This window comes from Helianthus annuus, chromosome 17 (assembly GCF_002127325.2).
Source record: "Helianthus annuus cultivar XRQ/B chromosome 17, HanXRQr2.0-SUNRISE, whole genome shotgun sequence".
Taxonomy (NCBI): domain Eukaryota; kingdom Viridiplantae; phylum Streptophyta; class Magnoliopsida; order Asterales; family Asteraceae; genus Helianthus; species Helianthus annuus.
The window spans coordinates 99,256,221-99,321,587 of NC_035449.2; the positions used below are offsets into that span (position 1 = coordinate 99,256,221).

The 65,367-nt window shown below is 39.3% G+C and overlaps 1 protein-coding gene across 1 annotated transcript; it reads right to left on the minus strand.

The window, feature by feature from the left end:
• Positions 1-3,438: 3,438 nt before the first annotated feature.
• Positions 3,439-45,037, minus strand: LOC110924793 (caldesmon-like). The gene is made up of 6 exons (XM_022168785.1): positions 44,624-45,037; positions 43,907-44,224; positions 8,107-8,737; positions 4,578-4,772; positions 4,170-4,217; positions 3,439-3,482 (listed from the first exon to the last, which is right to left on the minus strand). Exons 1-6 carry the CDS (start codon positions 45,035-45,037, stop codon positions 3,439-3,441), a joined length of 1,650 nt encoding a protein of 549 aa, XP_022024477.1.
• Positions 45,038-65,367: the final 20,330 nt, after the last annotated feature.

Genomic DNA, 65,367 nt, shown 5'->3' on the forward strand with positions numbered 1-65,367 from the left:
GATATTCTTCATGAAAACTACCTTTATTGAATCCTTTGATTCAGATTTACCTGTTTCAACCGACTCTTCTTTCAACACACTTTCAACGACCTTACCTACCATCTCTGAATCACTAAAATCATCAGATTTGGAATAGGTTACGTCAATGTTATCTGGCAATTGATCTACCATGTTGAAAGCTTTTTTGACCTTTTCATGTCATAAAATGCAAACTTTTCCGGTGGTGGAACTTGATGAAACTCAGAACCAATGCCCTTTTTATTTTTCTCAGAATCATCATCACCCGTGTAGGATCGTTTTCATGACCGAAACGAGTCGTTCATGTTCTTCTCAATACGAGAGGCAGAAACTAACGTATCGAGTTCAAGACAGCTTGATATTCACTCTAATTGTCTTTTTGATTGATATAACAATGATTTACAGCGAGTAGACACTTCGGCAGCAGTTCGGCACTGAAACCGGAAAGTTACAAATGAGATGGCACATCAGGTATTTATAGGTGTAGGTATTTCGTACAAAATGATTAGGTGTCATTTCGTGCGAAATAGACAAATGCTATTTCGTACAAAATACCCTAAATGTCATTTCGTGCGAAATCACTTCATAACCTACAAAAACCTGTTTTCTCGTATATTGTGCCCTGATCTATCTATTCTAATACAAGACTCGATACAAGACGAAGTCGACAGACGTATGCACCAACGGACTCCCCCTCGGATGTTGAGGAAGTCTTCCTTGTCGAGTCTTCAATCTTCAGTCTTTATTAGTCTTCTCGATCTCTCCCGAAGTATCTGACAATGTAAAGCATCCTCAATCTTCTTTCTTCTTTCATCTCCAGTATTTCAACCTATCTTTCATTCATTCAAACTCCCCCTTGAATGTTGATCTAACAATTTTAATTTCTTCTATTTTCCACAATTTTAGAATCGCAATCTGGCTCTTGATCTTTCTAATTCTCTTGATCAGATCTCTTGATTCCTTAAGTTTATCAGCATCAGCAACTAGCATGGACTTTAGTTCTAGGATCAGAACTTGGCTCTCACAGAATAAGGATTATAACCTGGCTTTTTGAAATCACAGGATCCTCAAGTATCAGAACCTGGGTATTTTCATCCTTCAATCCTGCACACATCTCTACCTCACAATAAATTTCACAAATTTAAAATTTGACAAATTTATATATCACTTACAGGTATTAATTAATCAAGAAATGATTTGACAATGTTAATCTATGATGAACCACTTGTAGGAAATATCGTTTAACAAACTTTCCCAAACCTTCTGTTCCTCATGTTTAGCACTTGGAATTTTGAAAATCAACTTTTCAACATCAGTTGTCGAAAATAAGATAAAATAAAATCTTTTTGTATTTTCAAAAACTTTATGCTAAAACACACTAAAATCTTTTTGTATTTTTGTTTTTTTAAAGAAATGCAAAAATATTTACAGACAATATTTTTGTGAGTTTGTGTAAGAGGATCATATCAGTTTTTGAGACAAATCACTAACACTGTTAAGCTTTAGACATTTTAAGTTCTAAACGATTCACTTAGATTGTCAGTATACTGATCCACTTAAATTTTCACACAAAGTTCAATTGTTTCGAGATACGAGAATAATGTTTTAAGCACTTAAACTTATTCGCGTGTCCCACCTCAGAATATACTCCCGTATCCAGACTTCTATATTCAGTCTTACAGGTGAATGTACACTAATGATATATGTAAACGGTTAATGCGAGACCATGAGAGCTCAGGTTAGAACTTCCGTTCTGACAAAGAGATGATGGCTCGACTTTAGGTGAGTCCCGTTTGGGGATCTTTTCTTCAACAGCACATGATTAGCATTTTTCAATGTTTCATCATTTTTTGTACTAAGGGCTGGCTTTAAGATTAAAGCTTTTGCAAAGTATTATACGAGGACTAGGCTATTGCTCCCGCAAAATCAGAAGTCCTGGTATAATACCTCAGATATCACCACGCACAAAGACCTAGTATGTCAGAAATAGAAAATCTTTCAAGCAAGATTTCGGGGGTTACCCATATATCCGAGAGATGTTCCCCACGAGATAGGTAAGTTTGATATTTTAGGTTTATATCCCGAAAACAATCTACTGAATGTATAAAAACCTACTGGCACATCAACAGTGAGATCGTTTATCACATTTTTTTTACTTTTCAATTTTTTAGTGTGCTGTGATAGTCCACTGATGTACTATCATTTCCTCTTTTTTACAACAACACTCATTTCTGAATTTATCATGTTTTTGGCTTTTTCAAATTTTCTAATGTTTTTGGATTTTCTGAAAATTCTTACTCCCCCTAAAATTCAAAACCATTAAAAGAAAATTGAAAAGAAACTGTACAAGTAAAATGACACCATGATGTGAATTGCTTCAATTCGTCATTCTCTTAGCATAAACAATCAGAACTCCCCCTTACAACAAACTATTTTCCCATTAAGATTTCAAAACACTTAAGTTTGTTTTAATCAAAATGGTTTTTCCGGAAAATAAGATTTGTTGATTTTACCACTTGTAGGTTGGGGATCTGTTCATCATTTTGTTCTATTTTCAGATCATGAGTTTATCCCCATTCATAACTCTTTGAGTAAAAGTTAAATCAAGTTCAACTTAATAACCTTGATTAACCATTTGTAGGTGAAAACCCACTTTTCTACCACTTGTAGATTTACTCAAACAAACATATTCAAGAATGATGCCGATTCCTGCTCCACGATTACCAACTTGGGAGCTCCGGCAAGTCAGGATTGTACATATGAAAAACTGACATCCAAGCCTGACCAAACTTGGATGTGACCTCCTCAACTTCTCCCGGGGTTTGAATGTTCCTTTTTTTTCATAAAAATCTTTTACCCCTTTTACCTTTCCCTCAACCATTTTTCCAAAAATCTTTTTAACTTTTCCATTGAAAGCTTTCTCGACATCAAATTCTTTCTTTTCAGAATAGAATTGATTCGAGATTTCAATTTTTCCAACTTTTTGTTTAAAATTTTCAGCCCTCAATGGTGGAAAGTTGACATCATCCATTGGCGGAACTGATTTTTCATCTTTTAAAGCAACTTGTGGCTCCTCTAACTTTGTGGAATCAGATTCACTGCCAGATTTTACATCTGATTTCTTAACAACCCATGCTTAGTGGTTAAGATTTACCCTTTTTCTGTTAAACCTTTTTAAACATTCACCAACTTCATATTTTGAGTTTTTAAACATTTTGAATTTTTCAGTTGGTGGTTCAGTTTTCTCAACCACTTTCTCTTTGAGTTTAGAAATAACTTCCTGTTTTGTGTGTGTAGCTTTTGGACAATTCCATGCAATGTGACCAACTTCATTGCATCTGTAACAGGTTCTTGTCTCTTTTCTCTGATTTGCTCCATTCTTTTCAAAATTTTCTTTTCTGCAAAGAACTCTTTGTTTGACTATTTCCAGAATGAACTCTTTGCTTCTTCTTCCGAACTTGTCCCTGAAACAAATTTTGTTTTTGGTTTAAAATTTTTCATATTTTTATGATTTTCTGCATCAAAACCCAAACCTTTCTTTTTGAAATTACTGTTGTGGGTTGGTTTCTTTTGACAACCAGCACCAGAACTGTAACTTTTTTTCTTATTCAATCTTTGTTGAACTCTTGAAATGTATTTATTAGGTTTTTCAGTAAGATTTACATCTTTTATTTCAGAAATATTAATTTCTGTTAGTTTGAAAACCTTTTTGATCTTTTCAATTTGAACACTTCTTATTGGAAATTTCTCATCAGAATATAATTTGTCCGAATCATTCAAAGTATATGCCACTTTAATTGGTTCGTTATTCAAATTAAATTTTGATAACAAGAATTCTTTATTATAAACCCGTTTGACCGATGATTTTGGACTGTTGACCGACGAACTCGAACTCTCTGATTCGGACTTTGACTCTGACTCCTCATCTTTATCCAACACCTGATCGACCACCTTTTTTATTAACTCAGACTCATGATCAGTGTCAGACGATGTGAACGTGACATCAATATTTTCTGGTAAATCATCAGTTGTTCCGGACTTTAACTTTATATTGACTGCCTTTTTAACTTGCTCCTCATTTGGTTTTCTGGGAGAATAACCTTCCCAGATCGGAGGCGGACACTTTTTATAATTTTCACTTTGTTTCTTACCAGTATCCTTTTCTTCGGTCTTCTTTTCATCCTGAAATGCTTCAAAACCTGCAACAGTTGGATAAATTCGATCAATCAAATAATCAGAACTAGAATAACTTTGTAGTAATCGTCTGATTCTTTCATTCTCGATTTTTTCAGTTTCCAACTCTTGCTTCAGCTTTGCACATTCTTCAATGTAATAATTGATGGCCTTTTGCTTCAACATCATTACTGCATTCATCATTGTTAACGCATCTTCTCTTTCAGAATTTGTCTTTTGTAGTCCATTCACAGTTCTATTCAACACATCATATGATTCTCTCACATAGTTGACATCAAACAATAATTTTTCTTTCATCTTGTTAAGCTCACTCAACTTCTCATCTTTTTCTTCACACTGCTCGCAAGGTTCCAAACACTTTAGACAAGGTTTAGAGACTTCAACTATCTTTTCAACTTCAATAATCTTTTCAACTTCTATCACTTTCTCAGCTTCAACTAACTTCTCAGCAACTTTAACTTCTTCACTTTGTTCAGTCTTCTCTTTTTGAACAACACTCTCACATTTTAATTTTTTCTGTTCTTTTGCTGCTCGTCTCTCCTTCAACTTCTTCAATCTATCTGCAAAATAAAATTGAAAACTTTCAGGAGATAATGAAGATTTTCCAATGTTTATTTGTGTCTCTTCTTCATCATTACTGCTATCAGATGATGATTAATCAAAGACTGTTGTCTTTCCTGAACTATTATCTGAAGAAACAGACTCTCCATCTTGGTTTTTCTAACTATTATTAAACACACTCATCCATTCTTTCATCAAATCTGGTTCTTGAACTATTTGTGCAATGAATGCTCCAAGCTTTGTATCAGGTGGAACGTATTTGTCCCAGCTAAAGCCTTCTGCCACTTTCTCATCATCTTGATCTATTATGCCATAAAAGCTTTCTTTTTTGACTCTTCGATCACCTTTTTCTTTCCATCTTCAATAGCATTAGATGATGATGGTTGTTGAGCAACTTGTTGATATATTGCTTTTCGATAGTAATCATTATTCCCGAACGGATTCTGTGCTCCACCAGCTTCTCTATTTGTGCATTCCCTCTTGAAATGTCCTTTTTCCCTGCATCGAAAACAAGTAACTTTAGATTTATCAAAACCCAAAGTAGAAACATTTGCATCACGAAAGTCATCTCTTCCGGTAATTATCTTAAATTTCTTAGCTCTTCTCAAAAAACTAGCTAAACACCATTTAATATCCATAAGCTCCATTTCTTCTGCATCGATCTGATCGTAATCCTCTTTCGTCAACATAGGATTTCCGATCCTTCCTGCAACTAATCCTTCATATGATTCTAACACTGTAGCAAGTAATGACATGTGACCTTTAGCAACCTCTTCAGAGAAATTTTGACCATTTTGAAGATGCAATGCAATGTTGCAGTGTAAAACATGACCGTTACTGTTGTTTGAGCTTTGGAGTTGATGACTTGAGGTTGAGTTAGGATTAATACTTGGATATGGAGAAAAACCACTACTGCTGTTTGGACTTTGATTGACTGATCCAGATGAATTTTCTGCACTAAAAGAAGTTTGGACCTTTGGACTTGCTTCAACATCCTGAACACTTCCTTTGTAATACATTTTTTTTTTGACCACTTGGACTGTTCATTCTAGCAATCTTTTGTTGCACCAGATCTTGTCCTTCAATCTTTTCAATAAACTGGGAAATTATCAATTTGTCATATTCTCCAGTATTCTTCAAGATCATCAAATATGTACCCTATTCTTTCTGAGGTAAAGCATCAGCTAATTTATCAACCCATTCTTCTTGGTCTTTGACAATTTCTAACAACGACATAGATCGCACTAAATGGCAATATCTTTCAATCAACTTCTTTGAAGATTCACGTGGCAAGCTTGAAAACAAGTCAAATTCTTTCTTTAGCAAAGATTTCTTACTCCTGATCATCTTCTCACTTCCCTCAAATTTAATTCGAAGTGCTTCCCAAATCGAACGTGAAGTATTGTCATGTTGAAGTAAAATGAATATGTCTTCTTTCACAGCTTGCTGTAGCAGTCTGATCATCATTTTTTCTGCTTTGTACATGTCTCGTTCTTTATCATTCAGTTCAGAAATAGCTTTAATAACTCCCAAATTTGTACGAGGTCTAACATACTTTTTCTCAATACATTCCCAAGATCTCAAATGATTTTCTTGAACCGAGTTTTCGAATCGATCTTTCCAACCATAATACTCTTCAATGCCCATAAGCTTCGGGGGTTTTTGCAAAGTTCCAGTTTCATTTTCCATGTTCATGCTCTGAGCAATGGTAGCTGGAGTAGTCGGGGCAGTAGCAAATGCGTTATAGAATTCCTCTTCCATGATTCGATGACAAGTTTCTCAAAATCAGATACTTTCAAACGAAATCAACTTTCACACGATATGACCTCTTCAAGCGAAATGACCAACTGGTGCGAAATGACCTGCAAAATAACTTCAAACGAAATGATCCACACGAAATAAGAATTTTCACACGAAATGAATGATTTCGTGCGAAATGATCAAAGGAAATGATCGTTTCGCGCGAAATAGACTTATTTTCACACGAAATGAGAACACTTTGATACAAAATGGTGATTTCGTACGAAATAGCTCACACAAAATGATGATTTCGTGCGGAATCAACCAAATTTCAAACGAAATACTAATTTCGTGCGAAATGAACTACGATTTCAAACGAAATGAATCACAAATGTGATTTCGTGCGAAATGAAGGATCTATTTCGTGCGAAATACTGTTGACGTCATCTTTTCGATCTGATTTTTGTCCAATTGATCAATTTTTTGGTTGATTTTAGATCCAAATCTCTCAAGGCTTTGTTGAAACAGTGTTTCGCTTATAATGTGAGAAATTCAGTTCATTTTAATATTCAAATCTTATTTATTTTTGAAAACAAGGTGTAGAATTCTGAAAATCGATGAAATCAAGCTGAATTCGGTAAGAACTCCTCCTCCTGAGCTCTGATACCACTTGAAGGATCGTTTTCACGACCGAAACGAGTCATTCAGAGGTGTTCTTCTCAATACAAGAGGCGGAAAATAACGTATCGAGTTCGAGACAGCTTGATATTCACTCTAATTGTCTTTTTGATTGATATAACAACGATTTACAGTGAGTAGACACTTCGGCAGCAGTTCGACACTGAAACCGGAAAGTTACAAATGAGATGGCACATCAGGTATTTATAGGTGTAGGTATTTCGTACGAAATGATTAGGTGTCATTTCGTGCGAAATCACTTAATAACCTACAAAAGCCTGTTTTCTCGTATATTGTGCCCTGATCTATCTATTCTAATACAAGACTCGATACAAGACGAAGTCGACAGACATATGCACCAACAACCCAGTTTTATGTTGAAAATTCTTTCAAGCACATATGATGACGCATGATAACTATGTAACTTGTTGTTATCATGTTCTAAATAAGCTATTTGACGCTTTAGCTTAGCAACATCCTCAATATAAGAATTTACAACTTGTTGCTTTATTGAATACTATCGCTTAAGCGTATCAGTTGTTTCAGAACAGTATTTCAATCTCGATTGAACAAGTTTCATTTGACCTTTCACATCTTCATATGACTCTTTTGTAATGTGATAAGCCAATTTTATTGAATCATACTCCTTTTTCATTTCTTGACATACATTTTCTTTTTTAGAACATTCTTCTGTCATTTTCAAAACCTTTTCTTTCAAAATCTCATTTTCTTTTTCTAAACTTTTGCATTTTTGTGTGAGCTTTTCATCATTATCTTCCAAAACTTTTTCATTTTCTAACATTTCTTTGCATTTATTTTTGAAAACTTCTTCGATTTTATTAAATTCTAGATCTCTTGTTCTGAATTTTTCATCTTTTTCAGTACAACCACTGCATGTTTCCATGCATTTCTTGCACTGTTCAACAGTTTTTAAGATTTCAGATTCAGTTGGAGTATTTACATCAGTGATTGGCACTTCAGTATTCTTTTCAGTCTGCTTCTGATCTGCTTCTTTCTTCTTCATCTTTTCTTCACTCACCTGCGGTTCTTTAGTAACAGCTTCTTCACCAACTGTTTCTTCTTTCTTTTCCTCTTCTACCTTCACGTCTTCCTCTTTAACAGCTTCAACTTTTACTTCCTCAGCGACCTTCTTCAAATTATCAACCAAATTCTCAACATTCTTCTTCAATCTTTCTTCATCCCTCTTCCTCAAACTTGATGTCATGGCATATCTTATGATTTTATCTAGCCTTTTCACATATGTTTTATCTTTTTCAACATTTGAATAGTATTCTCCGGAGCGAGGAATTACTAGAAGAACATCATCATGAACTATGTCTCTCCTGGGAACAACATGTTCACCATCTCTGTTGACATAACATTCTCGCTTCTTGTCCCATCTTTTGTTTCTTACAACATTTTTATACTCTTCCTGCATTTTCTCCATTCTGCTCCCAACAATGAATATTTCTCTATCGGTTTTCTCACTCAGAATTTCTTCTCGAGTTTTCTCCTTTATTTCAGCCATGATTTTATTCTTGAATTTCTTGAATCACGAACAACAGTGATTAGATTTAAAAATTATCAAACAGTTGAATAGAACGGGCCGATTGAGTGAGTCAACAAAAGTTAACAGTGACAATAATTGGGTGACAGTGTATTTTGAATCGGGTGGGGATCCGCTCGAGCGAGTATCCGATGCTTTGACCTGAATTATAATTTTAACCGAATTGATCCTTTTAAACGAACTGGCTATAAACTTTCAAACGAATTGACTGAATAAAATCTTCAAACGACCTGATACTTGTCCACTTCGTGCAGACTGAATCAAACAAACACTTAAAAGATCTGGCACTTCGTGTGAAGTGGAAGATTTGGTGCGACCCGGATTCTTGGTTTATGCGAACTGATGATCTAGATGCGAACTGGGAACACTCAGTTCGTGCGAACTCAACAAACTGATGTGAAGTGAGACCACTTCGTGCGAAGTGGGGGTTTTTGGTGCGAACTGAGGTACAAAACTCACTCCACGCGACCTGGAATCAACTTTGATGCGAACTGAACACCAAACCTCAAACGAACTGAGCCTGAATGTGTTCAAATTCCTATTTTTTGATGAAAATGAAACCCTAGGCTTGATCTAAATCAAATTCCGATCACAATGAGGTGATTTTCGTTCAATATTGTCCACTAAATCGTCGTAGATCTGAGATCAAAGTTCCACTTCATGCGATTTGGATCAGAAACGAACTGATCGGTCAGTTTTTTATAAAATTGATCAAGTTTTACTAAGAATTTAGGCCTGAAACTTTCACAGATTGATTAAAACATAATTTCGCTTGTTCTAAGCAAAAATCAGTTCATTTTATCCAGAAAATCTAATTTAATTTTTCAAAAAACGTGAAGAATGAGAAAGATGAAGAAATAGATCAAATTTGAACGAATTAATATCTGAATCTGATGAAATCTCAAGCGGAATTGTGTGTTTGATCTGTGCAATCGAGCTCCTGCTCTGATACCACTTGTTAGGACCGGTTTTGACTCCGAAACGATTGCGAAACGAACGTGTGACGTGCGGATCTGTACACGAACGCGACCGAACACACGAGACGTAATTATAACTGTGATCTTTGATAGATCTGAAAAGATACAAGAACCATGAATCACCTTGGAGCACTTTGTCTCTCTAGCTTCTCTCTCTAACACTAGAGCTCTCCAAGTCACAAATGGCCAAAAGTTTTAAAGTCTAACACTAAGAATCCTATTTATAGATGTTGCCAGTTCACATGGACTGGCTTTGTTACTTCACATGAAGTGGTCACTTCGTATGAACTGGCTTGCCAGTTCATGTGGACTGGTCAAACAACACTAAAAAGACTTGTTTTCTTCTGTTTCTCGCTACGACTCGGATTGACGAAGGCGATAGACATAAATGCACTAACAATAGTTTTGTATGTTTTATAACAAAACCGAACCCTATAACTTATTTATAAAAATACATAGAACTATATTTATTTATAGTGTGGGGTTACTCTACAAAGTATGTTTTTCCTACAAAGTGTAGGAAGTGTTTTGGACCATCGGATGGGTGTTTTTAATGGTTGAGATCATCTTGGTGACATTTTAGTAATATTATTGTTTTAAATAATGATTGATTTAATTGATTGTGGGCAAAAAAGTCATTTGGCGTATTTTAAAAAAGGCAAGTAAGTGTTATTCCATAAAACCACTCTTTAAATTTTGGAAACTTCCTCTCTTTCTCTCTCTCTCTCTTTCTCTCTTCTATACTAAAAAACAAGATTCATGATTCATTTCTTCGTTCAAGTTGTTCGTCGTGAAATCAGGCCCTGGTGTGTTTTATATTATGTATTTCAGACATTGGTGTGTTTTATGTGTGAGTGGTGTGTTTAATTGTGAAAAATGATAAAACACAATGTGAAGAAACCAGAAACTAATAAAACACAACGTTAAGAAATAATGAATGTGTTTAATGTTACGAAATATGTGAGAGTATGTGTTTAATTGTGAAAAATATATAACACAATATGAAGAAACCATAAACTGATAAAACACAACGTCAAGAAATGTTTAATTTGATATAACACGGTGTGAAGAACAAGAAACTGATAAAACACAATGTCAAGAAATAATTAATGTGTTTTACGTTTCGAACTTTGGATGAAACAATTGTGGATACGAAGGATATGACTACCGATTTTGAATAGTTAATAGATATATAGTTTCCATAAAAATAGCATTTATTGTTTAATAGATATATCTTCCAAAATAAAATTAATTATTGAATTACATTTATGCCATTTAGTACAAAAGCCCTAGATACCACATGTCACTCTTAGAACACTTCCTACACTTTTTAGAAAAAGTAGACTTTGTAGCCAACTCTCACCCTTATTTATATATTATTATTGAATTGTTGCGTTTGTTATTGTGTTTTGACAATATAAATCAACAAGTTGTGTTGTCGGGACCGTCCAAAAACCAAGGAAACTCTGTCCAATTTTCGTTAAATTATAAAATATATTTTTATCAAATCACTAATAAAAACGTATCGAGATTCGATTAAAGCTTATAAAATCAATGTAAACGGAAAGTTATTTCGGCAATCCACAACATGAGGAAACCATCTAAATCTACCGTAGTTCTTGTGGTGACGAGTGTTTTTACCAAGTCTACCATAAGATAATGTGGCAAGGTTTGTATATGGTGATCTAATCACGAATCTTATATAATTTAGCCATTTATTTCCTTCGTTTACAACCATCCAAATCTTCCGTTATCATTCCCAATACTCATACACCATCGTTTACCTTTGTGAGGTGACCGCGGTGTTCCATTCTCCAACTTTTCAACTCTTCACGGGATTACAAAGGAAAGCTTTGCAAAACTGTGAGTATACTCGATCCCTTTTTTGCTTTAAACACTTTGGGATGCAAAATGTATTCTACGTTTAAACACACGACATTTGAAACTTGTTTATAATCATACTCTATCCCTCTTAACATAAAAACATGATACTTGTGAGTCTTTTATGCTATGTGAACATTTGAATCTTGTGTTTAGCCTGCCTTAACAATTATAGTGCTATAGGGGTAACGCACCGCCCTTGAGTCTTAGGGTATTGTTAAGTTGAACATGTTAACCTCCCGTTATTCTTTGGGATAGGCACAATTAACGCGTTGGAAACTTAGATTAACATATTGATTACGCTAGCTTAGCATGTTGAAACTTGTAATATGTTATTCATGTTGGATATGAGAAATTCACATTTTAAACTATTTATGCTATGTATTAAACTTGTATACTCGCCAACATTTTTGTTGATTTTATTTTAATACATGTTGCAGGTTGACAGAAAAGGTAGCAAGAAATCAAGCTAGGGTGACATTAGATAGACACCTTAGAAAGAAAATGTTTTGAACAATGTTGAACTTTCGTTTTGTTTGATACAATGTGGTTTGAATTTGAAACTTGTTTGACAATTTAGTAATCATATGCAATTTGATTTAAATTATATCGTCACAATTAGCGTTATGAATCTTATGATGCTTTGAGCGATTTATTCGTCCTGCCCCGATGTTTCCGCCATCGGTTGGGGTGTGACATAACCACCGTCAATCCCCACCACCGTCAAATCCCACCACAGAAAACAACAACCACAACCCCAACACCACCACAAAAGGCCAAAATAAAACCAAAAAAAATGAAAATAGACTAACCTTGAATATTCCGACCGTATAGAGAGATACGAGAGCGAAAACTATACGAGAGACAGAATCCGTGCGTGTGTGTGCACTTCCAGATCGTCATTTTGTGGTCTAGAGTTCCTATTGAGTGGTCCAAAAATTCCCTTTTCGTATGTACTTCCGTTTGGGATCTTCGTTTTACCTATAAAAGGAAACAAAGCTTCAATACGCCGCTCTTAGGTCAATGAGAGACGTATAGAAGTACACTTTCTGCCAACTTTTCAGAAAAAGTAAGTGTATACGGTACTCATCAGGCTATATGCAGCGTATAAACTGAAAAATGTGTCAGAATCCGTACAGTAATACGCGGCGTATTGCCCTATGAGTGTCTTATTGACCTTTAAAAAAAACTTGTGATACGTATAAGAAGTTGCAATAATCCATAACCATCTTCACAATCACAATGGTTGTTTGCAAATGTGATAGGACAGCTGCACTAAGAACATCTTGGATTGAAACTAATCCCGGACGTCAATTTTACACTTGCTACAGTATGGTATGTTTTTTAAGCCATGTTTTTAACACTTTAAAACACTAATTCGTCTTCCGTTTCAGCGTTCTAGGTGCAACTTCTTTGCATGGCACGATCCTCCCTTGTGTCATCGGGCATGTGTGGTCATCAAAGGGCTGATGGATTCGTAGGCTGTGCTTGAAGACGAAGTCAAGTATTTGAAAGAGGATGTTCGAATGTATGAATTACAAGTCGCGGAATTGGAAGATAATCATTCAAGGGTTGTTCGTAAGAGGGAAACTTGTTTAATAATCACTTGCAATTTTTTTTGTTTGTCTTGGTATTTTTCATTGTTAATATTAAGTTTATGCAAGATATGTAATTGAATATTACTTATAAATGTTGTTTTTTAATATTATTATAAATATTAAGTTTTTAAAAAAATGCTGTTTTTTTAATATTTCGACTAAGTATAAATAACATAGCATAAATAACAAAAGGAACAAACACTCGTCATGTTACAAATTTTAAACATACCAAAAATGAAATAAATCTTTGTCCATAGATGCCTAACACATAACCAAAATAAACAAAAAGAAATAAATATTTGTTCATATTTTCTCTTGTGACACATGTGTCACTTCAACCATCAAACAAATACCAAACCAATGAAATATTGCACTTCATACTTGGAATTTGTATAAATATGTGTATCATTTGCACATATCAATTCTTGTTCGATTTCGGGCTTTAAATCGCTTTCTAAAAGGTTATGCGTGCACTGATGCGTAAATATAACCAGTTTAATGCAATAAACACTCCGGAATAGTGACATAGGCTTAACATACCTTAAATAACCTATACATAACTTAAAAACAAGTTTTGGAAGGTTTGGTGTGCCGAAATCAAGTTTATTCGCTTACAGAGACTAAATTCGACAAACTGCGAAAGTATGTCGATTCGTACTGTAACGGATATTACGGAACTTGATCATAAGTTAAACACACCCTAAATATCCTTTACATAGCTTAGAAATAGGCTTTGAGGGGTTCGGTGTGCTAAAATAAACTTTATGCTCATTTAGGGACTAAAAGCGTCAAAAAGTGCATAAGTTTGCAATTTCGCGCATATCTTACGTTCTGAATACATCCGGACATCCAAAAAATTTCTGTAATCATTAAAATACGGCATGATAAAATTCCATTTGTCGCTTAATTTGGATCGTTTTTGCGTTCGTTACGACTTTCGTCGTAATTAACCGAACAACGCAACCGTACGACCAAACGAACCGACATCCGAGATGTTTTTGAGCATATTTTAAGTTCCCTATACTTTAACATCAGTTTAGAGCATTGAAATGGGGTTAACGGGGCTTAAAAGTGCCAAAAATCAAGTTTTACAAGTGCATGGACTATTTTTGAAATCTCTGACCAGATTCAATGAACCTAGTCCAATTTTGAAGTGTTAATGGTTTTAGCCCACGGTTTTGCAAAACCATGGGCTGGTATTCAATGGTATTTATCAATCTATGGGCCATTCTAGGGGCTCCCATGGTTTTACAAAACCATGGGCACATGTGTACGGTTGAGATTAAAGCACGTTATTCGACGAACGATCTTAACGGTTCCATGAAATCTATAAATACCCCCATTCATTTGTTGCAACTCACACCTTTGAATCTGATTTCATCTCTCTAAGTTGAAGTATCTACTTCATACCTGAGAGTAATCGGATCAAAGCTTCCGTTCTTGGACCCGTTGTAAGTATTCTTTCGTTCTTTTATGTTTTAGCGTTAAAGTCAAACTTTGTTTGACTTTCTGCATTAACCAGTTTATGGTCAATGCGAAGTTTGTTTGAACTTCACAACGTGAGCGTAATCACGATGGTTATAGTGTCACACCCTGGCTTTGCGGAAGCGTGGTTTATTTGGTGTGACTTCTTAATACCATAGCTTAATCATAACAAGCTATATGAATTAAAAATATGCAAGATCATCCATTGATAATAAAATAGTTAAACATTGTCTTAACGGGTTATCACCCAACAACCATAACTTGTCCAACATTACAAATGCAAACTTAAAGTAAACATGATTCAAGGACTGTGACTTGTCCAGGAAAGAGTCACAAGCCTCGAACCCTGGATGACCTCGGGCCTAATGCAGCGGAAAACAAGCCATACCGCGCCAGATCGTTAGTTTCCTGAAATACATGTAAGTTGAAAAATCAACAATAATGTTGAAGAGTTCATGCGAAAGTGCGTAAACAAACCTTTATCTTTATCAAAAACCTGGTATGTAGCAAATAAGGAAAAAGAAGAGATCACCAATGGTTTGCAAGGCCATTGATATGTGTGAAGTGCAAGTAGGGATGACTCAAACCTAGCGGATTTATGCGTCGGGCACTAAGTCACCCCGAGGTCCGTTATGCTGGACCTGGGGCTGGGCTCGCTACACCCAGATAGATCTACCGCTCCTGTCCCTCGGTCCTACTACGAGGATTAATGGCCTCAAGTTGTGCCTACCCACTCACATGATCTGAGTAACAAACCTCCTTACGCTAACCATACCATGTATAAACATATTCATAATCATAGTAACATGTATTTCACCCCCGCAGTTTATAAAACTGAAAACAGTTAAGAGAAAAGGGGGACATGAACTCACAGTGAGTGCGTCACAATACCAAGTAATCCAAATATCCAACTGCTGCGGAACGACCTACATGTGCTAATTCTATTAGGCGGATGGCCGTGCTTTAGCTTAGTAGTTTACATTTTCGGGAAACAGTTAGACAACCGTTCCGTGTATATACTTGGTAGAAAATCTACTTCCCAAGGATGGGGGAATTAATACATGTGCGTTTATAATATTAAGTCTCACTTAATATATTTTATTTCTCATTCCAAAATACAATTATTTTTCTCAAAAATAATATATTTTCTTTTTACACAATACTTTCCAAAATAATACGTTGACAATATCCGCATTCGTGAATATTTCCGGATAAGGCGTAAGTTACGTTTTTGGCGATTAAGTGGTAATAGTAATTACCATTGTAACTTATATGTTTGTCGTGAAGGCGTTGGTATTATTTTGGGTTCGACAAAGTTTGTAAATATTTAAGTTTACTCTAAAAATAATATTTATATATTTTCACAAAATAATCATAAACAGTGTGATGAAAAATATATTTATCGAATAAATATTTATCACGTTTAGTTTTTGTGAAAATCCCACCTCCGATTATTTAATAAATAAAGTCATGGCGAAATATATTTGAAAATATGTCAAAAGTAGTCTAACACTTGTAAATAATTCTAAGTGTTAGATTTTTAGAAAATTTCGCCAGAGTTTCCCCTGTAACTGGAGGTGGCCACGCTTTCAAGCGTATCATTTTCTTTTACAAATCAATTCAACAATTTCTTTAAATCAACCAATCAATTTCCGATACTTCAAACTAGTTTCAACACATTAAACTCGTAGACTAGTATGTAAAATCACATTATTACATGAACTTGTAGTTTTTCTAAAACTATTGTGTAGATCTCGTTACATTTAGTGGATCTATGTATAAAATAGTTTAGTCTTGTAAAAACCCCGTTTTTAGAACAAATCACTCTTTACAACTTCCCGACAATTTTTATAAAAATTGTTATGTTGTCGGATCTTTCGTTTCACAAGTGTTTATACACTTGTAGTTTATAAAAATCACCTTTGTAAACATGTTATCCAACAAATAAAAACATGATTTTCTCGACACTTGGTTCTACGAATGTACCACTTATACATACGTAGATCGGCTCGTTTTAAATACCATTTTTCATGTCAAAACACTTTTACACAAGTTCATGTTTCCCGTGTGGTGGAGTTTCACCTTTTAACCCTTGTACAAAAGAAACAAGTGTATGTCAAGATTCGGGATCTTAACAAAGTCGGGTTAAACGATGATAAGAGTCACCGCATCGTAGATCGGGTCTCTACAATCAACATATTCAAATACTACGACATTTACACAAGACGTGACCTTTTATCCAACGATATTCGAGTTTTTGTAGACTTTTTAGATTCAAAAGATGGGTTACCGACTTTTAACCGTTAAAAATCCTTTTAACCACTTTAGATACGTTCAAGAACAAGTTTTAAATGTTATACCTCTAGCTCGGGGCTAGGGAAGATCTTTGGCGAAAATGGCGTGGATAAAAGCAAGTGAGCGAGGTCCTTCAACTTCCGTTTGCTTCCGGCTTCCTTATACGTGATCCCCGACACTTGTATGAGCTTGGAACTTGCAAGACGAAAACTGAAACGAATGGATGGAGTGTGGGTGCTCTCGGCCGAGAACCCAAGAGAGAGAGAGAGGGTGTGTTGGTTGGTGAATGTGTGATCTTGTGTGGTGTGGGTGTGTGTTTATATAGAGAATTTTAGCGTTATCGTCCATCGGTTTCATGCTCTAGATATCCACGAAATCTAATAAAATAATAAAAAGTTGTACTCCCATGGTCCCACCTAGTTGGCCGATTCCATTGAGGGGGAATGCCATCCGGTTCGATCTCGATTGTTCAGTTAGAGTTTAGTTTGGTTAAGTCGGTTACTTTTAGGGATTAACCCCGTTAGTTGTTTAATGCGTTATAAAGCGGGTGTTAGGGTAATCAGGGACCCTAACTGGCTCAGAAAAAGGCTAATAATATTTTTGGCAATATTTTTATGTTCCGGGTATAGTCCGGTTGTTCGGTTGGATAGTAATCCGTTAAAGTGCTTAAGTAATCCTTTAAGCGTCGTAAATAATATTTTTAGCGACACAATTTATTCTGCAAAGTGTCAGGAATAATTCCTCATGTTTTGGCACTTTATTAGTTAGCTAGAAGCTAGTATGTAAATAAAAGTGCTGTGTTTTGTGCTTAGAATATGTTTTAGGCACATCCAATCTCTGTATCTTATTCCTAGAGACGCAATTATACAACCCTTGTATTCCTACACACACTACGGGTGTAGTAAAACATTTTTGGCTCTTTCAGGCCTTTAGAGGCAGTGTTTGCCTGATGCTGGCTATATCAGCATGTTCCATAGGTTATCCGTTCAAATGCTACTGTGCTTTTGTGCATCGTGTTTGTCACTAGAGTTCAGTAAGTAAATAATGTAGTGACAGGAAATCAAAGTATGATGCAGATATGTACATGTATCAACAATCAAGTAGCAGTTTATCAGAAATCTCAGTTAAGCACAGTAATTAGGCAATAATTAATAGTTAATTAAGTCGTACGGATACCTGGTTTAGTGAGGGTTGTCACATTCTCCCCCCGTTAAATAAATTTCGTCCCGAAATTTTAAATTCTGCTTGTAGAAGCAGGGTTCTCAGGAAATAAGTGGGGGTATTTCTCTTTCATTTGGTCTTCACGCTCCCAGGTGAACTCAGGACCATGTCTAGCATTCCAGCGAACTTTGACGAGCTTGACACTGCTCCGTCGGGTCTTGTTAACTTTCCAATCCGTGACCTCGACAGGTTCTTCAACGAAGTGGAGCGTGTCATCAATATGGATTTCGTCGGTAGGAATGGCAACGTTAACTTGAGTTGGACTTCTCTTCAGATTGGATACGTGAAATGTATCGGGGAACATTATTCAGTTCGGCAGGTAGATCCAACTTGTATGCTACGGTCCCAATTCTTTCCAAAACCTTGAAAGGACCAATGTAGCGCGGATTCAACTTCCCACGCTTCCCAAAGCGTGCCACACCCTTCCAGGGTGATACCTTCAACAAAACCATATCCCCAACCTCAAACTCCTGAGGTTTCCTCTTCAGATCTGCGTAGGTCTTCTGACGGTCACGAGCCGCACTAATGCGATCTCGGATTTGCGCGATCTTATCTGTAGTTTCCTGAACTACGTCGGGACCTACCAATTGTCTATCACCTGCGTCAGACCAACAGAGCGGCGACCTGCACTTGCGCCCATATAACGCTTCGAATGGCGCGGCACCAATACTGGTGTGGTAGCTGTTGTTGTAGGAAAACTCAACCAGGGGTAAGTGCTTATCCCAGCTACCGCCTAAATCCATCACACATGCTCTCAGCATGTCCTCCAACGTCTGAATTGTCCGCTCACTTTGGCCGTCGGTCTGCGGGTGAAAAGCTGTGCTCATATTCAGCTTTGAGCCAAAAGCTTCCTGGAAGGATTGCCATATCCTCGATACGAACCTCCCATCTCTATCAGAAATAATCGAGAGAGGTACTCCATGGCGCGTAACAATCTCTCTCATGTAGATTTCAGCCAATTTGCTTGTATTATCCTTCTCGCGGATAGGTAAGAAGTGTGCTGACTTTGTTAAGCGATCCACTATCACCCAGATAGTGTCATGGCCTCTTGGCGTCCTTGGCAACTTCGTAATAAAATCCATGGAGATTTCTTCCCACTTCCACTGGGGAATTTTTGGTTGCTGCAGAAGTCCTGAAGGCTTCTGGTATTCCGCCTTAACTTTGGCGCAAGTTAAACATTTGCTCACATAAATAGCAACATCGCCCTTCATCCTGGGCCACCAGTAATAATCTTTAAGATCCTGGTACATCTTATCCGCTCCAGGGTGGATAGAGTACCGCGACTTGTGAGCTTCATCAAAGATAACCTCTCTTAAACCACCAAACAGAGGAACCCAAATCCTTTTCTCAAAACATAACGTTCCTTCCCTGTTTGGCACCAAAATCTTCTCCATCCCACGGAGATATTCTTCCTCAAGGTTTCCCTCCTTGAGAGCTTCCTTCTGTGCTGCACGAACGCGTGAGGAAAGGTCGGTCTGAATTATCATTTCCATAGCCCTAACCCTTATGGGCTTGATTCTCTCTTTACGACTTAGGGCATCAGCGACCACATTCGCCTTCCCTGGATGATACTTGATCTCGCAGTCGTAATCGTTCAACAACTCGACCCATCGTCTTTGCCTCATGTTCAACTCCTTCTGGTTGAATATATGCTGGAGGCTCTTGTGATCTGTAAAGATTGTACACTTTGTACCGTAAAGGTAGTGTCTCCAGATCTTCAAAGCAAAAACCACTGCGCCTAGCTCCAGATCATGAGTGGTATAGTTCTTTTCGTGCACCTTTAGTTGGCGTGATGCGTAGGCGATAACCTTTTGGCGTTGCATCAACACACATCCCAATCCTTGACGCGATGCGTCGCAGTATACCACAAAATCGTCGGTACCTTCCGGTAGAGCTAAGATTGGCGCGTTGCAAAGCTTATCCTTCAATGTCTGAAACGCCTCATCCTGTTTGATTCCCCAATCAAACTTCTTATCTTTCTGCGTGAGGAGTGTCAATGGTTGAGCAATTTTTGAAAAGTTCTCGATGAACCTTCGATAATAGCCAGCCAAACCCAAGAATTGCCGAATCTCGATTGGCGTCTTTGGCGTTTCCCAATCTTTGATCGCCTCGATTTTGGTCGGGTCCACATGAATCCCACCTTCATTTACCACATGTCCAAGAAATTGGACTTCTCTTAGCCAAAACTCGCACTTAGAGAATTTGGCGTACAGCTGTTCCTTCTTCAGCAACTCTAGAATAGCTCTAAGATGCTGCTCGTGCTCAGCCTTCGTCTTTGAATAAATCAGGATGTCATCGATGAATACGATCACGAACTTATCCAAGTACGGCTTACAAACTCGGTTCATCAAATCCATGAACACTGCAGGTGCGTTTGTCAAACCAAACGGCATAACCAGAAACTCGTAGTGCCCATATCGAGTTCTGAAAGCTGTCTTCGGGATACTCTCCTCCTGTATCCGTAGCTGATGGTATCCAGATCGAAGATCGATCTTTGAATAGAAGCTTGAACCTTGAAGTTGGTCGAACAGATCATCGATTCTTGGCAGGGGATACCTATTCTTGATCGTCAGCTTGTTCAACTCTCTGTAGTCAATGCACATACGGAAACTACCGTCCTTCTTCTTCACAAACAAAACTGGAACTCCCCAAGGCGAGAAGCTTGGTCGGATAAATCCCTTGTCTAACAACTCTTGAAGTTGTGTCGACAGTTCTTGCATCTCAGACGGAGCAAGTCTGTAGGGTGCCTTAGCCACAGGCGCAGCGCCTGGAACTAAGTCGATGCGAAACTCCACTTGCCTTTGAGGCGGCAAGCCAGGCAAGTCTTCTGGAAAGACTTCTGGGTACTCCCTCACGACAGGGATGTCTTCGATCTTTGGCTCAGCAGCCTTCTTATCCACAATGTGTGCTAGGAAAGCAACACATCCTTTCCTCAAACACTTTCTTGCTTTCAGGCAGCTAATCATCCTTAACGGCGCCTCACGCTTTTCCCCATGAACAACAATGGTCTCACCATCATCGGTCGGGATACGAATAATCTTCTCGTGACAAACTATCTCTGCCTTGTTACTCGATAACCAATCCATCCCTACTACCACGTCGAAGCTTCCCAACTGGACTGGTAGTAGATCTAGAGCAAACTCACGCTCTCCTAGTTCGATTACGCAACCTCGAATCACCTCGTTAGCTTCTACTAACTTCCCGTTTGCTAATTCGATCGAGTATGGAATATCTAACTTACTAGCGGCTAAACCAAGCATGTTTCTAAATTCTAGCGATACGAAGCTATAATCGGCACCAGTATCAAACAAAACAGATGCATAGCGTTGGTTTACAGGGAACGTACCAGTGACAACATTGGGATCCTGGCGCGCCTCCCAGTGACAACTCTGGGCAATTCCTCTTGAAATGCCCTTGATCTCCACAATTGAAACATCCGGGCCTCTGCCCGTTCCCACCATTGTTTCCAACTTGATGGTTTCCCTAGTTCCGATTCATGGCGCCTGCTTGGTTAGCATTGTTGGCACGGTTTCCATCACCTCCCAGGCTTCCTTGTGGGCGGTTCCCAGGACCACCACGGTTGTTCCTATTCCCATTTCCTCCTTGGCCTCCCCGGCCAGCACTAGCCCAACAAAAAATCTTTTGTATGACCAGTCTTCCCACATGATTCACAAACTCTCAGGCTGCAACGACCAGAGTGATGTTTTTGGCATGAGTTGCACTTGGGGTGTGCACCCATGTATCCCTTCCCTTTCTTTCTACCACCAACTGAATCCTGAGCTGGCGCACTCGATTCTCCCTTCTTAACCACCATCCCGGTGCTCTGCTTGAAACTCGAAAACTTTCGCTTATTACCACCAGATGACTCCACATGAGTCTCTTTCTTCTTGGGCTCAACCCCATCAAACTTGTTCAACCGAATTGCCTCTTCGGTGAGAGCCACACTCAGATCAATGGCTTCTGTGATGGTTGCAGGTTTGGAAGAAGTCACCATGCTGATTATTTGAGGAGCCAATCCCCAGATGAAGCGTTCAATTCTCTTGAACTCCGGTGTAACCATGTAGGGTACCACATGCGACAAATCGTGGAACCTCTGGACATACTCAGCTATCTTGGAACCTTCCATCTTCAGGTGCCAGAATTCGGTCTCTAACCTCTGAATTTCAGCACGAGAACAGTACTTCTTGCGCATGAGCTCTTTCAACTCTGTCCAGGTCAGTGCGTAAGCTGCGGCTTCGCCAAGGGTCTGGACCTGTAGATTCCACCAGGATAGGGCTCCATCCACAAATAGCCCTGAGATGTAAGTGACTTGCTGATCCACAGCGCACTTGCTCATGCGAAGTACGGACTCGGTCTTCTCTGCCCAGCGGACGAAAGCAACAGCACCACCTGTGCCGTCGAAGTTTATGGGCTTACAGTCCAAGAATTGTTTGTAGGTGCACCCATGAGGAGGATTTTGGTTGCCGTTGATGTTCGAGCTACTTCCGCTTGGTCCTCCTTGCGAGGCAGCATATTGAGCAATGGCGGCAGCAATGACTTGCTGTAATTCGTCCTGAGTAGTAGGCATCGGCTGAGGTTGTCGTCTAGGGGCCATCTTCTAAAGATGCGTACGTCGATTAGGCCATAATAAACATAGGTATATAGTAATAGTAATAGCATATAACATCTCATGTTATCAATATATCACACACAACATCCCATGTCCCAACATCCCATGTCACAAATATCATACACACATCATCCCATGTCCCAACATCCCATGTTGCAAATATCATACATACAACATCCCATGTCCCAACATCCCATGTTGCAAATATCATACATACAACATCCCATGTCCCAACATCCCATGTTGCAAATATCATACATACAACATCCCATGTCCCAAAATCCCATGTTGCAAATATCATATATACAACATCCCATGTCCCAAAACATAAATAAGCAATCAAGTGAATCAGATATGGTGAGAATACGGCGATTGTTATATATATCGAGACCATAATGTGGTAAGGGTATCAGTACGTCACTGTATCATACAATCACAAATCAAATAGGGGCTACATCACCCCTGTCAAAAACAATATCACATCAGTGTCACATACATCCAGTACATCAACAAATATCAACAAAAATCAGTATCGTCAGATGGTCTCCAAAAGGCTGTGCAGTCACAATCGCGGTCGTCTCACCATCGCCTACCACTATGGTACCAATGAGCCCTATGCGGATGGGGGTGGAGGAGGGGGAAAGTGAGCGTAAAGTAAGCGGCATAAATGAAGCCAGTCCTCCTCCATCGCCTGCTGAGTGCAAATAACAGAAGCGATCTGCTGCTCCATAGTCGTAAGTCGGGCAGCAAAGTCCGGGGGTAGTGATCGATAAGGCTGAAAAGATGAAGATGTCTGACCAAGATATGGACCTAGTGATAACTGAGCTCTCTCGAGCTCCTGGAGTCGCTGTGTATGGGAATCATGCTGATGGACAAAGGACATCAAGACGTCCTCAATGGTATGTCCCATATGGAATGGATGATATGGATCAGTAGGTGGCATCGGTGAGGAAGATGACCAAAGCAGTGGCGTGCTGGTGGGATCGAATGGTGCTACATGAACAGAAGATGGAACAGGTGTCATCTGAGGCATGAAAGGCATAGGCATCGGTATGTGCCCAAAGGGGTGGACTGAAGAGCCCTCTCCAGGCCCTGCTGGAGGTACAAACGGTGGGATCTGAAATGAAAAATCAGTATGCTGTGCCTCAGTGTGACGTGGTGGAAGCGGTGGAACATCCTCGTCAGCCGGTATCCAACCGTGCTGAGCCTCCTCATCAGGTGGGTCCATATGCTCTGCAAATAGAGCGTGCTCAGGCTCAATGGGTACAGGATCAAAAGGAGCAATGACAGGATCAACATGATCAACATGATGGTCAACAGGGACGTCAGCAATCAAAGGTGGGTCAACAAAAGGATCAACAGCATGATCAGCAACTAACAAAGGGACGTCATCAACAGGAAGATCGCCAACAGGCGGGTCAGCCAAAACGGGCTCAATAGGAACGTCAGCATGTACCAAGTCATGCTCATGCACAGGATCGAAAGCAGCTGCCTGCTCTGGGGCTACGGCAGGCTCCGGGTCGTCAAAAGCCATGTCAAAATCAAACTCTGGATCAATGGGGTCGACAGGATCAGCAGGATCAACAGGATCAACAGGGTCCTCCATATGCTGGTCCATAGGAATATACTCAATATCGCGGTCAGGATCAAATCCTGGAGGAAAAACGGGATCGGAATCCTCAATATCGTCGTGCTCAAATACAAGGCTCGGAATGGGGGCGGCAGAAGATGCCTGATCAGGATCCGAGTCATGAACAAAATGCTGAGTGCTCACCTCGTGAGACGGAGCAGATGCCACCGACTCAAAAGAGTCTGGGACTGGTGAGTGGACGGGCGAGTCTCCAGCTGGGGCATCAGCAATCATCAAGAGACCACCAGCGGGTAAAGGGGCTGCATCAGGAACCTCGTCCTCAAGAGGCTCGTCCTCGTAGAGATCAATGTTGCCGTCAGCCTCGGCGTCTAGTAATAGCTCGTGTGCTGGATAAGAAGCAGGAGGAATCGGAGCTGGAATCACAACAAGGGGAAGATACTCAGCAGGATCGCCATCAATAGGCTCATAGGCACCCTCGGGTAACGCGAAGGGCAAGGAGTCATCAGTATGCTCGTCAATGCCGTCGGGTAGAGCGAACGGCTGGAAGTCATCATCATCCGTGCTCGTGTAGTCTGAGGTATGCACCTCACGCTCTGATGACACAATGTCATCCGACACTATGGGTAGAGGTCCAGTGGTATCTGAGTCTCCGGTGCCTGATGTATCCATGTGTCTGTAACACAATCACAAGTATGCACAAATAATCAGCAAATCAGATAATCACATAAGTTACCAAATAATAGTCACATAATTCTCCTAGTCCCACTAGCCTCCCAGCCTCCCAGACTGTCCTTCCTAGTCCCACTAGCCAACTTTCCCAGCCTCCCAGACTGACTCCCTAGTCCCACTAGCAAACTTTCCCAGCCTCCCAGACTGACTCCCTAGTCCCATTAGCAAATTCTCCCAGCCTCCCAGACTGACTCCCTAGTCCCACTAGCAAATTCTCCCAGCCTCCCAGACAGACTCCCTAGTCCCACTAGCCAACTACCTCGATCCATTAGATCGAGCCTCGGCCTCCCAGACCGAGCCTCAGTCTCCCAGACCGAGCCTCAGCCTCCCAGACTGAGCCTAAAAATAATAAATAAAATATGCTCAACATTTGTTTATAAAAAAACGTTTCGGATCTGGACTTAAGTGGTATGCAGTAAAATGTTTTCGTGAGAGCCCTAGTGATCATAGTCTAGACTCGAGAAGGAATCCTAGTTCGCTATGATCAGAGCTCTGATACCAAGCTGTCACACCCTGGCTTTGCGGAAGCGTGGTTTATTTGGTGTGACTTCTTAATACCATAGCTTAATCATAACAAGCTATATGAATTAAAAATATGCAAGATCATCCATTGATAATAAAATAGTTAAACATTGTCTTAACGGGTTATCACCCAACAACCATAACTTGTCCAACATTACAAATGCAAACTTAAAGTAAACATGATTCAAGGACTGTGACTTGTCCAGGAAAGAGTCACAAGCCTCGAACCCTGGATGACCTCGGGCCTAATGCAGCGGAAAACAAGCCATACCGCGCCAGATCGTTAGTTTCCTGAAATACATGTAAGTTGAAAAATCAACAATAATGTTGAGCGAGTTCATGCGAAAGTGCGTAAACAAACCTTTATCTTTATCAAAAACCTGGTATGTAGCAAATAAGGAAAAAGAAGAGATCACCAATGGTTTGCAAGGCCATTGATATGTGTGAAGTGCAAGTAGGGATGACTCAAACCTAGCGGATTTATGCGTCGGGCACTAAGTCACCCCGAGGTCCGTTATGCTGGACCTGGGGCTGGGCTCGCTACACCCAGATAGATCTACCGCTCCTGTCCCTCGGTCCTACTACGAGGATTAATGGCCTCAAGTTGTGCCTACCCACTCACATGATCTGAGTAACAAACCTCCTTACGCTAACCATACCATGTATAAACATATTCATAATCATAGTAACATGTATTTCACCCCCGCAGTTTATAAAACTGAAAACAGTTAAGAGAAAAGGGGGACATGAACTCACAGTGAGTGCGTCACAATACCAAGTAATCCAAATATCCAACTGCTGCGCAACGACCTACATGTGCTAATTCTATTAGACGGATGGTCGTGCTTTAGCTTAGTAGTTTACATTTTCGGGAAACAGTTAGACAACCGTTCCGTGTATATACTTGGTAGAAAATCTACTTCCCAAGGATGGGGGAATTAATACATGTGCGTTTATAATATTAAGTCTCACTTAATATATTTTATTTCTCATTCCAAAATACAATTATTTTTCTCAAAAATAATATATTTTCTTTTTACACGATACTTTCCAAAATAATACGTTGACAATATCCGCATTCGTGAATATTTCCGGATAAGGCGTAAGTTACGTTTTTGGCGATTAAGTGGTAATAGTAATTACCATTGTAACTTATATGTTTGTCGTGAAGGCGTTGGTATTATTTTGGGTTCGACAAAGTTTGTAAATATTATTTTTACTCTAAAATAATATTTATATATTTTCACAAAATAATCATAAACAGTGTGATGAAAAATATATTTATCGAATAAATATTTATCACGTTTAGTTTTTGTGAAAATCCCACCTCCGATTATTTAATAAATAAAGTCATGGCGAAATATATTTGAAAATATGTCAAAAGTAGTCTAACACTTGTAAATAATTCTAAGTGTTAGATTTTTAGAAAATTTCGCCAGAGTTTCCCCTGTAACTGGAGGTGGCCACGCTTTCAAGCGTATCATTTTCTTTTACAAATCAATTCAACAATTTCTTTAAATCAACCAATCAATTTCCGATACTTCAAACTAGTTTCAACACATTAAACTCGTAGACTAGTATGTAAAATCACATTATTACATGAACTTGTAGTTTTTCTAAAACTATTGTGTAGATCTCGTTACATTTAGTGGATCTATGTATAAAATAGTTTAGTCTTGTAAAAACCCCGTTTTTAGAACAAATCACTCTTTACAACTTCCCGACAATTTTTATAAAAATTGTTATGTTGTCGGATCTTTCGTTTCACAAGTGTTTATACACTTGTAGTTTATAAAAATCACCTTTGTAAACATGTTATCCAACTAATAAAAACATGATTTTCTCGACACTTGGTTCTACGAATGTACCACTTATACATACGTAGATCGGCTCGTTTTAAATACCATTTTTCATGTCAAAACACTTTTACACAAGTTCATGTTTCCCGTGTGGTGGAGTTTCACCTTTTAACCCTTGTACAAAAGAAACAAGTGTATGTCAAGATTCGGGATCTTAACAAAGTCGGGTTAAACGATGATAAGAGCCACCACATCGTAGATCGGGTCTCTACAATCAACATATTCAAATACTAAGACATTTACACAAGACGTGACCTTTTATCCAACGATATTCGAGTTTTTGTAGACTTTTTAGATTCAAAAGATGGGTTACCGACTTTTAACCGTTAAAAATCCTTTTAACCACTTTAGATACGTTCAAGAACAAGTTTTAAATGTTATACCTCTAGCTCGGGGCTAGGGAAGATCTTTGGCGAAAATGGCGTGGATAAAAGCAAGTGAGCGAGGTCCTTCAACTTCCGTTTGCTTCCGGCTTCCTTATACGTGATCCCCGACACTTGTATGAGCTTGGAACTTGCAAGACGAAAACCGAAACGGATGGATGGAGTGTGGGTGCTCTCGGCCGAGAACCCAAGAGAGAGAGAGAGGGTGTGTTGGTTGGTGAATGTGTGATCTTGTGTGGTGTGGGTGTGTGTTTATATAGAGAATTTTAGCGTTATCGTCCATCGGTTTCATGCTCTAGATATCTACGAAATCTAATAAAATAATAAAAAGTTGTACTCCCTTGGTCCCACCTAGTTGGCCGATTCCATTGAGGGGGAATGCCATCCGGTTCGATCTTGATTGTTCAGTTAGAGTTTAGTTTGGTTAAGTCGGTTACTTTTAGGGATTAACCCCGTTAGTTGTTTAATGCGTTATAAAGCGGGTGTTAGGGTAATCAGGGACCCTAACTGGCTCAGAAAAAGGATAATAATATTTTTGGCAATATTTTTATGTTCCGGGTATAGTCCGGTTGTTCGGTTGGATAGTAATCCGTTAAAGTGCTTAAGTAATCCTTTAAGCGTCGTAAATAATATTTTTAGCGACACAATTTATTCTGCAAAGTGTCAGGAATAATTCCTCATGTTTTGGCACTTTATTAGTTAGCTAGAAGCTAGTATGTAAATAAAAGTGCTGTGTTTTGTGCTTAGAATATGTTTTAGGCACATCCAATCTCTGTATCTTATTCCTAGAGACGCAATTATACAACCCTTGTATTCCTACACACACTACGGGTGTAGTAAAATATTTTTGGCTCTTTCAGGCCTTTAGAGGCAGTGTTTGCCTGATGCTGGCTATATCAGCATGTTCCATAGGTTATCCGTTCAAATGCTACTGTGCTTTTGTGCATCGTGTTTGTCACTAGAGTTCAGTAAGTAAATAATGTAGTGACAGGAAATCAAAGTATGATGCAGATATGTACATGTATCAACAATCAAGTAGCAGTTTATCAGAAATCTCAGTTAAGCACAGTAATTAGGCAATAATTAATAGTTAATTAAGTCGTACGGATACCTGGTTTAGTGAGGGTTGTCACATATAGTCCCTAGTGACTATACCTACTGATTACCACGTTATCTAGGCTCAGTGACGAGTCGTAGTTTCGGCCAAAATGCGTATACTTGCGTATTTTGTAACCAAACTACTTTTGGGTATCAAGACCCTTTGTCTTGATACCAAACCTGTTTTCAAACCTCGTTAAACATGTTTTAACATGTTTAACTCGTCACTTTTTAGATTTGTGCTTATATATGGTCGTAAGGTAAGCGATCTAAACAATCGCTTATACTTTCGAACCCGATCCAATTGGTCGATCATTAGGATCCGACCAAACACATTAGGTGAACATAGTTGTATAGGGAATAACCTTCCGAGGTTATACCTTATGGTCACTTCGTTTAAGTAGTCGTATGATAAGTAGTATATATGCCTTAGGAAAATTACCAAAATACCTTTTTTACGCATAAATTCATTTTAAGCATATGTAACCTAAATTTTGACATCTAAACTGATTAGGTAACTATATTAGACATGTTAAGGCATATTTTACTTGTCATTGGTGTAGAATCGTTTTCAGACCCGAACGAGTCGATCAGAAGAGTTAATCTCAGTTTCAGAGGCGGAAACTAAGAAACTGAGTTCAATTCAGCACGTATTACACTTCAAACTATCGTTTGATTGATAATAATAACGTTTACAGCGATTCGACACTTCGGTAGCACTTTGTTGCAAACCGGAACCAAATGATACCTGATTTCGCTCGAGATAACCTATGTATAGCCGTAGTGATTTCGCTTGAACATCACTCAAGCGGAATCATCATTAACATTCCAAGCGGAATCAGCCGACCACTCAAGCGGAATTAGACAATTTAGTGATTTTTCTTGAACATGACATACTTGTCATTTCAAGCGGAATCTCTCTAAATCACTATTTCTTGATTCTCGTGCCCTGATCTAGCATGTTCTATACAAGACTCGATACAAGACGTAGACGACAGACGGATGCACCAACAAACTCCCCCTCGGATGTTGACGGAGTCTTCAGTGTCGAGTCTTCGCAACTTCAGTCTTTATTAGCCTTTGGGCTTCTTTCTTTGAAGTATTTGACGCTGTAAGCATTCTCAATCTCTATCCTCTCTTCTCTTTCAATCTTCCCTCGGATGTTGACGTCTTTTCTATTCATCAGCACCAACATACACTCTCTCTTAAATGTTGAATCTTTTTAAATTCATCAGCAGAAACAATCTCAAGATCAGAACCTGGCTCTCTGTCATTCAGACTCTCCCTCTCAATCAGCTGGGATCGCAGTCTGGCTTTCACAGGTTCAGAATCCATTCAAAGATCGTGACCTGGCTCTCCTCCAGCTCAGGTTATCTGCACAATCTCTACCTCAAATATAAGTTTTCAAATATAAACCTTTAACTCACTCAGACACCACTTGTAACAATCATAAAATGATCTATCATTTAGTCTCTGATGAACCATTTGTAGGAATATAGATTTTACCATTTGCAAAAACATTTTCTCTACAAAAATTTTGATGACCACTTGAAAGATTTAAAATCTTAAACACACTATCCCAAACCAACTGTCGTCATGTTTAGCACTTGGAATTTTGAAAATCAGCTCTTCAACACCAGTTGCCGAAAATCTTTTTAAATTTTTCAAAATTTATGCTAAAACACACTAAAATCTTTTTGGGATTTTTGAATATAAGGAATGCAATAAAGAAATATTTACAGACAATATTTTTGCGAGTTGGTGTAAGAGGATCATATCAGTTTTTTTAAGACACATCACCAACACCGTTAAGCTTCATTTCATTTTATGTTTTAAACAATTCATTTAGATTGTCAGTATATTGGTCCACTTAAATTTTCACACAAAGTTCAACTGCTTCGAGATACGACATTAATGTCTTAAGAACTTAAACTTATTGTTAGTGCAATACGTCTATTGACTTCGTCTTGTATCATGTAAAAGAATAGGATATGTTAGAATAACCAGTGCACGAGGTTCGAGATGAAATTGTTAGAAGTTAAGCAAGTAGTTCCGCTTATATGAACACTGACCATATAAGCGAAACCACTAGCAAGTAGTTCCGCTTATATGGACGTGTCCATATAAGCGAAACCTCTCATCCTATATATAGTGCATTGTTTCATTCATTCGATTTGCTTTCAGGTTGTAAACATTTTTAAAATCAGTCAAAGAAGCATTATAATTAGTTTGAGCGTCTGATTCATTGATTCCGCCTTTGAATTGGATAAACAACTCTTCTGAGTGACTCATTCGGGTTCAACAACGATCCTACACTTATTCGCGTGTCCCACTACTTGAATATACTCCCGTATCCAGATCCCAATATTCAGTCTTACAGGTGAGTATACCACAGATGATATCTGTAAAGGGGTTAGATGCGAAACCGTGAGAGCTCAGGTCAGAACTTCCGTTCAGCAGAGAGATGACGGCTCGACTTTTGGTGTGTCCCCATTAGAGGATCTTTTCTTCAACAACAATGATTATCAATTTTATTGTTTCATCATTTTGCTGAGGGCGAGCTTATATTTCAAAGCATTTGCAGAAAGTATTATACGGGGACTAGGTTAGAATTTCCATTCAGCAGAAGTCCCGGAATAATACCCCAGATATTACTGAGTATAAAGACCTAGTATCTCAGAAAGAGGGACCTTTCAAACAAGATTTCGGGGGTTACCCATATATCCAAGAAATGTTACCCACGATCTAAGCAAGTTTGAAATTTTAGGTTTATATCACGTCACAATCTACTAAATGTGTAAAAACCTACTGACACATCCACAGTGAGATTGTTTATCACATTTGTGACTTTACATTCTTTAGCATGTTGTGATAGTCCACTGATGTACTATCATTTCCTCTTTTAGACAACAAAACTCATTTTTGATTTTATCATGTTTTTGGCTTTTTCAAATTTTCAAATGGTTTTGGATTTTCTGAAATTTTTACTCCCCCTAAAATTCAAATACATAAAGAAATTTGAAAACAAACTGTACAGAAATTGACAACTGTTGTTTCAAGCCTCAATTCGCCATCCACTTGGCATAAACAATCAGAACTCCCCCGTTCAACAAATTGTTTTCCCATTAAGATTTCAAAACACTTAAGTTTGTATTAATCAAAATGGTTTTTCCGGAAAATAAGTTTTGCTGATTTTATCACTTGTAGGGACGGGGATCTGGTTCATCATATTGTCTTCAACCACTTGTAGGAAATCAAATACAAATTAATGTCCCTGATTTACCACTTGTACGTAAAACACAATCAAATATAAAGAATGATGCCGATTCATGTTCCACTCTTACCAACCTGGGAACTCCGGCAAGTTAGTTTCTATTCAAAAAAAATATCCACCCAAGCCTGACCTGTCACACCCCGAAAATCCACCCGCGGAGTATCACCGCTTGGAGGCGTGACTGACCAGGATCAAGCCACCAATCATATTGAACAATATATAAAGTAAATGTAATTTAACCAAACCAATATGAAAGGTGTTTAAAACATAAGTATAATATCAACGTTTAGCGGAAGCTTAAAAGTAAACCAACATAAGTATAAGTATGTAATGTCATAAACGTTTAACAAAGCATTCACGATCCTTGTCCACAACGACCGCGCCTCCCAGTGCAAGCTCCAAGTGTAACTAACGACCTGCAAGGCATGTAACAGAGAGTCAACAACTAGTTGAGCGAGTTCACAGTGGGTTGTTTAGTAATAGTGTTCATTTCGTAAAACGTTTGCTTGTTTAGTAACCCATATATCGTTTATAATTACATCGCGGCCCTCCAGGCATGTTTGCGAAGATTAGTGGGGGTTTCCCATGTATTGTAGACTAGTTTTATTTGTATCGCGGCCCTCCAGGCATGTGTGCGAAGTTTAGTATTAGTATCGCGGCCATTCCAGGCATGTGTGCGAAGATCAGTATCAGTATCGCGGCCATTACAGGCATGTGTGCGAAGAGTAGTGGGGGCTTCCCCATGTATCACTAGTCTAGCAGTATCTATAAGTGACCTTTCCCATATGAGGTCAGTAGTACGTAATTCCCATAACCATGTAAGTACAATCAATCAATCAATCCCCATTCCCTACCCCGGGAATCCCATGCCTTAGTAAGAGTGTGAACTCACCTTGGTTTGCTCGGTATGCTAAGGTATGTGCTCACAGTTAATCAATCAAGTCCTAGAGTACGCACGTATATAAAATCAGTTTGTTTTCACGAAGTTCACGTATAAGTACAATCTTAATGGTTATTGAATCAATTATCGTCAATTGTCACAAAGCACGTATTGATACTCATACAAGTTATACTCAACATTTAACGGCAATTAACTAACCAGGTTAACTCTTAACAGAAATAAACAAGGTTACTGTGCAGATTTACCCAACCGGCGAAACACCCATGTTTCGCCGTAAATCCCCTTCGACGAAACACTTTGGTTCGTCATGGTTGTTTCGTCATTTCGGTCTTCGGCGAAACACCTAGTGTTTCGTCTTGTTTGTTTTGTCTGGATGGGTTTTGGCGAAACACTTCTGTTTCGCCGTCACCTGTGTTTCGTCTGAGTGTCAGTTACGTCGTGACAGTTACAAAATTACAGAAACCCTAATCATTGTTAACAGCCGTCCTCAACATCATCAATCTTACAGTAAACATACAGCACAGAAATCATCATGAATCAATCATAACATCATCATAACATGATCATCACAGCACTGACGTCTAGCATGAATCCTAGTTCATGAGTGCCACAAACCAATTCCCATAATACATCACATCAACGAACCCTATTAGCATCACACTAGCAACATTCACGGACAAGTATTTGATCGTATAAATTCTGGTTTCGCACAGGGTTAATACACAACTGATCACTAAAACCCTAGGCCAGTTATTTGGTTTCGTATAGAGTTACGTATCCGACTAAGTCATGTATAACAAGATCAAGATTTTCATTATCATAACCATATAATCACATCTATTCCAGAAATCAAGCAAGTATATACACACACATATATCGAGTAGTCAAAGCATCATGAAACCATTTTAACAACCACACACTAACCGAGATAGATGAGAGTTTGATCGCTAAAGAAATCTTGGGGAAACACACACAGTTGCCGTCGCCCTTGCGAAAGAGTTCTAGGGTTTCTGATTGCTAAAATGTGACGAATGAAACAGTGGATTCGCTAAAATACTCGTCGTTACGTGTTGGGCCCTAATGGGCTTCGGCGAAACTGGGCTCGGCGAAACACCTTTGTTTCGTCGAGGAGGTTGTGACGAAACATACATTTGTTTCGTGGATAAGTTCATGGCGAAACACCACTTGTTTCGTCTACTAGTTTCGTCGGGTGGGTTTGGGCTTGTTCAAGTCTTAAAAAGTTTACAGTTTACAAGTTCACGAACCAAACACTTTATATAAAACACATAGTATATCAACAGTCATCTTGAATTATAATCCAGTGTCCAGTTACAAGGAAGTCAATCAAGCAACTAAACAGTCAACGTGCAATTAATGCAAATACAGAATCTTGGAAACTCGAGTTGTCACATTATCCCCAACTTGAAAGAAATTTCATCCCGAAATTTAGCATGCGGTTACTAAGGAAGCTAGTTAAGTTGTATCGTTTACTAGTTCCTGGGGTGTCACATCATCCCCCTGTTGATTTGGAATTTCGTCTCGAAATTCTGTAGTAGCTTCAGCCTCAGTAGTAGTTGCATTGTTCTGGAATAACTGGGGATATTTGAGTTCCATTTGATCTTCTCGTTCCCAGGTAAACTCTGGGCCACGACGGGAGTTCCAACGAACTCGAACAAGGGGTATTCTGGTGTTCTTGAGGACCTTAACATCCCGGTTCGTGATTTCAACAGGTTCCTCGACGAAATGTAACTGTTCGTCGATAGTGAGTTCCTTCAAAGGAATTATGAGGGTCTCATCTGACAGACACTTCTTCAGATTCGACACGTGGAAAACGTTGTGAACTGCACCGAGTTCTGCTGGTAGGTTTAGTTTGTAGGCCACTTTGCCTATTCTTTCTACGATTTCGAACGGTCCGACATACCGTGGGTTGAGCTTGCCTCGTTTGACAAAACGAACTACACCCTTCCAGGGCGAGACTTTGAGTAGCACTCGATCCCCATCTTGAAACTCGAGTGGTTTCCTGCGCTTGTCAGCGTAGCTTTTCTGACGGTCACGAGCCGCCGCCATGCGTTGTCGTATTTGTGTAATCCGTTCAGTAGCATCAACTACCATTTCTGGACCTGTGATCTGACTATCCCCCACCTCTGCCCAACAGAGAAGTGACCGGCATTTACGTCCGTATAATGCCTCGAATGGAGCGGCTTGTATGCTGGTGTGGTAACTGTTATTGTACGAAAACTCCACTAAAGGGAGGTGTTTTTCCCAGTTGTTGCCGAAATCGATAACACATGCCCTAAGCATGTCTTCAAGAGTTTGAATAGTACGCTCAGACTGCCCGTCCGTCTGAGGGTGATAAGCCGTGCTCATGTCTAATCAAGAGCCGAAAGATTTATGCATCGCTTGCCACAGCTCTGAAGTGAATCGTGCATCACGATCTGAAATAATAGAGGTTGGCACTCCATGCCTCGAAACAACTTCTTTCAAGTAAATGTCTGCTAATGTAGAGAACTTGTCTGTTTCCTTGATAGCCAAGAAGTGAGCAGACTTTGTGAGTCGATCCACGATCACCCAAATAGTATCGTTCCCACGCTGGGATCTAGGCAGGCCAGCAACAAAATCCATGGAAATTTCTTCCCATTTCCATGGTGGTATCTTTGGTTGCTGGAGTAGGCCTGATGGTTTCTGATATTCTGTCTTGACCCTCGCACAGGTCAAACACTTGCCAACGTAAGTCGCTATGTGGGCCTTCATGCTAGGCCACCAATACGTAGTTCTGAGATCGTGGTACATTTTATCCGAAGCTGGATGTACCGAGTAGCGAGACTTATGTGCTTCGTCCATTACAAGCTCGCGTAAGTTGCCATAAAGTGGGACCTAAATACGCCCCGTTACATAATAGGCGCCGTCTTCCTTTTGTTCTAATCATTGTCGTGAGCCACGTAAGGCTTCAGCCCTGACGTTTTCTGGTTTCATTGCTTCTACCTGAGCATCTCATATCTGTGCAGGAAGATTAGACTGAATAGTAAGTTGTAATGCTCGCACGCGTCTAGGCGTAGTGTCTTTCCGACTGAGGGCGTTAGCCACAACATTGGCTTTGCCTGGATGGTACTTGATGGCGCATTCGTAATCATTAAGTAGCTCGACCCATCGACGTTGTCGCATGTTCAATTCCTTCTGCTTGAAGATATGCTCGAGACTCCTGTTATCGGTGTAGATAGTGCACTTGGTACCGTACAGGTAATGTCGTCATATCTTAAGCGCAAAAACAACTGCTCCCAGCTCTAAATCATGAGTAGTGTAATTCCGTTCATGGATCTTAAGTTGGCGCGAAGCGTAAGCAATGACTTTTTCCCGTTGCATCAATACACAACCAAGACCCTGAATTGATGCGTCACAATAAACCACAAAATCGTCCATGCCCTCTGGCAATGAGAGAATAGGTGCGCTGCAGAGTCTATCCTTTAAGTGTTGAAAAGCTGTTTCCTGCGTATTACTCCAATGATAAGTAGCACCTTTCTGTGTCAGTAGTGTAAGCGGCTGTGCAATCTTTGAGAAGTCTTTGATGAACCGTCTGTAATAACCCGCCAAACCCAAGAATTCCGTTGGTGTACGTGGTGCAGGCCAGTTCCTGATCGAGTCTACCTTGGATGGATCAACATGAATCCCATCCTTGTTTACCACGTGGCCTAGAAAGTGGACTTCACGAAGCCAGAAGTCGCATTTTGAAAACTTGGCGTACAGTTGTTCCTTTCAAAGAAGTTCCAAGATAAGTCGTAAATGCTGCTCGTGTTCCTCCTGACTCTTAGAGTAGATCAGGATGTCGTCGATGAAGACAATAACAAATTTGTCCAGGTAAGGCTTGCACACCCTGTTCATTAGATCCATGAAAACTGCAGGTGCGTTTGTTAATCCGAATGGCATGACTAGGAACTCGTAGTGGCCGTAGCGAGTTCTGAATGCTGTTTTGGAGACGTCCTCATCCCGGACTCTCAGCTGATGGTAACCTGACCTCAGATCAATCTTTGAGTAGTAGCTCGACCCTTGCAGCTGGTCAAACAAGTCATCTATACGTGGAAGAGGATAGCGGTTCTTCACTGTCACCTTGCTGAGTTCACGATAATCTATGCACATCCTGAAGGTACCGTCCTTCTTTTTCACGAATAATACTGGAGCTCCTCAGGGCGAAGAGCTAGGATGAATGAAACCCTTATCCAAGAGCTCTTGTAGTTGCTTAGATAATTCTTCCAGTTCGGTTGGAGCCAATCGATACGGTGCGCGAGCTATTGGTGCTGCTCCTGGAGCTAGTTCAATCTGGAATTCGACCTGGCGATGAGGCGGTATCCCAGGTAAATCTTCAGGAAACACTTGAGGAAAATCACGTACAACTGGTATATCCTCTAATCTCTTTTCTTTCGTCGATGCGTCTGTAACAAGTGCTAAAATGGCAGTGTGACCCTTTCGCAAACATTTCTGAGCCTTCAAAAAGGAGATGATGCCAACCACAGTACCACTCTTGTCTCCTTGAACTTCGAGAGGTTCTTTACCAGAACGCGGAATATGAACTATCTTCTCCTTGCATAAGATCTCTGCTTGCTGTTGGGATAACCAATCCATACCAATGACGATGTCGAAACTACCCAGAACTATAGGGATGAGATCGATGGAGAAAGTCTGACCCGCTAAGACAATGTTACAACCCTTGACTACGTGTGTGGCTTCTAAACTTTTACCGTTGGCTAACTCTACGACATGTTTGGTGTTTAAGGGTGTTGGCGTACGTTTTAACATTTGACTAACTTTTAGAGACACATAACTGGTATCCGCACCCGAATCAAACAAAACAGTAACATAAAAGTCGTCGAGAAGAAACTGACCCATAACCACGTTAGGATCATTCCTTGCGTCACCCTGCCCCAGCACGAACACACGACCCCTAGCATCGTTGCCATTATTATTCCCCCCATTGTTGTTCCCGTTGCCCTGATTGTTGTTATTGTTGTTGTTCTGGTTCTGGTTTAAATGGGGGCAGTCACGTTTGAAGTGGCCTTCAGCACCACATTGATAGCATCCTCTATTGCCACGCTGTTGTTGCTGCTGCTGGTTTCGTGGAGCAGGTGGTTGTTGTTGCTGATTCTGATTCGCAGGTCGTGAGCTCCTGCAATCTTTAGCTTCATGACCCATCTTGAGTCACCGCTGACAACGACCCTTGTTGCACTGGCCGTTGTGGGGCTTGTTGCAAGCATTACACCTGGGAAGGTTTCCCTTATAACCACCTTGTCTTTGATTACCCGAAGATTGCTGACCAGGGCTCTGGTAGTTATCAGTCTTTCGTTGCTGAACCTGAGACTGAGCTGTAGCTGAACCCTTGCTGGAATCCCCATCCCATTTCTGCTTGTTGTCACTGGGGGTAGCGGAAGTAGTAGCATCGGTAGCACTGATACGTTTAGGCAGCCTGTTGTGTTCCACTGCCAGATCTGTGAGGCGATGAGCAAGACGTTGAACATCCTGGATATTATTGTGGTTGGCCGACGTCACATGACTTTGAATTTCTGGTGCCAACCCTTTGAGATACAACTCAATACGTCTGATAGGTGGGTCCACCATAGTTGGACACAGGACGGCCAGCTCGTTTGACCGTTTAGTATATGCCTCAATTTCCGACCCAGTCATCTTCAAATGAAAGAACTCCACTTCTAACTTGTGGATGTCGTCACGTGTGCAGATTTCCTGTTTGATCAGCTCTTTGAAATCATTCCAAGGGGTGGCGTTAGCAGCTGCCAACCCTAAAAGTTGAACTTGCGCATTCCACCAAGTCAGCGCGATTCCTTCCAGTGTGCCAGTGGCGTACTTCACCCTGCGAGCCTCAGGGCATTCTCACATCTCAAACACAGACTCGAGCTTTTCAAACCAATGGAGGAGTTCCACTGCTCCCTCCGTGCCACTGAACGTGCTTGGACGACAGTCCATGAAATTCTTGAAAGTGCAAACAGTTGGCTGAGCGTGTTGACCTGTTGTGCATAAGAACAGGACAAGGTTAAGCACAATAGTTGGTTTAGGAGTGTAGGATCTAAAGGTCCTAGTGCGAGTTACAACTGCAGGGTATACCTCCTGCTTGTGCGGCTGCAAGTGCCGCAGCAACTTGTTCGTTAATGAGAGCCGTCAACTGGGCTTGTGTCAAGTTAATGCGTCCAACCATGATCGTCATAGCAAAGGTAACATATGTGAGAGAGCGTTTGCGAATAGTGCGATGACAGAAGAGAGTAAGCACACAAGTGTTCTCAAGCAATAACGAATAGTAGGCAATGTAATCTAAGCATACCACGAGCAAAGTTCTAGGTAATCCTAGTAAGTAGGCAAAGTAAACATGAATAGTAGTACCTATGGCGTTGAGCCTTGCACGTGGAGCGAAGCGTCATTGTGGATCGTTGAGCACTGTACTGGTAATAGTCTGGTTTTAATAAAAACGTTTTCCCCAAATTAAAACCAAGTTCTCTATAACCAATGGCTCTGATACCAATCTGTCACACCCCCAAAATCCACCCGCGGAGTATCACCGCTTGGAGGCGTGATTGACCAGGATCAAGCCACCAATCATATTGAACAATATATAAAGTAAATGTAATTTAACCAAACCAATATGAAAGGTGTTTAAAACATAAGTATAATATCAACGTTTAGCGGAAGCTTAAAAGTAAACCCAACATAAGTATAAGTATGTAATGTCATAAACGTTTAACAAAGCATTCACGATCCTTGTCCACAACGACCGCGCCTCCCAGTGCAAGCTCCAAGTGTACCTAACGACCTGCAAGGCATGTAACAGAGAGTCAACAACTAGTTGAGCGAGTTCACAGTGGGTTGTTTAGTAATAGTGTTCATTTCGTAAAACGTTTGCTTGTTTAGTAACCCATATATCGTTTATAATTACATCGTGGCCCTCCAGGCATGTTTGCGAAGATTAGTGGGGGTTTCCCATGTATTGTAGACTAGTTTTATTTGTATCGCGGCCCTCCAGGCATGTGTGCGAAGTTTAGTATCAGTATCGCGGCCATTCCAGGCATGTGTGCGAAGATCAGTATCAGTATCGCGGCCATTACAGGCATGTGTGCGAAGAGTAGTGGGGGCTTCCCCATGTATCACTAGTCTAGCAGTATCTATAAGTGACCTTTCCCATATGAGGTCAGTAGTACGTAATTCCCATAACCATGTAAGTACAATCAATCAATCAATCCCCATTCCCTACCCCAGGAATCCCATGCCTTAGTAAGAGTGTGAACTCACCTTGGTTTGCTCGGTATGCTAAGGTATGTGCTCACAGTTAATCAATCAAGTCCTAGAGTACGCACGTATACAAAATCAGTTTATATTCACGAAGTTCACGTATAAGTACAATCTTAATGTTTATTGAATCAATGATCGTCAATTGTCACAAAGCACGTATTCATACTCATACAAGTTATACTCAACATTTAACGGCAGTTAACTAACCAGGTTAACTCTTAACAGAAATAAACAAGGTTACTGTGCAGATTTACCCAACCGGCGAAACACCCATGTTTCGTCGTAAATCCCCTTCGACGAAACACTTTGGTTCGTCATGGTTGTTTCGTCATTTCGGTCTTCGGCGAAACACCTAGTGTTTCGTCTTGTTTGTTTCGTCTGGATGGGTTTCGGTGAAACACTTCTGTTTCGCCGTCACCTGTGTTTCGTCTGAGTGTCAGTTACGTCGTGACAGTTACAAAATTACAGAAACCCTAATCATTGTTAACAGCCGTCCTCAACATCATCAATCTTACAGTAAACATACAGCACATAAATCATCATGAATCAATCATAACATCATCATAACATGATCATCACAGCACTGACGTCTAGCATGAATCCTAGTTCATGAGTGCCACAAACCAATTCCCATAATACATCACATTAACGAACCCTATTAGCATCACACTAGCAACATTCACGGACAAGTATTTGATCGTATAAATTCTGGTTTCGCACAGGGTTAATACACAACTGATCACTAAAACCCTAGGCCAGTTATTTGGTTTCGTATAGAGTTACGTATCCGACTAAGTCATGTATAACGAGATCAAGATTTTCATTATCATAACCATATAATCACATCTATTCTAGAAATCAAGCAAGTATATACACACACATATATCGAGTAGTCAAAGCATCATGAAACCATTTTAACAACCACACACTAACCGAGATAGATGAGAGTTTGATCGCTATAGAAATCTTGGAGAAACACACACAGTTGCCGTCGCCCTTGCGAAAGAGTTCTAGGGTTTCTGATTGCTAAAATGTGACGAATGAAACGGTGGATTCGCTAAAATACTCGTCGTTACGTGTTGGGCCCTAATGGGCTTTGGCGAAACTGGGCTCGACGAAACACCTTTGTTTTGTCGAGGAGGTTGTGACGAAACATACATTTGTTTCGTGGATAAGTTCATGGCGAAACACCACTTGTTTCGTCTACTAGTTTTGTCGGGTTGGTTTGGGCTTGTTCAAGTCTTAAACAGTTTACAGTTTACAAGTTCACAAATCAAACACTTTATATAAAACACATAGTATATCAACAGTCATCTCGAATTATAATCCAGTGTACAGTTACAAGGAAGTCAATCAAGCAACTAAACAGTCAACGTGCAATTAATGCGAATACAGAATCTTGGAAACTCGAGTTGTCACATGACCAGCCTTGGGTGTTACCGAGCTATCATCACTCGGTTTCTTACCTTTCCTCTTCTTCTCATAGAAATCTTTAACCCCTTTGACCTTTTTCTCAATCATTCTTCCAAAAATATGTTTTACAGTGTGGTTAAAGGCCTTTTCAACATCAAAAACCTTTTTATCATCATAAAATTGGTTAGAAATTTCAACTTTTCCAATTTTCTTCTTAAAATTTTCAGCACTCAATGGTGGAAAATTTTCATCATCCATCTGAGTTACTGACTTTTCACCTTTTACCTTAACCTGTGGCTCCTCTGATTTTGTGGAATCAGATTCATCGCCAGAAGATAGCTCCTCTGATTTTGACCTATCAGAATCATCGCTAGAACTCACACCAGAGTTCTTAACAACCCATTTCTGGTTGTCAGATTTAGCACGCTTCTTGTAGAACTTGTTTGAACATTCTCCAATTTCAAATTTTGAGTTTTTGAATAATTTGGTTCGATCAATTGGCGGTTCAAACTCAACCAATTTCTCTTTGAGTTTAGAAATTCCCTGTTTAGTTTTCTTTCTCTGACCAGCATTCTTCATCTCTTCTTGCTTCTTTGCAAGGAACTCTCTGTTTGATTGTCTCCAAAATGCTTTCTTTTCTTCTTCTTCTGATGATGTACCTGAAACAAATGTCATTTTTGATTTAAAATTACGAACATATTTTTCATTTTTCTGTTTTTCTGTTGGAGTAAAACCCAACCCTTTCTTTTTAAAATTACCATGGTTAGGTTTCTTTTGAAAACCAGAACCAGAATCATAACCTTTTTTCTTGTTTTGTCTTTGCTTAACTCTTGAGGTGTGTTTTTAGGTTTATCAGTAAGATTTAATTCTTTTATTTCAGAAATATTAATTTCTGTTAGTTTGAAAACCTTGTTTGTCATTTCAGTTTTGACACCTCTTATTGGAAATTCCTCATCATAATATAATTTGTCCGAATCATTCAAAGTATATGCAACTTTAAATGTCTCAGCATCCAAATTTGATTTTGATAACAAGAATTCATTACTATAAACTCTTTTGCCCTGTTTTTCATTTTGACCCGAAGTGCTGGACTCGGACTTTGACTCCGACATGGACTCCGACTTTGACTCCTCAGTTTCATCGTTATCTAACACATGATCCACCACTTTCTTCATCAATTGAGATTGTTGATCAGTGTCAGACGATGTAAACGTGACATCTATGTTTTCTGGCAAATTGACTGTAGACTCAGACTCCCACTGTAAGTTTGTAGCCTTTTGGACTCTTTCAGAATTTGGATTTCTGGGCAAATATCCATTTTCCAGTGGGGTTGGACACTTGTTGTAATTGACACCTTGTTTCTTACCAGAATTTTTCTTGTCAGCCTTTTTCTTAGTGTCTTTCTTCTTCTCAGTCATTTTCTCTGGAGTCTTTTCTTCAGAAACTTTTTCAGCATTCTTTTCTTCAGTTACTTTATCATCTTCAAATGCCTTCATGCCTTCAACAGTAGGGTAGATCCTGTCAATGACATAAGAAGTACACGAGTAACTTTTCAACAAACGGTTTACTCTTTCTGTTTCAATTCTTTGTAACTCTAGCTTTTGTTCCAGAGCAGCACACTTCTTGATGTAGTTGTTCACAACTTTCTGTTTGATCATGAACGCTCCTTGAAGTGTCTTCATTGCGGTAGCCTGTTCTTCACTTGTGTCATTGTACATGTTCATTGCTTTGTTCAGCACATCATAAGATTCCTTCAAACGGTTCATATTGTGAATCAAGGAACTGTTTTGTTTCTTCATTTCTTCACAGTTTTCACACATTACCGGACACTTTTTTTGCAATAGCTTGTTTATCAATTTTAAACTTTGGAACTTCTTTCACTCTTTGTCTCACTACCGGTACAGTCTCATCGTCACTACTCACCGGTGTCTTTGCCTTTTTCTTTTTCTTCTTGGCTTTCTCGTCTTCACTATCACTTTCAGCCATCATCTTCAGATGTTGTGCCATTCTTTTGGAATAATACTCATTTACATCATCATCACTATCTTCTTCTATTCTAGCAACAAACGCTGAGTGAGCTTTTAACACTTCTTTGTCTGGACAATAGTCATCCCAGCTGAAGTTTTCCCAGGTAAAACCTTCAGGCATCTTCTCATCATCTTGATCTATTACCAATGCTTTGCCATCAGCTAAAATATACTTATCCCAATTGAAATTTGTTGATGACTTTTTCTCATCGTGATCCACCAAGCATGCTCTTTTTGAAGAATCTTCAATCACTTTCCTCCCATGAGCAACCTGTGGTTCTTGTTGACTTGATGATTGAGAAACTTGATGATAGATTGCTTTCTGATAGTAATCATTGTCATTGTTGAACGGATTTTGAGCTCCACTTGCTTCGTGGTTCTTGCACTCTCTTTTGAAGTGTCCTTTTTGTCTGCAACGAAAACAAGTAACTTTAGATTTATCAAACCCTAAAGTAGAAACACATGCATCACGGAAATCATCTCGTCCCGTGATCTGCTTGAATTTCTCAGCTCTTCTCAACACCCTAGCGAAACACCATTTTATATCCATTAATTCCATCTCTTTAGCATCGATCTGATCGTAATCCTCTTTAGTCAGCATTGGATTCCCTATCCGACCTGCAACAAAACTTCCATATGATTCTAAAACAGCTCCTAACAGAGACATGTGGCTCTTTGCAACTTCTTCAGTATAATCTTGATCATTTTCCAGATTCAGAACAATGTTGCATTGTAGCTTTCTACCACTCTTTGTCACTGTTAAATTTGGATCAAATGAAGAATATGATGAGAAACTTGTTTTGCTGCTTGATCCTGTTGAAGAACTTCCGGATGAATTCTTTGCATTGTAAGCAGTTTCAACCTTTGAAGAAAAATTTGTGGTTTTGACATTTAATCCTGCTTTGTAGTAAAGCCCGATGTCTTGTTCACCATCGAAGTCTTTCATCCTGGAGATCTTTCTCTGTTCCATCTCCTGAGCTTCAATCTTTTCAATAAATTTGCTAAGTATCAGATTACTGAACCCTTTCTTGTTCTTTAGCATCATGAGATAAGCGCCCCAAGTCTCGTGTGGCAACGCATCAGCAAGTTTTTCAATCAATTCTTCATTATCTTTTTCAATGCTTAACCTCCTCATGTTGGCTAAAAGATTGCAATATCTTTCAATAATCTGCTTTGTGCTCTCATTTTTCAATCCTCGAAATAAATCAAACTCTTTCTTTAAAAGCGATTTCTTGTTTTTAATCATTTCTTGACTACCAACAAACTTTGATCTTAACGCTTTCCAAATCGAATAAGAACTTACGTTATGTTGCAATAAGACCAAAATATCTTCCTTCACTGCTTGTTGTAGTTGACTTAGCATCATTTTCTCATCTTTATATTTCTTTCTGTTTTCAGAACTCAGATCTTTAATAGCAATCACCTCTTCATCATCATTTGTCGGTCTCACATACTTTGTCTCCACACATTCCCAAGCATCTAGATAATTTCCTTGTACCCAGTTCTCAAATCGACCTTCCCAACCCTTATACTCCTCGATATTCATTAGCTTAGGCGGCTTTTGCATAGTCCCTGTTTCTTTTTCCAACATCGTGTTCTGTGCAATAGTGATCGGGGTAACCGGGGTAGCGAATGCGTTATAAAAATCTTCGTCCATGGTTCAGATTTCAAGAAATTTTCAAGACTGTCTTTCAAGCAAAAAAACCACACTTCAAACAATAACTGTTCAAGCGAAATCGCTAAACACTTGTTCAAATGGAAACACAATTTGAAGCGAAATCAAAAGTGTATTTCCAAGCGGAATCACCAAGTAACTTTGGAGCGGAATACCAGTTCGAGCGAAATCAACGCGAACTTTCAAGCGGAACACCTGACTTGAGCGGAATCAAGACAAAATCTTAAGCAGAATCATTGTGACGTCATCATTCAATCGAACATTTTCAAGCGAAATTACTAAAAACTCATGTTTTAGATAGAATATTAACTTGAAACTTTTAAGGCTTTGTTAAAAAGCAATTCCGAGTACACTTTGAGAAAATCAGAACTTTTCGACCGTGAAAAGTTGTTCAATTTGAAAAGAAGGTGTAGAAAAACAGAAAATGCAGCTGAATTGGTATGAACTCTTCTTCCTGAGCTCTGATACCACTTGTAGAATCGTTTTCAGACCCGAATGAGTCGATCAGAAGAGTTAATCTTAGTTTCAGAGGCGGAAACTAAGAAACTGAGTTCAATTCAGCACGTATTACACTTTAAACTGTCGTTTGATTGATAATAATAACGTTTACAGCGATTCGACACTTCGGCAGCACTTTGTTGCAAACCGGAACCAAATGATACCTGATTTCGCTCGAGATAACCTATTTATAGCCGTAGTGATTTCGCTTGAACATCACTCAAGCGGAATCATCATTAACATTCCAAGCGAAATCAGCCGACTACTCAAGCGGAATTAGACAATTTAGTGATTTCGCTTGAACATGACATACTTGTCATTTCAAGCGGAATCTCTCTAAATCACTATTTCTCGATTCTCGTGCCCTGATCTAGCATGTTCTATACAAGACTCGATACAAGACGTAGACTACAGACGGATGCACCAACAATTGGACTAGTTAAGCGGTCCGAACGCGTTTTACGCGAACGACGCGTTAAAGTAGCATAAGCTACCTATACGAGTCGTAATGGGTCGTATGCACTTAGGTTATGTTTCATTTTAGTATGAAGGCTTTATTAAACCATATCATATGAGTTCCAATACTCATTTGGTTTACAAAACCTCATACTATCCGATCTCCCGATTTAGGTCCGGTTATTTATGTATTTATCTATATAGGGTGCCGTTTGATTTCGTGATCCCTCTAGCTTTGCTTGGTTGTTGTTCAAGACTTCTAAGCACCCTCAAGTGAGTACATAGACCCCTCTTTTACTATTTTTCAAACATTTTGGGGTGAAACACATGTGCCTACTTGTTACTTTCGTGTTTTCCTGTTTTTCACATTATATACTTGCTATGTTCACTAGTACGCATATAGTACATGATTTCATATATGTTTTGCTATGTATGTTAACTTAGCATGCTAGCACATTGATTTACATTACATTATTTTGCTATATATGTTTACTTGGCATATTAGCACATTGTTTTACATTACATTTTCTGCTATGTATGTTGACTGAGCATGCTAGCACATTGATTTACATGACTTTTCTGCTTTGTATGTTAACTTAGCATACTTAGTACATTGTTTCATATAGCATGTTTACATTTGGTATAGCATTTGGTTTGTACAAACGGGACTTAAATACATTCATTAACATTAGCTACGCCGCTCGGTAGTAAGTAATGGTACCATAGGACTTGACAAATCCCGTTCCTGACATCCTAGGTTTGTTTGGATGAAAGGAATGACTGAATCCGAAAACATTTCTTTTAATAACCTTTATTAGGGTTATCCGTCTGTCTGAAGGCTTGAATATATGCGTTTAACTTACCACATAAGTGTTTGTATCAATAAAACATGCATTTACTATGCAAAACACAACTTTTTGATATATTCAAAATACTTTGTTTTGTACATTCTTACATTTGGTTTAAGTGATTACACTTTACGTGCCATACATAACATTGTTACACATTACATGACTACATTTTAACTTTTAACATTGGACATGGTTTATACATGAACTTTTGACAATTGGTTTAAACATGGACTTTATACATTGGTGGTTTGTTTAAGTGACTTAAGTAACGAGACGTGTGTAGTATGATACAAGCATGGTGGATACGCCGCTGGTACTTCCTATATATAAGTGCTTGTATTGTATTACATGTCGTAGCGTTATTTAAATCATTCAATTCGGACTTATACATTTTACACAAATGACATATTTTTCACAAGACTTTGTTTTACAAAACAGTTTATTTTATACAACTCATTTTACTTGGTTATTCATTTAACCATACATTATTCTTTTATTTATACATATCATCTGATTTTATTGCTTTTCAAATGATTTACGAAACAAAACAATTTACAAGGTTCATGACTGAATTTTATTAAACATTTTCTTAAACTTAAGTCATGAATCCTATTTTCACAAAACCTATGTATCTCACAGGCATTTTTATGCTGACATACCTATTTTCACATGTGTTTCAGAAGCTGTTGCTTAGGATGATGATCGTGACACTAGGGCGGACCTGTGCCTTAGAGACTTAAAATAAAGATAGAACTAGTGTAATTATGTTATGTACTCTTTGGTTCTTGTTTTGAGACAATGTATTCCACCTTTGGTTGTTGAATAAAATGAAATTTTAATTACCATGGTCGTGGAACAATAATTCTGTTACAACACTCCCCGACGTTTCCGCCATGATTTGATGTTTTACGTGGTCAGGGTGTGACAGAAGAGTTGGTATCAGAGCTCATGGTTATAGGGAATTAGGTTATTAGTAATGCTTTGACCTAGTCTATAACCTTCCTAGGACCCTAACACAAGATTCTTGTGTTTAGATAACAAAACAATACTGTCACCTATCCTTAGGCGACAACCGTAACAAGAACATAAGTTTCAAAACCGCTTTGAAAACCAATCATCTGTTCTAGGGTGGTTGATTACTAGGTTTTGAACCCTCTAAGTTTTCAAAATCTCGTAGAAGTTTGGGTCTTATAATGTGAACATGTGCAAACTGGAAGGGTGAATGCTTGTACCCTGGGTTTTCTGTCTAAGGCTAGAGTGTTCGTACAAATCCGTAGTATCGGACCAGTCACTCTTACCTGGGAACTCTTAGGGTGAGTGTTCACTTATAGGCGAGCATGTCTTCAGTGATACATTAATATGACCCGTTTACTTTGATTAGTCACCGTCTCATTTGTTTGCCTTAGGTAACAAACAAATGATCGCAATTTTTATGCATTGCCATTCTGTTTATCCGATAACATTTCACTTGTTTCTTCCTATGTCCTTCATTTTCTTCTAGAATGTCTCTTCATCTCAGCAACGGTCAAATGTCCGAGCAAACAGCCAAATTTGCCAGCAAATAGGCGAAGTAATTCTGAAGTCCGTGGATTTAGGTATTGCCATGTTTCGTCTCAACAATGAAACCACTCAAGAGTCACCGAAGGAAGCAGAAGTCAAGCCTGCACCAAAATCAAGGAAGCGTAAGGCTTCAAGGAAACCCGCAGCGGGTGCACCAAATCAAGCGGGACCTAGCCAAGTGGCAATGCCACCAGCTAGGAAGCCGTACTTAGGAACTGCCCCATGGTGCAAACGATGCAACCGTCATCATTCAAACCTCATACCCTGCTTCAAATGTACCTACTGTGGACGGTGGGGACATTTGGTTAACATATGCCGCTTTGCTACCCAAAACAAAGCTGCTATAAACCTTGCTGCTGCTCAACCTCCTGCTAGGAAACCTTATGCCGGTACTGCACTAATGTGCAACAAGTGTAATGCACCTCACCGAGCTTACCTATAGTGTCGTCTGTGTGTATCATGTGGACGACTCGGTCACCTGGCAAATGCTTGTCAATTCAACCCAATCCAAGGTCCAAACCAACCCCAAGTCGACCCTGCTCCAGCTCGTTTACCATCTGGTACTTGGTACAACTACGACGAGACGAGCTATTTCAGGAACAAGTGAACAAAGATTGTCAATGCAAATCTGACCCACGGATGAGCATTTGGCTGAGTATAAGATGTTGCTGTTTTAATCTTATGCTTTTGTTTCTTTGTTTTTCTTGTAATGTGAAACAATCAGTTTTGTTCATAAATAAATTGTTGTTCGCAATTCTGATATACAAGTGTAGTTACATGTGTGTATGGCATTCCCCTATGATACCTACGACAAGGAACTGCGTTCTTACAAACTACTCTTGTAGTTCTCCCATTCAAGTGATCGCTCATAATTTCCTCAAAATTCTAAGGTACTCATTTCGTTCTAAGAAACAAAGTACAGGAAATAAAGTGACATTATGAGTAATCGTGCTTTTGCACATCTGTGCCTTTGAATCCTTGGTTAGATAACTAAGGGTATTTTCAAATCTCATACCCATTACGTTCTGATTTTTCAACATGCATAACATAAGTTTTCAAAACAACCTTCATGATTTCAAAAACATTTTGTATATAGTTCGAAAACATTTTTAATATAGTGTATTTACTTAACCTATCAAATGCATGATTTCAAAAACATTGTCTATGTTTTTAAAAACAACCTTCATGATTTCAAAATGTTATTAATACGGCATAATTACTTATATCAAGTGCATGATTTCAAAATCGTCATTCATGTTTTCAAAAACCTTATACATAATTTCAAAATTCATCTCGCATGATTTTAAAACAATTTTTTTATATAAATATACTAACCTAATACACCTACTTTATGATTTCAAAAGTATTATATATAAGGTTTCAAAAACATTAAACACATTTCTAAAAGAAACCCTATGCATAGTTTTCAAAAACATTTTTTTTTCATACATTGACTTAACCTTCAATTCTGCTTCATATGTCACCTTGGCATATCTAGCGTCTTAACTTCATGAGTGATACATAATTACCTCATGTTTTGACTTCAGCACGTCTAGTGCAAGGTTTTGAAACGCCTCCCGCTTTTCAATTCCCAAAGTCCATATGGGATCTCCTTGCCTTCACAATTAGATCCTGGTGGATGTTTATTGTTCAAATCAGAGTCCTTAATTGGATTCCTTGTGTACCTTAATTCGAACATTTCGATTCCTTATAATCGGAATCGAATTTTCTCTTTAAGATCTTTCTATCTTCATAGTTAGATTCTTGATCATGTTTAAAGTACCAAATGAAATCCATGGAATGGATTCCTAGTGTGCTTTAAATGCATGTGCGCAATTAACAAAACAAATTAACAAAATGATAACAAATTAAAGATCAAGATAAACAATTTTGTGGTTATGTGACTATGTGTTTATGCATTTTGTATTTTCTTTTATGCATTTTGTGTTTTTTGTATACTCTAGATATTCGTTATCCAAATCCTCGTAGAATCTTTCATATCTTCATATGAGGGATTCGTAGTAGGATATTCAAAAAGGTACTACCTTAAATCCTTATTGGGCTTCTATGTGATAGTCAAGACCCTTGGATTATATAGTACCATTCCATGATTCAAAAAGAGACCCCTTTAAGTGGTCTAAGTCAAAAGATTGATTCAGAATCTGGTTAAGAATGACATGTGATGCTATAGCTGAACATACTCCTTGGTAGTCTATTTAAATCATTTATTGATTTAATTAAAAGGACCCTATTGTGGTCTAGTCACAATCATCACAAGTTCGTTCATTATTTTCTTCCCCTACACATTATAAGATGCACTACGTGACTATGCAAGGAATTACGTAATTATGGATGCATACATAATTACGAAGTTCAGTGCACAGGAACCCAGTAAGACTTATTATGTGTAAGAACCGATAGTGGCAACAATAACGAAATGAGAACAATGTAATGGAGGTACGATGGACGCACCAATAACGCTTATTATACTTATATATAAGTGTCCCTCCTACATTGTAAGAATGATGTTATTTAAAATTACTAGAAGTTTAGGACTCTAACCAGTGTTGTTTGATCTTTTCAACTTCATGTTTCAAGCTCTCACAAGTTTCCTCTAGATAAATTTCGGGATGAAATTTCCTGAAGTAGGGGAGACTGTTACACCTGTGTCACTTCAACCATCAAACAAATACCAAACCAATGAAATATTGTATTTCATACTTGGAATTTGTATAAATATGTGTATCATTTGCACATATCAATTCTTGTTCGATTTCGGGCTTTAAATCGCTTTCTGGAAGGTTATACGCGCACTGATGCGTAAATATAACCAGTTTAATGCAACAAACACTCCAGAATAGTGACATAGGCTTAACATACCTTAAGTAACCTATACATAACTTAGAAATAAGTTTTGGAAGGTTTGGTGTGCCGAAATCAAGTTTATTCGCTTACAGGGACTAAATTCGACAAACTGCGAAAGTATGTCGATTCGTACTGTAACGGACATTTCGGAACTTGATCATAAGTTAAACACACCCTAAATATCCTTTACATAGCTTAGAAATAGGCTTTGAGGGGTTCGGTGTGCTAAAATAAACTTTATGCTCATTCAGGGACTAAAAGCGTCAAAAAGTGCATAAGTTTGCATTTTCGCGCATATCTTACATTCTGAATACATCCAGACATCCAAAAAATTTATGTGATCATTAAAATATTTTATTTTAGTGATCGGCATGATAAAATTCCATTTGTCGCTTAATTTGGATCGTTTTTGCGTTCGTTACGACTTCCGTCGTAATTAACCGAACAACGCAACCGTACGACCAAACGAACCGACATCCGAGATGTTTTTGAGCATATTTTAAGTTCCCTATACTTTAACATCATTTTAGAGCTTTGAAATGGGGTTAACGGGGCTAAAAAGTGCCAAAAATCAAGTTTTACAAGTGCATGGACCATTTTTGAAATTTCTGACCAGATTCAATGAACCTAGTCCAATTTTGAAGTGTTAATGGTTTTAGCCCATGGTTTTGCAAAACCATGGGCTGGTATTCAATGGTATTTATCAATCTATGGGCCATTCTAGGGGCTCCCATGGTTTTACCAAACCATGGGCACATGTGTACGGTTGAGATTAAAGCACGTTATTCGACGAACGATCTTAACGGTTCCATGAAATCTATAAATACCCCCATACATTTGTTGCAACTCACACCTTTGAATCTGATTTCATCTCTCTAAGTTGAAGTATCTACTTCATACCTGAGAGTAATCGGAGCAAAGCTTCCGTTCTTGGACCCGTTGTAAGTATTCTTTCGTTCTTTTACGTTTTAGCGTTAAAGTCAAACTTTGTTTGACTTTCTGCATTAACCAGTTTACGGTCAATGCGAAGTTCATTTGAAATTCATAACGTGAGCGTAATCACGATGGTTATAGTCCCTAGTGACTATACCTACTGATTACCACGTTATCTAGGCTCAGTGACGAGTCGTAGTTTCAGCCAAAATGCGTATACTTGCGTATTTTGTAACCAACCTACTTTTGGGTATCAAGACCCTTTGTCTTGATACCAAACCTGTTTTCAAACCCCGTTAAACATGTTTTAACATGTTTAACTCGTCACTTTTTAGATTTGTGCTTATATAGGGTCGTAAGGTTAGCGATCTAAACAATCGCTTATACTTTCGAACCCGACCCAATTGGTCGATCATTAGGATCCGACCAAACACATTAGGTGAACATAGTTGTATAGGGAATAACCTTCCGAGGTTATATGTGACAACTCGAGTTTCCAAGATTCCACTTTCGCATTTATTGCACGTTAACTGTTTGTTTAATTGCTTACTTATACAATTGTTTGCTTTGTAACTGTATACGTTTTGATTGGTAAAGTTTCACGAATGAATTGATAAATATATGAATTTGGTGATGAAACTGTAAATTCTATGTCTTGTGCATGTAGTATGTAATAGATAATACTTAAGGGTGTTTAGTGTTAATTGTGAACATAAAACAAAACCCTTAACCCTAATCTACTTCACTAATCATTCTCACAATCATCATATGTACTTTCACCATTCCTCTACAATTCTCTCTACAATCATCTTCTTGGCACAAGCTCTTCATCACTCTTGATTCCTCTCTCTCTATCTAGAATCAATCCAAGGTAATTGTTTAATGATTGTTTGTTGTTATTAATCCTTGATTATGTGGTTCATGTAAACCCTAGTTCTTCACATAATAGTTCTGTGTTATTGATTGAATTCTGATTATTGTGAAATGATTTTGATCAGTGTGTAATCATTTGCCTGATGTTATGATACAAGATATGTTAGAATGATTGATTGATAATTGGATTACTGCAATGCACATGAATGAATTAGGGTTTCCTGATCGTAAGAAAACAAAAACGTAACTGTTGCACTGTAGTTGAATGTTCATATGATTGATGGTTTGCCCGATGTTTGATCTTGCATGTTGTCCGACTTTTGTTGATTGAAGTAGTCTGAGTTTTATAAGGCATGCCATGTCCGAATTTTATAAAGGACACAAGATGTCCGAGTTTTAGGCTAAGAAGCCTAGTCCGACATTTGTGCACACAAGGGTCCGAATTTTACTAATTTACATGTTCGGTCCGAGTTTTTAAGAGGGGAGTCCAGTCCGAGTTTCATGGTGAAGATGGTTGTCCGAGTTTTGCTTGTAATAGGGTGGTCCGAGTTTTGGTTTAAGGGACTTGGTCCGAACTTTGTGTTAATGTGTGTGATGTCCGACTTTTTAGCATAAGATGCTTGTCCGACTTTTTTTATTATAAAGTGCTTTGTCCGACTTTTGTATGTTAATAATGGTCCGACTTTTGTTGTGAAGCATGATCCGACTTTCTTACATAAACATGGTCCGACTTTCATACATTAAACATGGTCCGACTTTTACAAGGTTATGAGGGGGATCCGAATTTGTGAAGGAGTTAAAGGGGTCCGAGTTTAACAAGGAGTAATGGTCCGACTCTTTATAAGATGTTCATGATCCGAACTTTGTGAATGCTTGTTGGCCTGAATTTGTTAATTCAGTTAAGTGTGTTAACCCTGATTAAGTGTGTTATTTGATGTTGATATTAGAATAAACTGTGAAAGACTCTGATGTGAAGTATGAAAGACATGAAATTGATTAACTGCTTGTACGATACATGAGATTAACTGTCAAGCACTTTGTGACATAGAATGTATGTGAAACTTAACCAACATGAACTGACCGTGTGTCAATGCATTACCTTAGGCCTTGATTGATTGATTGATTGTTTACGAGCACATAGTTTAGCATACCGAGCAAACCAAGGTGAGTTCACACTCTTACCAAGGCATGGGATTCCCGGGGTTTGGGAATGGGATTAAAGGAATGAGATTGAATAGATTTGTACTTACACTGTTACTAGACTATCTACCATCGTCCTCGGTTGTGCAGGACACATACGTAAAACCTACGTATACTTGTACTCATCACTGTCCTCAGGTTGCGAAGGACACTCACGTAAAACCTACGTGAACTTATACTCACTGCTGCCTCGGTTGTGTCAGGCACTTACGTAAAACCTACGTAAACCCCTGCGTACCCCTGTCCTCGGTTGTGAAGGACACTTACGTAAAACCTACGTAAACTTTGTACGTATTACTGTTCTCGGGTTAAGGAGAACACTTATGGTTACAAATAGTCTAGTGTATATGCAACATGGCAAGCCCCCACCAATAGAACATACTATCGGCCCAGTAGAGCCACACGTTACAAACGAACTTACTATTACGCATTTACTTTCTGTGAACTCGCTCAACTAGTTGTTGACTCTCTGTTACATGCCTTGCAGGTCGTTAGGTATACATGGAGCTTGCACAGGGAGGCGCGGTCGTTGTGGACAAGGATCGTGAATGCTTGATTTAAACATTATGACATTACATACTTTATTCATAATGGGCTTTTACACATTTGCTTCCGCTATACGTTGAATTTATACTTATGTTTTTAACACCTTTCATATGGAATGGTTTGGTTTAATTACATTTACTTTTACTATTTACATTGTTCAATATGATTGGTGGCTTGATCCTGGCCAGTCACGCTCCCAAGCGGTGATACTCCGCATGTGGATTTTGGGGGTGTGACAGATTGGTATCAGAGCCATTGGTTATAGAGAACTTGGTTTTAATATGGGGAAAACGTTTTTATTAAAACCAGACTACAACCAGTACAGTGCTCAACGATCCACAACGACGCCTCGCTCCACGTGCAAGACTCAACATCCTAGGTAATAAGGTTTATGTTTATTGCCTACTTGTTAGAATTACATAGAACTTGCTCGTGGTATGCTTAGATTACATTGCTCACTATTTGTTATTGCTTGAGAACACTTGTGTGCTTACACTCTTCTGTCATCGCACTATTCGCGAATCTCTCTCACTTATGTTACATTTGCTATGAAGATCATGGCTGGACGTATTAACTTGACACAAGCCCAGTTGACGGCTCTTATCAACGAACAAGTTGTTGCGGCACTTGCAGCTGCAAACGCAGGAGGTATACCCTGCAGTCATAACTCATACTAGGATCTTTAGATCCTACATTCCTAAACCAACTCTTGTGTTTAACCTTGTCCTATTCTTACGCATTAGATCAACCAGCTCAGCAACCTGTTTACACTTTCAAGAATTTCATGGACTGTCGTCCAAACACGTTCAGTGGCACGGAGGGAACAGTGGGACTCCTCCATTGGTTCAAAAAGCTCGAGTTGGTATTTGAGATGTGTGAATGCCCTGAGGCTCGCAGGGTGAAATACGCCACTGGTACTTTAGAAGGGATTGCGCTAACTTGGTGGAATGCGCAAGTCCAACTTTTGGGATTGGCAGCTGCAAACGCCACTCCCTGGAATGATTTCAAGGAGCTGATTAAACGGGAATACTGCACACGTGACGACATCCACAAGTTAGAAGTGGAGTTCTTTCATTTGAAGATGACTGGGTCGGAAATCGAAGCTTATACTAAAAGGTCAAACGAGCTGGCAGTTCTGTGTCCAACTATGGTGGATGTAACACCTCGAAAAATTTCGTCCAATAATGTCTTGACACGTGTCATAAGGTTCCGTTATGTGAAAACATACTTTAGAGGGACTAAAAGTGACAAACTGTGAAAACTATGGAACGTAAGGGTCCAAAGTGTCAACAATGGATAAATAGACTCTATGATAACCCCACATAATGTTTATAACCTTAAACGGATGGTTCATGGATCATACGACGCGGAAATTGCACAAAAGTGAAGTATTGTAAACTATAGGGGCCAAAAGTGTCAACATGTTTAATTTATACCTCTGAGTGAACTTTTGGCAGACCCGAAGCTTTGTATAGCTAAAATATACTCACTAGAATATGTGGTTAAAATTTCATGAAGTTTCGTCAACGTATGAGAAAGTTATGGCCAAAACCGTACTTGAAGGACTAAAAGCGTCAACGTCGAATTTCAGGGCTTTTCGGTTGAGCGCAAAGTTATCCGAGGATATTACCATGTTGGTAAAAGTCCTAAGGTTCTTAAAAACCAAGTTTGGGGGTTTACGGGTCGAGAAAAGTAGCCGAAACATCGCGTACAAGTCCAGGGGCCAAAGCTGTCAAGTTTAAAACTTGTTTTGGCTGAACCAGGGTCAGGCGACCCGCCTGGTAAAGCCCAAGCGGGCCGCGTGGGGCTGCCAGCGACCAGAAAATTCGTTTGGGTTGATTTGGGTCCGATTTCAAGTGCCATACAGCTCATTTGCACCTCCAATTTACCCAATAACATTCCTTGCATGGCTATGACTACAGTAAACCTAAAAATCTCAGCTTTAAATCCAAATTGACCACATTTTTGATCATTTACAATTAAAGAACAAGAAGCTCTCTACCAAGAACTTTCAAGCAAGCTTTCTGGAGGAAATCTGATCATCAAGGCCGACTTCTAGTGTTCACTAGACCTCTATAGGACTCTTGTAAGCTTCAATTCGTTCTATAATCCGTTTTTGCTTTGATTATTAGCAAAAGTCAAACTGGGTGTTCATAACCTTTGACTTTCCGATTAAACGGATTTCTTTCAGTCATTTCTCGAATTGAAACTTGTTATAGATTGGTATTTATGTGGGAAACAAACCCTCTAAAGGGCACTATCTGAATCCCACTACATGCATGATAAATGTCGAGTCAAACCTATTTCTAAAAAGTCAACATAAGCGATTTTTGTGAAAAATGACATGATTAATGATATAGATGACATGCAACCTGATTGATCATCATAAATAACTTGTAATGCATATAAGAATGTGTTTTAATCATCATCAACTTGACAATCTATAGTATAGCCACGAATCGGAACCGAAAGTCTTGTAAAACGATTATTCCGTAGGCTATCGATTCGGATTCATACATGCATATTCGAGATCTGTATTGGAAAGTATTTTTGACCATTTTTATTTTGGTAAAACTCTCTGGAATTTTGTTGCTTGAGTCTATACTTAGCCGATTCATTTGCATGTTTCCGATTATGCTTAAAAGTTGACTATTTTGCCCTTTTTGATATAAAACGTGATTTTTAGAAAAGTGAAAGAGTAGAAATCTTTATTTCTAATATATAAACTTGCACCGAAAATTTCGGATCAGTTGGTGGTCCAGATTTTGAGTTATGGCCATTAGCGTAAAACTATATTATAAATTTACATAAACGGCCCTTTTCGCGTATAACCTATTTCTGGCCACGGTTGGATGCAAAACTTTTTACCAACAGAAGTAATATAATATTCTGGGAATTTTGATGATTTTTAATTAATTTTTGGCTGAACGGATCCTAGATCGCCTAGTCATTTCGGCTTATGTCGGTTTTGACCGTTTTAGCCATAAAATGAGTTTTACACATCCTTTTGACCCGAAACCTTTTTCTACTGATTTTATATGATGAATGAATTATTTTAAGTATTCTGGAAATATAAAAATCTCAGATTTTATTTGAAAACCCGAAAACGCCCTTAAATCGCATATTTAGCGTCTTAAGCGCATAGTAAGCGTTATACTTGTTTTAAACATGTAAGACTTATACCTACTGATGTAATTAGCATATTTTCATATAATAACAGTAAGTATAAGTATATGATCTCAGATTTCCAGTTTTTGGCAGTTTTAGCCCTTGTGAAATTACTAAAATACCCCTACGGTGCATAGTTGGTTTTAAATGATAAATTTGGTATATGGGTCATACCCTACTGATATAATATGTTATATTAAGTATATTTACTGTATGAACCAGACCCGAAACTCAGATTTCTAATTTTACTCTTTTATTATCTTTTAAAGACCAAAATGCCCTTCTAAGGCATAAATTGAGTTTAAAATTATTCCGGGCAATATAGAACATAACTTACTGATATTATATCATATTTAAAGCATATTATATCAGGGAACTTGCATTTGAATCATTTGTCTACCCGTATCGCCCTTTTCGCGTTCGGTTCGGTTTACGTAACTAGTTTGTGTAAATTGACCGAAACGGGTCAAACGTTATCATTTTTGTCTCAAAATCCAGAATGTATTTTGTATACCCATATTATACAAGTATTCAAACTTGTCGGGTCTAAATAACGTTCTATCCGGTCTTCGCTTAATCGTGCGCTTGAACCGTATATTTCCTTAAAACTAACCGGTCTAAGCTTATGCTTAATTAAAGACCCGTTAGTATTCTAATTGGTTATTTATACCATCGTTCCAGACTAGAGCCTTCCGGTAAATTGTACCTACGCTTACTTAAGTGAATACGGCTGAGTTATTATAATTCTTGCTATTTAAGACAGGAGCTAGCTCAGGTAAATACTCTTAACTTATTTTCCCTATTACGGGCTTGGGATACGGTAATATAAATACCGCATGGTCAGGTATGGGATTCGAAGACCAATGTGTCGGGAAATTCAAATAACCTGTTTTAATTCGTATTGCTTGACTGAAACATTGGGGGTTAATGCGACCGTGTCCTGGATATCCTTGACTCATTAATTGCAAATGGCCACGACCTAAGCACGGGGTGTAGGCATACACCTGACAGATGCTTTATGCTTATTACTTGATTATACCCAATATGGGATTTCCAATAAGGGAATAGTGGTGTGTCGGTTAATCTTGAACCGGCATAGGACCGGGCCCCGTATGTAGAGCAAGTTATGTAAAACTGATAACATGAGATATAGTTTGTCCCAAGTATAAAAGATTAATATTGCCTTGTGCATGTTAATCAAGTGTCAATATAGTTTTGTGCCTTGTGCGCCTAAATCAATTTTCATAAACTCTTTTCAAATGAGTCAGTTGAGTGTATTTACCAGTGAAAACTGACGTATTTTCCAAAGTCTAAGTGACAGGTACAAGTACGTAATAGGCTGGAAGCTGCTCAGGGCGTTAGTAAGGAATCTTGCAAGTTCTAGGCGTCTAAAGTCTGTTGAACATTTATCTTATTTTATTTGATCCGCCTGTGGATCCGTTTCAACTACTTGTGGTATTAAATATTACGTTTATGTAAAGTTGAAATGAATCTATTTCTGCTTCCGCTGTGCATTATTATATTGTGTTGATTGTCTATGACGATGCCAACTACGTCACTGTACCCCACACCGGGCCCACCGGTGACACGTGGAAATGGGGGTGTGACAGTGGACCCTTCTATTAGACGTATTGAGTTGTATCTCAAAGGGTTGGCACCAGAAATTCAGAGCCATGTGACATCGGCTAATCTTGACAATATCCAGGCTATTCAACGCCTTGCTCATCGCCTCACGGATCAGGCAGTGGAACAAGACAGGCTGCCTAAGCGCATCAGCGCTACTGCTACCGTTACCACTTCTGCTACTCCTGCTACCCCTAGTGACAACAAGAGAAAATGGGAGGGGGATTCCAGCAAAGGTTCAGCTTCAGTTCAGTCTCAGGTGCAGCAGCGAAAGACTGACAACTATCAGAGCCCTAGTCAGCAATCTTCGGGCAGTCACAGGCAGGGTGGTTATCGAGGGAACCTTCCAAGGTGTAACAACTGTAACAGGCATCACAGTGGCCAGTGCAACAAGGGTCGCTGTCGAAGGTGCCTCAAGATGGGTCATGTGGCCAAGGATTGTAGGAGCCCGCGACCTGCAAATCAGAATCAGTAGCAACAACAAGCACAGCAGAATCAGCAACAGGGCAACAAGGGATGTTTTCATTGTGGTGCTGAAGGTCATTTCAAAAGGCACTGCCCTCAGTTGAACCAAAACCAGAACAACAACTACAACAACCAGGGCAATGGGAACAACAATAATGGGGGAAACAACAATGATGGGAACAACGGCGCTAGGGGTCGTGCATTTGTGTTGGGACAGGGTGATGCCAGGAACGATCCCAACGTAGTCATGGGTAAGTTTCTTCTTGACGACTTTTATGTTACTGTATTGTTCGATTCGGGTGCGGATACTAGTTATGTGTCTTTGAAAGTTAGCCAAATGTTAAAACGTACACCAACTCTCCTAAACACCAAACATGTCGTAGAGTTAGCTAATGGTAAAAATCTAGAGGCCACGCACATAGTTCAGGGTTGTAATCTTATCCTCGCTGGTCAGACTTTCTCCATCGACCTCATTCCTATAGTTCTGGGTAGTTTCGACATCGTCATTGTTATGGATTGGTTATCCAAGCAGCAAGCAGAGATCCTATGTAAAGAGAAGATCATTCGTATTCCCCGTTCTGGTAAAGAACCTCTCGAAGTTCAAGGCGACAAGAGTGGTGCTGTGGTTGGCATCATCTCCTTCCTGAAGGCTCAGAAATGTCTGCGAAAGGGTCACACTGCCATTTTGGCACTAGTTACTGATGCATCAACGAAAGAGAAAAGAATAGAGGATATCCCAGTGGTACGCGAATTTCCTCAAGTGTTTCCTGAAGATTTACCTGGTCTACCGCCTCGTCGCCAGGTCGAGTTTCAAGTCGAGCTAGCTCCAGGAGCAGCACCTATAGCTCGCGCACCGTATCGTTTAGCTCTAACTGAACTGGAAGAACTGTCTAAGAAACTACAAGAGCTCTTGGATAAGGGCTTTATTCGTCCTAGCTCTTCGCCTTGGGGAGCTCCAGTGTTATTCGTGAAAAAGAAGGACGGCACCTTCCGCATGTGTATTGATTACCGCGAACTGAACAAGGTCATAGTGAAGAACCGTTATCCTCTTCCACGTATTGACGACTTATTCGACCAGTTGCAAGGGTCGAGTTACTATTCCAAGATTGATCTGAGGTCAGGGTATCATCAGCTGAGAGTCCGCGATGAGGACGTCTCTAAGACAGCATTCAGAACTCGCTACGGTCACTACGAGTTTCTAGTCATGCCATTCGGGCTAACGAACGCACCGGCAGTCTTCATGGATCTTATGAACAGAGCGTGCAAGCCTTACCTAGACAAGTTTGTGATTGTTTTCATCGACGACATTCTGATTTACTCCAAGAGTCAGGAGGAACACGAACAACACTTACGTCTTATCTTGGAACTTCTTCGAAAGGAACAACTGTACGCCAAGTTTTCAAAATGCGACTTCTGGCTTCGTGAAGTTCACTTTTTGGGCCATGTGGTAAACAATGATGGGATTCATGTTGATCCATCCAAGGTAGATTCGATCAAGAACTGGCCTGCACCGCGTACACCAACAGAAATACGCCAATTCTTGGGTTTGGCGGGTTATTACAGACGATTTATTAAAGTCTTCTCCAAGATCGCACAGCCGCTTACTTTGTTAACACAGAAAGGTGTTACTTATCGTTGGGGTAATACACAAGAAACAGCCTTTCAGTACCTAAAGGATAGGCTATGCAGCGCACCTATTCTCTCATTGCTAGAGGGCACAGATGATTTTGTGGTCTATTGCGACGCGTCGATTCAGGGTCTTGGTTGTGTATTGATGCAAAGGGATAAAGTCATCGCCTACGCTTCGCGACAGCTTAAAGTACATGAACGGAACTACACGACGCACGATTTAGAGCTGGGAGCTGTTGTTTTCGCGCTCAAGATATGGCGACACTACCTGTACGGTACCAAGTGCACTATTTACACCGATCACAGGAGTCTCGAGCATATCTTCAAGCAGAAGGAGTTGAACATGCTTCAACGACGATGGGTCGAGCTGCTGAATGATTACGAATGCGCTATCAAGTATCATCCAGGCAAAGCCAATGTTGTGGCTTACGCTCTCAGTCGAAAAGACACTCTACCTAGGCGTGTACGAGCCTTGCAGCTCACTATTCAGTCTAGTCTTCCTGCACAGATACGAGATGCTCAGGTAGAAGCATTGAAACCAGAAAACGTAAGGGCTGAAGCCTTACGTGGCTCAAGGCAACGATTAGAACAGAAGGAAGACGGCGCCTACTACGTAACGGGGCGTATTTGGGTCCCACTATATGGCGGTTTATGAGAACTTGTGATGGATGAAGCTCACAAGTCTCGCTACTCGGTACATCCAGGTTCAGATAAAATGTATCACGATCTCAGAACTACATATTGGTGGCCTAGCATGAAGGCCTACATAGCAACTTACGTCGGCAAGTGTTTGACCTGTGCGAGGGTCAAGACGGAGTACCAGAAACCTTCAGGCCTACTTCAGCAACCCAAGATACCACAGTGGAAATGGGAAGAAATTTCCATGGATTTTGTTACTGGCCTGCCTAGATCCCAGCGTGGGAATGATACTATTTGGGTGATCGTAGATCGGCTCACAAAGTCTGCTCATTTCTTGGCTATCAAAGAAACGGATAAGTTCTCTACCTTAGCAGACGTCTACTTGACAGAAGTTGTTTCGAGGCACGGAGTGCCAACCTCCATATTTCGGATCGGGATGCACGATTCACTTCAGAACTATGGCAAGCAATGCACAAATCTTTTGGCTCTCGATTAGATATGAGCACAGCTTATCATCCTCAGACGGATGGGCAGTCTGAGTGCACGATTAAAACTCTAGAAGACATGCTTCGGGCGTGTGTTATCGATTTCGGCAACAGCTGGGAAAAGCACCTCCCTCTAGTGGAGTTTTCGTATAACATTCAGGCCGCTCCATTCGAGGCATTGTACGGACGTAAATGCCGGTCACCTCTCTGTTGGGCAGAGGTGGGGGATAGTCAGATCATAGGTCCAGAAATGGTAGTTGATGCGACTAAACAAATTGCACAGCTACGACAACGCATGGCGGCAGCTCGTAACCGTCAGAAAAGTTACTGATAAGCGCAGGAAGCCACTCGAGTTCCAAGTTGGGGATCGAGTGCTACTCAAAGTCTCACCCTAGAAGGGTGTGGTTCGTTTTGATAAACGAGGTAAACTCAATCCGCGGTATGTTGGACCGTTCGAAATCATTGAAAGAATAGGCAAAGTGGCCTACAGACTAAATTTACCAGCTGAACTCGGTGCAGTCCACAATGTTTTCCATGTGTCGAATATGAAGAAGTGCCTGTCAGATGAGACCCTCATATTTCCTTTTAAAGAACTCACTATCAACGAGCGGTTGCAGTTCGTCGAGGAACCAGTTGAAATCACGGACCGGGATGTCAAGGTCCTCAAGAACACTAGAATACCTCTTGTTCGAGTTCGTTGGAACTCCCGTCGTGGCCCAGAGTATACCTAGGAACGAGAAGATCAAATGGAACTCAAGTATCCCCAGTTATTCGAAAACCGTGCAACCACTACTGAGGCTGAAGCTACTGCAGAATTTCGGGACGAAATTCCAAATCAACGGGGGGATGATGTGACACCCCAGGAAAACCAGTAAACGATGCAACTTACCTAGCTTCCTCAGTAACAGCATGCTAAATTTCGGGACGAAATTTCTTTCAAGTTGGGGATAATGTGACAACTCGAGTTTCCGAGATTCCACTTTCACATTTATTGCACGTTAACTGTTTGTTTAATTGCTTACTTATACAATTGTTTGCTTTGTAACTGTATACGTTTTGATTGGTAAAGTTTCACGAATGAATTGACAAATATATGAATTTGGTGATGAAACTGTAAATTCTATGTCTTGTGCATGTAGTATGTAATAGATAATACTTAAGGGTGTTTAGTGTTAATTGTGAACATAAAATAAAACCCTTAACCCTAATCTACTTCACTAATCATTCTCACAATCATCATACGTACTTTCACCATTCCTCTGCAATTCTCTCTACAATCATCTTCTTGGCACAAGCTCTTCATCACTCTTGATTCCTCTCTCTCTATCTAGAATCAATCCAAGGTAATTGTTTAATGATTGTCTGTTGTTATTAATCCTTGATTATGTGGTTCATGTAAACCCTAGTTCTTCACATAATAGTTCTGTGTTATTGATTGAATTCTGATTATTGTGAAATGATTTTGATTAGTGTGTAATCATTTGCCTGATGTTATGATACAAGATATGTTAGAATGATTGATTGATAATTGGATTACTGCAATGCACATGAATGAATTAGGGTTTCCTGATCGTAAGAAAACAAAAACGTAACTGTTGCACTGTAGTTGAATGTTCATATGATTGATGGTTTGCCCGATGTTTGATCTTGCATGATGTCCGACTTTTGTTGATTGAAATAGTCTGAGTTTTATAAGGCATGCCATGTCCGAATTTTATAAAGGACACAAGATGTCCGAGTTTTAGGCTAAGAAGCCTAGTCCGACTTTTGTGCACACAAGGGTCCGAATTTTACTAATTTACATGTTCGGTCCGAGTTTTTAAGAGGGGAGTCCAGTCCGAGTTTCATGGTGAAGATGGTTGTCCGAGTTTTGCTTGTAATAGGGTGGTCCGAGTTTTGGTTTAAGGGACTTGGTCCGAACTTTGTGTTAATGTGTGTGATGTTCGACTTTTTAGCATAAGATGCTTGTCCGACTTTTTTTATTATAAAGTGCTTTGTC

Bases quoted from the DNA above. Each gene is read 5' to 3' on its own strand.
- LOC110924793 (XM_022168785.1), bottom strand. From the start codon at position 45,037: ATGAGGAGGTTAAGCATTGAAAAAGATAATGAAGAATTGATTGAAAAA. The intron at 8,738-43,906 runs GTAAATGAGTAT...TCGTGATTCAAG, and splicing joins AAGAAGATAGTGATGATGAT to AAATTCAAGAATAAAATCAT. The intron at 4,773-8,106 runs GCAAGAAATGCA...TTTATTTTGCAG, and splicing joins CTTAAAAACTGTTGAACAGT to ATAGATTGAAGAAGTTGAAG.